Genomic DNA, 72,089 nt, shown 5'->3' with positions numbered 1-72,089 from the left:
GCAGGCCAGTGACATCACGGAGCTGGTTCGCCCTCATTGGGCGAACCACTCACGTGACCGGCCCAGCGCTCCGGCAAGCGAGGAAATTTCAAAACGCCGTCAGACACACGCTTCCCCAAGCGTGCTGACGAGTGCGCGATCCCCTGCTAAAGCCGCTCTCATTGCGGCTGCAGGGGCTCAGTGCCGAGCAGCAGCATGGCTCAGCACGGTGCGCTGACCATGTCCCAGGCCTAATACAATTTTTTTTATGTTGTGTGAAGAAATATACATTTATTGATACTGGAACTGTAATGTATAGCTTAAATTTCTACCTGAATAATAGCACCACGCATTGATATGAAAAAATAATTTAGAAATGTGTGTTGTAAACATACAATTATTAATTATGTTAGGGATACATGCCAGGTTAGTGATCGAAGATATCACCATGTCATCTGCTCATACTCCTGCAGACATTCTGTAAGGAATCCACTCCTGGCTTTTACTATAGCCTTGCAGACATCTGCAGTTGCAAGCTTCCTCTGGCAATTAATGGCACATGTGCTGTCTCTCATTGCAGCTTCTGCTCTGTGCCCTATCATTGGAGGAATGCTCACACACCCTCCTCCTGTGATTGGATCTCCGCCCTTTATACCCTGGGCGTTAGCACTGAAACAGTGCCGAGCATAATTCCTACCCTGGACGTTACAGTTTTTGCCACAAGCCGCTCTGGCTTATATCCTGGTGTACTAACTTCTCTAGTTCTTATCCCTAGTTCCTAGTTCCTGAGGCCGCCTGCTAGTTCCATGCGGGGGCCCGTTCCTGAGTTCTCTGCTGAAGCGTTGTTTCCTGTGGCCGCCTGCTAGTTCCATGCGGGGGCCCGTTCCTGACTTCTCTGCTGAAGCGTTGTTTTCTGAGGCCGCCTGCAAGTCCCATGCGGGGGCCCGTTCCTGACTTCTGTGCTAAAGCGTTGGTTTCCCGACGCTGCCCTGCGGTGTACTTCGGCCAGCCTGCTGTCTCCTCCTGCTGAGACCGGCATCATGGGCCGAGGCCGCTCCTCACGAAGAGGCCACTCCCGCGCTCACGCTCCTAAGCTGAAGCAGGGAACTCCTGACTACCTGTTGCAGAACTCCTGCTTGAATAACGACGAAGCTGCCTTCTCTAATCCTGACCCTGCAACGTACGACTACGATCTGCGCACTCCGGATCAGTCTGCGCGGACTAAGGTCGGTGATTATATAACCCCACCTCAGCCCCGCGGTCCGATCCCGGTTTGTGGCGAGCACAATCGTAACAGTATGCTCGGCCCCACAAAACCGGACGGCGCCGTGGCGGGGGTTGGTAAATTTTTTACTGTACCTATGTCCCAGGCTGTGGACCAGTCCCTGTTTGGAAGATCATACCTGTTTGAGAGACTGCCTCCGCCTGAGAGTGAGTTCTTATGTAAAGGTTTAACCCCTCTGGAAAGACTGATTCGTAAAGAACTCCTTACTAGATCTCAGCAATTTAAAGAGGAAAGAAAGACTCAACAGGCCCTGTCCTCCCAGATGCACCTTGCTATTTCCACCCCTGATCGAAAGACTCTAGATCAGATTCTAGATGCCGCCCGTGTGTTATACCAAGATTTTGACCTGATCTTAAGTGAGCGGGACCCTCTTCTCGCTGCCTACGCACTTTCTAATCACAATTTCTATGCTGCCAGTCCTGTTACTAAACCTGTGGGGTTACCACCCTCTCCTAAGAAAGGCCAAACCATCTCCCTGTCACTCCCCGCTAAGGAAGAAGCTGCCACGGTCCCTAGTCCTGAGTTAACCTCCCTGGGTCCTGTCACCGAGGTTATTCCTGTCTTAACCCCTGTTAGTCAGGCCTATGAGTCCCCCACTGTAAATCCCTGCATCCCCCAGGTCAGTGTGTCTTCCCTAGCACCAGAAAATGAATCCTGTTTGCTCTCTCGTTCTAAACCAGAATTTCTAAGCTCTGTTCCCGAGGTTATTTCTGTTTTAACCCCTGCTTGTCTGCTATTTGAGGTCCCCATTGTTAACCCTTGTATCCCGCAGACTAAGCTGAGGTCTCTAGGGCAAGAAGCTGAAAACCCTATGTCCCCACTCTCGGATACTAGCGTATCTTCTCCTGATTCTCAGGTACAGCCTAACTTAACCCTTGAGGTTTTTCCTATGTTAACCCCTGCAGGTCAGCCCTGTGAACGTCCCTTGGTAAATCCCTGTAGTCCGCCAGTCAAGGGCACCTCCTTAGTTTCAGAGGATGAACCCCTTATGTCCCCTGACTCAGCTAAAATTCTCGGGGCTATGCCCCCTGAACTTTTGGCAATAATACTGGCTCCAGTTAAAAGTATTCTGGAACCGTTTGTTTCCCTAAGCCTGTTAGCAGAATCCCCACTCCTAGGTATGTCGCTTACCCCGTCTGTCACTCAGAGAGCTGAAATCCCTGCTTCTGAGCATAGACCCCTTTTCGTGGAATCTATAGTCGTTTCTGATGTCCCAGACACTTTTTCCCAAATACCCACTTCAGAGACCAGCACAGTTGTGGTTGCCCCCCTTGTACTGTCTGTGTTCTCCTCTTCTCAAATCCTAGGGTTAAAAGTGAACAGTACATATTATGCCCCTTTCCAAATGACCCCTTCTGAGATCAGCGTATCTGCTGTGACTCCCTTAGTACAATTACAGTTAGGGCCCTCCTTTTTGAAGGATCAGGTTTTCAAATTTCATACTCCCTTTTCCCCTGATTTTGTGAACCTGCAGTCCCTTCTCACTGTAGATAAAGGTTATCCAGCAGCCGCTGAGTTAAGCTCTGCCACTGCTAAAACTTCTGTTATAGAAGCAACCTTCCCTAGTTCACTTCCTGTCCTTGACTCTAAGTCTGTCTCCTTGGGACTGGTGACAGCTATTAGCGTCCCTTCTACGGTCCCTCAGGCTTTCACTTCAGAGATCAGCTTATCTGCCCCTGATCCCTTACTATGCTCTGAGTCTCCCCTTATGGCTTCTAGGGTCTCCCCAGCACTCCCTGTGTTAACCCTTGGCTTCTCTCTGACTCCTGAGGTAGAGCCTGACTGCCTGCTCTCCACCTCTGCGGTAGTCTGTGAGATACCTATCACCTTTACTAAGATTCCTGTTTTGCAAGGTATTTCTTTTATTAAGTCTGTGATACCTGCAATTCCTTTAATTGGTTCTAAGACCCCTGTCACTGAGTCTCCTATGGAGTCTGATGCTCTCACTAGGGATTCTCAGGGACCCAATTCAGAAACAAGCACAATGTTCTCTGATCTTATTACAGCAGCTAGTTCAGTTCCTGCTGGTTTTCAAACACCCACTTCAGTGACAAGCAAAATGTCCCTTGTTTCTATTGGAAAGTCTACCCCAGTTTCTTTCATGGATCATGCCACAGCCTCCGGGATGATTAAAGATGACTTTAAGTCTGGGATACCCACTCCTTTAATAATACTGTTTTACGCTGATTCGCCCACAGTATTCGGGGTATCCACTACTGACTGTATGTCTACTACCACGAACTCAGGGGTATCGCATTTGGAACTTTCAGTAATAAACGCTGTGTCTCTTTTTTCAAAAGACCCCGTCTTTAAAATGGACGTATATTTCCCTTTGTCTCCCACAATACTTGGGGTACTTACTATTGACTGTCCTGTTACAAAACTTGGGTTACCTCTCAGGAAGGTGGCTGGAACTACCGATGTTAAGAACCCTATGTGTAAAACAGTAATATCTCGCATTTCTTCTCCACAGTATCAGGCGAGACCTGGGTATCTGGGACCTCCACTCCTAAGCAAAGCTCTAGTTCTCTGTTTTCCTTCTCTGTGTTTGAGGTACCCAGTGTTAACCCCAAGACTTCTATTCCTAAGCTGGTTGCACCGCTTACCTGGATTCCTGCTTTCTCGAATAAGATCTGTTTTCTCACCTTTCAAACAGAGTCTTTACTTGCAGGTTTCTGTGTGGTGTCTGAAGTGTCCTTTCTGGATTGCATGTCTTCATTCTCTAGGACAAAGATACTCATGCTGGACCTGTTTGCTTTGCCTGAGGCGTCCATCCCTGTTCTTGATAGCCCCACTATGGGTTTGGACGTTCTATCCCCTACTGTCTCCATGATGCTTACTATGCCCTTCGCCAAGGCCATAACTTCGGATTTGATTCCCCCAAAATTTCAGAGGCCAAAGGAGGCGGATCCTGCAACTGCATGTACCACAACCAACAATTACGTAAACACTACTACCAGCTCTCTCGAATTGCTTGGGATTACAAGCCTGGTTCGTATCAAGACTACTGCTCCAATATCTTGCAGTGAACCCGCCCACCCAATACCCTCGCTAACCACCGCCCTGAATTCCTTGGGAGGTACAGACTCTCGCAACTTCTTACATGCCGATTCCACCAAAGCCATTGTCTGCACTGAATTCCCCAATGTCATTTTTGTCCGACAATCAGTGTCCTGTGTTCCGTATTCTTGGACTATTACTATGCACCGGACACCTGGCTGCTGCCCTTCTGATGTCCCTATTCCGGAGTTCCCTGGTCCCATTGCCCGTGTGGAACACAAGAAGAGATGGGGGAGCACAGTGTGAGGGGAATATGCTTTCTTTCGCTGACGGTCAATGTGGTGTTTATACCTCCATTGATCCCTCAGAGAAAGATCAAAAAACTCCTTGGATGGGGAGCTTGCGTATATGTGTATGATCACAGGGATTAGATGGATAAATAAATAAAAAACTTACACGGCCTTGTGTAAGTTGTATCCCATCAAGGTTTCTTTTACTTTCTTTCGAGTCTTGCTTCTGGATGGTGGTGCTTCTTTCTTTCTGGTCCTTTTTCCTTTCTTTACTTCTCACTACGTCCTTGGTGTTTCTCGTTTAGATAGGTGGATTCTTCACTGTAGTTCGCCTCTCATGTGGATGTAAGTATAAACAATAGAAGAAGGCAATTAGGCACATGCATACACAGATCAGCTGTGGTAAGGGGATGACGCAATATAATATTGCATGTATCAAATACTGATGGATAATATTCCACTCACACGGCCTAATGTGAGTGTTCTCCTATATCCGTATCTTGTCAACACCCGTATGGATAACAGGTCTTCAGGTAAATAAACATATAACCACTGACCAGAGGTCAAATGTTCAAACCTGGTAAAAGGGGAATAGAGGGATATATCAAAATACTCACACGGGCTAGCACATGTGCTATCTCTCATTGCAGCTTCTGCTCTGTGCCCTATCATTGGAGGAATGCTCACACACCCTCCTTCTGTGATTGGATCTCCGCCCTTTATACCCTGGGCGTTGGCACTTAAACAGTGCCGAGCATAATTCCTACCCTGGACGTTACAGTCTCTGCCACAAGCCGCTCTGGCTTGTATCCTGGTGTACTAACTTCTCTAGTTCTTATCCCTAGTTCCTAGTTCCTGAGGCCGCCTGCTAGTTCCATGCGGGGGCCCGTTCCTGAGTTCTCTGCTGAAGCGTTGTTTCCTGTGGCCGCCTGCTAGTTCCATGCGGGGGCCCGTTCCTGACTTCTCTGCTGAAGCATTGTTTTCTGAGGCCGCCTGCTAGTCCCATGCGGGGGCCCGTTCCTGACTTCTGTGCTGAAGTGTTGGTTTCCCGACGCTGCCCTGCGGTGTACTTCGGCCAGCCTGGTGTCTCCTCCTGCTGAGACCGGCATCATGGGCCGAGGCCGCTCCTCACAAAGAGGCCACTCCCGCGCTCACGCTCCTAAGCTGAAGCGGGGAACTCCTGACTACCTGTTGCCGAACTCCTGCTTGAATAACGACGATGCTGCCTTCTCAAATCCTGACCCTGCTACGTACGACTAAGAACTGCGCACTCCGGATCAGTCTGCGCGGACTAAGGTCGGTGATTATATAACCCCACCTCAGCCCCGCGGTCCGGTCCCGGTTTGTGGCGAGCACAATCGTAACACATTCCAATTATGTATGTAGTAATAGTTACATAAGTGGCAATAATAATATTTAAGGAAAGTGAACCAATACTATTGTCAAAGTATTTAAGAAGACAATTTAATAATGGATTATAAGTAAATACTAATTAGTAAAGTTGTTAGAAAAATTATATAGAATCATGTAGAGTAGTTAAGTTATAATATAACACTATGCATATTCAGAAATACAGCACTATCTCTTCACTTCATGCACAACATTCTGCATTTAAGGATGCACACATTGTACAGGTGGGGAGAAACATGATTTATACAAGAACAAATGTATTAAAGATTGACATACCGTTGGCAGACGAACTTAGGATCATTCACTACAAAATGTGCAGTTCATTAGAGAGAGACGGATCCTATGATTAGATACACAATGCAATGTGACACACATCACAAGATGATTATAGATTATATTATATGTCAAATGAAATCTTACATGTGAAAAAATTAGCTATTAACGTCCGTCGAATCTCCACCCCACTGGCTGTATGCTCCCTAACCCCTGCAGGAGGCATGGGAGGATCCTCCTCTAAATCCTCACGAATGTTGCCTTGAAGATTGTTACGAATGGCAATGTTGTGCAGAATGCAACAAGCAATCACTATGTCGCCAACCTTCGCTGGCAAATACTGTAGCGCCCCACCATATCTATCAGGACATCTAATATGACTTTTCAACACTCCAAATGTCCTCTCAATCAAAGAGCGTGTGGATATGTGTGTGGCATTATATCATTCCTCTGCAGGGGTTTGCGTATTACCCAGTGGGGTCAGAAGCCAAGGCCGGCTTCAATATCCTGAGTCGCCTATAAGACAGTTTTAGAGCGCAAAGTGCCTGTTTGCGCGGCTTAGTGAATAGCGCTCGGCGGAACTTCACGTTCTAAGAGCACTTTGCGCTCTTAAAACGACTTATCACTGCATAGTGCATAGCCCCCTTAGGTTCTAAATGTAAACATATCACTAGTATATTTTAGCCCAATTGGAAGGAGTACAGGATCTGTTCTTTTGTTTTCTATACATGTAAAGCTAATCCTTTACCAGCAGCACACACCTAAAGGGAGGAGCGCAGTAATATGTACAGTCTTCCATTAATTAATACCACGACACATCCTGGTGCATATTTTTCAGCTGCAAAAAAATGACTTTCAATAAATTTTGTCTATATATATATATATATAATCAAAAAATAAATAGATGATACCGTTCTGTGGCTAACGAAATGCTTTTTAATAAAAGCATTTCGTTAGCCACAGAACGGTATCATCTATTTATTTTTTGATTATTGAAGCTCGGCTAACACGGTACTGATACCTCTACATATATATATATATATATATATATATATATATATATATATATATATATATATATATATATATATATATTGACAAAGATGAGATATTAGGGGGTCTGGCATAACAACATAACAGCATTTAGGATGAAGCCATTTTGTGTGAATATTTCAATCCGCCATCTTGTCTTGTCTTTGTGAGTCTAATTTCTGTGTTTCATTTCTGTATAAACAAATGTGTGAAGCACAGGAATGGAATTTTTGCTCCTAGCTAAATTTATTGACTCTTCCTCATCCAATCAGCTTCAAATTGAAAGTGTAAACAGGCTAAAAGTTATGAGAACCCATGAGATAAGTTTAGATTCTTGCAGTAGAATTTATTCTCATAACATATTGCTAGGCGACAGAATAGGCACATCCCATTTAACCCCAGAATGGTTTCTAGCTGACAGGTAGTTATACAATATTGTTATGTATTACAAAATGACATCAACTTTAATATTGTTATGTATTACAAAATGACATCAACTTTAATATTGTTATGTATTACAAAATGAGGTAATGTTTAGTGACGTGCAAGCCCCCCCATAAAGGGGTGGAGCTTTAGGATTTAGGGTATAAATATATGGCATATCGTGTTATTATTTAGAGAGCTTTTGTTTTGAAGCTGTCTCCGTTGTGCACTTGACTTGAATAAATTCACGTGTTATTCTGTTTCAAAATAACCTCAGACTGTGTTTTTATTTATGCTTTCCACAGATGGCGCCCGAATAGGGACTCAATATCATCGGAATCGAGCACCCGGATGAATCACTCCTCCATCACTCAAACCTGAGCTCACATATGAATCAAGGTAAGGCTACCTGCATTTTTTAGACAAACAGCCTGATTAAATAGTTTTGAGTGGTGCGGGGAGCTGATTTTTGAACGGTGTCTTATCTGATGTGACGAGTAAGAATCCCTAGCAGTTTCACGTGAATTTATTATTCTCTGTTCCTGTATTCATTTTAAAGTGTAAGAGTTGTTAAGAGTTGTTAGGGGCTAAGGTAAGAGTCCCGTTAAAGGTTTTGGTGTTTTGGTGATGAAAGTGAGTGTTTTTGTGCTTAGAGGGATTTTTTTCAGACCGTCCTGGGTTGTGATAAATATTTTTGTTGTCGGAGCAGGACGGGTCCCTGATTGTACATTTGCTCTGTTTTGTCATTTACATACCAAGTGAGTTCATGGATATCTGGTTAGAAGGTCTTATCTGTATCCATGTTATAAAAGTATAAGGTTTATCAGGACTGGGTTGGACCCGCTGAAATGATTCAAGTTTTTCTTTGGTATAGTTATAATGAGAAAATGTGATTGGGGAACAGTCTCGTGACAGGTCCTTATCTGCATATTTACACTATTCAGAACAATAACATGCCAAAAGAGTTGTACGTAATCAGCTTGCGTTGATTATTGTAACGCTAAATTGTACAGGTCAATTAACAGTTGATTGCTGTAGCCGAAGTATTGTACAGGTCAATTAAATTTGATTTCTGTAACAGGGGAATAATGGGAAAGGATTGTGTGTCTGCAGACGAAAATAATAAAGAATGAATACAGAGAACGAAAAGAGACAATATAAATATTTTGTTGGCCAGTGAATGGCACTGTTTTTGTTTGTACTATTATCAACTAATTGCGCAGATGTTTAAATGAAAGAGGGGTCTTTTTCTGTGGGATTGATAAGCTCAGGGAGCGCCGTCTCGTGTGTTTTTGAATCCCACAGGGAAACATACCTTACATTAATATGGGTCAAAAGAATTATGTTGAGGGACAGAAGGGTCCCGCTGTATTAATTTTTACTATTGCCAGGACAGAAGTTAATATAATAACAAGTGAAAAAGAAAGTGAATAGGAAAGAAATAGCAAGTGAATTTGCCGATAGATAATTAAGGCATATGTGGTGTTGAGGAAGTAGAGGGTTATTTTTATGAAAGGTTTATATGCAAAAAAATTGGGATAAAATTAGAGACTGTGTGTATATTGTTTGGAAGGGACATAAAGTGTTATAAGTGTAAAAAGGTAGGACATGTTGCCAGTAATTGCAGAGCAGCCCTAAGAGAGAGAGTAGAAGAAAAAGAATGGAATTGAAAAGATTTGTTCGTACTGGCCACACGAATAGGTCTTTTGAACCAGAAAATATTCTTTTTCCTTCTGTTCTAATGGCAACTAGAAAGAGAATAAAAGCAGGTTATTTATATGAGAAGCTGATTCGCTGTGTAGGAGAGAAGTTTGTGTCTATGTTCTTTGGGTGTCTGTATTGTGTGTGTTCTGTATTGTGTGTAACCAGTAAAAACACATGGAATATTTTGTGTTTAAAAATATGGGTAAAAGCTCATAAGCATTGTTTGAAGTATATATTGTATTGTATGTTTTCATGTATAGAACGCCATTAATAGGCTCAGCGCTTCACAGGAGTGGTGCATGTCGTAATCATATAGTTATCAAATGGTAAAGGTAAGAGGTCATAGAATAAGTGATCCAGACATAAAAGTAAAAGTTGAGCAAAGAGAAGTCACTGCTCTGAGGAGCTTATAATCTAATTGGTAGGTAGGGAGAGCATACAGAAACAGTAGGACTTGATTAGAAGCCAGGAGAGGAATTTCAGGAGGGGAAACGCAGAATCAGAGTTTAAAGAGTAGAGTGATTCTCGCAGCAGCGTTTGGGATAGATAGTAGGGAAGACAGGTGAAAGTCAGGAAGCTGGGATAGCAGGGGATTACAGTAATCAAGAGGGGAGAGAATGAGGGTCTGAATCAGAGTTTTTAATAGTTGAGCAACAGAGGAACAGGTGTATCTTTGTGATATTGTGGAGGAAAAAGCGACAGTTCTAGAAATGTTTTGAATGAAAGAGGAGAATATGAGAGAGGAGTTGGGAGTGACCCCTAAGCAGCGTGCTTGAGCTACTGGATGGAAGATTCAAGAGTAATGTGGAAGGAGATAATAGGGTCAGGTTTGGGAGGAAGTATGAGGAACTCTGTTTTTGCCATGTTAAATTTAAGGCGAAAGAGGGTCTTCCAGGATGAGATAACAGAGAGACATTCAGAAACGTAGGTTTGTATGGCAGGTGTAAGGTCAGGGATTGAAAAGTAAATGGTGGTGTTGTCAGCATAGAGGTGATATTTAAACCTAAGAGATGTTATTAGGTCATCTAGAGAGAGTGTGTACAGAGAAAAGAGAAGAGTGTGGTCCACAGAGGCAAATGCTTCAGAGAGGTGGAGTAATAGGAACAGAGTGTGATGACCTCTGTCTTGGGCAGCATGTAGTTCATGAGTTATTTTAGTGAGAATTGTCTCCGTGGAGGGAGCAGTGCAGAAGTCAGATTGTAGAGGGTTAAGGAGAGAATGGGTGTGAGAAAATGGAGCAAGCAGGAGAATGCAAGACAAGTTCAGTAGTTAGAAAGAGAGGTAGGGTCAAGCTTGCTATTTTTGAGTCATGGTATAACTATTACATGTTTGAAGGAGAATGGAAATGTAGCAGATTAGAGGGAGAAGAGGAGATCAACAGTGATGGTGACACTCTTTTGAGACAGTGGAAAAAGAGTCAAGGAAAGCAGGTAGAGAGTTGGAAGCAAAGTAGGATAGGAGGAAGAAGAGGGAATGTTCTGGTGTATGGATTCAACCTCTTTCTTAAAAATAGTCAGCAAAAGTCCTGAGGTGAGATGAAGGAAGAATTTGTGTGGGGTAGACTTATGAGTGTTGATTAATGGAAAGAAATAGGTTTGTGTAGCTTGAGAAAGGACAGAATTGCAACAGGATAGCATAAATTTGTAGTGAATTAAATCAGTGAAACTATGAAAGTTCATACAGAAGGCATTAAAGAGAACTGAGTGGAGGGAGATAGCATGAGCGTGTGGCGTTATTTGTGTGTTAAGAAGTTATATGAACCTCAGCTATATAAAAGCCCGTTGGTTAATTTTTGAAAGGTCATAAAAAATGTAGTTCTTAGGGCTCTGGATAAAGCTCCATGTATTTAAACTTTAAGCAAAAGTTCCAATCCAATAATAATTATTTTTCAGGAAGAAGCCGTGGTGTGTCATTATCTTATCTTTTCAGGGTCAATTGGCGAAACGCCCAGAAACAAAATGGCTCTTTGCCCGGAAACAAGTCTTATAGAAAATATTTTTTCTTTAGTCAGATGAATATGCAGAGTGTCTTTAAAATGATAAAGCTGACCGTGTGCTCAGCACTGTGCAAAGAGATTATATAAAGCAAGACATTAGTGTGAAGTCTTATACAAAATCATTTGTCTATTAACTGAATATGTGATATATTTTATAACTTTTAACCATTTATTTTTCCATAGGTGTACAATTTTATTATAAGCAGTAGTTATTGTTAAAATATTTGTAGAATGTTTTGCCAAAGTGGTGCATTAGGAGTCACCTCTCATTTTTGGATATGTTCTAGGTATAGAGTTAAAGGACAGGTGATATATAGTGGCAAATACAGTTACAGAAGTGAGCAGGGTATACATTATTTGCAAGGCATTTCACATTTTTAGCAGAATAGTTACAATGGAGTGTTTGGGGTGGAGGCCTGACTGGAATTGGCTAGGGGTATTTGTCTTAGTATAGTAATTGTTTAATTGGGAGTGAACACATTTTTGTCCATGACTTTGGATAGTAGTGTATTGCAATGTATGACTTTATATATATAGCGTCAAAAATGTTCTTAGCACTTCATAAAGAATACAGTAGAGGGAATTATGATAGAATAGTAAGTGCAGCAAAATCAGACAATAGGAAAGGAAATCCCTGCCCTTAAGAGCTTACAATCTAAGGTTTGAGGGGAATTTACAGAGATAGCAGCTGAGGGAATAAGTGCTGTAGATGGCAGTGCTTGGCCACAATGGGTGTGGTTGGAGTGACTGTGTGTGAAATAATAGCCATGAGTGCAGGCTATTGGGATGTTTAATTTGTGGGGCAAGTTTTAAGGTTAGTTAGTATTTTATGAAAAGGTTGATACCATTTGCATCGGAGGAGATGATAGTGAGGCATGAATGAGAGCAAGTGTGTATTGGGAGAAGAGATATTGGTCTGTAGTTTGAGACAGTGTTTTTGTCCCCACTTTTGAAGATTGGGACAGCTCTGGTAGTTTTCCAGGTCGTAGGGATATGGCCTGTAGACAGGATAGACTTGATTATGGAAGCAATTGGTTTGACAATGACTGAGGCCCAAAGCCTTAGGAACTTAGATTGTAGTACAGTAAAGTCCACATTAGCTGCTTAGTTTTAAATATGAGGAGCATTAATAGGAGATACCTCTGTCTATATGCGGATGTTAAGACAGTAGTCAGTAGTTCAAAAGAACAAATTAAGGACCATCTATTGGTAATAAAACAATTAATAAGTATTGTATGCCACTAATATATTTTTTGAGTCTCTCTAGGCATAAGGTATGATAAAAGTGCACCTACACGAGACGGAGTTAAAGGTCAAGTAGTTCCTAAACAAGCATGCTCTTCATCCCAGATGAAAGGGCCCATACTAACCACCAATACAGCAATTAAAGTGGCAGAGTTCTTTCCCTGGACCCAAAGTACAGTAAAGCTCGTTCCAGCTCCACCAAAGACCAAAGTCACCTAAAGCACAGCCGCATCAAGTTAACGTTTTGACGAGACAAACTTTGACCGTTAACCAACGAGGAAAATAAGATACCAGGCAGAGGCCTGGTCTTATCAGGAACATTTCATTTTTTCAAAGACTCAAAACATTCTATTTTTTAGAGACTCAATATTCCTGATTTCTATCAGAACATTTCATTTTTCAGAGACTCAATATTTTTATTCTTTAGAGTGTGTTTAAGTTAGAAATTTAAGGTGTATGTAGAATTGAGCCTTGATGGGAGGATTGGTTTCCTGGAAGCGTGGCTTGTGAAAGCTCTTGTATGTGTTTTGGCAGTACTCATCACTCTCTATGTATGTGTCATATGCAGCAAAACTTTGATCCAGAAGTGTGTTGCACCTCCTCCGAGAGGAGGGGGTCACCCAGGGGGTGTGTCAGCCACAAGGAAAGGATCATAAGTCAGCCATGTTGACCATCGCAGACATTGTCTGTTCTGATATTCTGAGTGAATGATGTATACAATGCGTGCAGGGGTGAGGATCATGCATTTCGCTTCCACAGATACCAAACCCCTTCAATTCTCAGTAATAGCTGAAAGTATATGATGATAGAGATAGATGCAATTTCCTTTATCTAGCAACTGCATATCCAAAGAAAGGTTGCTTGCATAAAATAAGGTTTTTAGTATTATGTGTATAATTTCTGTATTTTCCCATTTTTTAAGGGAACTTCTTTAAAGGGTGTATCACACACTAGGAACAAGAATCAATTTATGGGTCAAGTGTCTCCACCAACCAATGAAACCTGTGTAAAAATGTATGTTCAGTCAGATAACAATTTACAGGAAGGATGTGGCCTTAATTTTGCAGTTTTTAATTTCATCATTAAACCAAGAACAGGTTCAGATCAGGCTTATGGCCTTACAAAATAGAATGGTGTTAGATTATATTTTAGCATCAAAAGGAGGTGTATATGCCCTAATTAAAGAACAATGTTGTGTTTTCATCCAAGATCAGAGTGGCAAGGTACAACATTAGTTAGATAAGATAGGAGAAATTCAAGAAAGACTTAGGAAGGAAGGTGACACAGACTGGGACCCTTTGGGGCTGACTGGATTGGTAGGATCACTAGGAGCGAAATTTTTGAATGTGTATGATTGTGATACTCGTTGTCTTCTATGTTTGTGTTACGTTTGTCAAAGGCATGATCCACAAATATGCAACCCCCTCTGCAGACATGATGCCATTGTTTGCAGAACCAATCTACAGCAGTCCCTTGAAGACAGAAGATGCCAAGTACAATGTTCTACTGCACCGACACACTTTATTCGAGCAAATACCCAGTATGTACCTGGCAGATACCTGGAATGCGCCGCTCCTCACCTCTGACAAGCCCCGTTGTGTTTGCCTTCCCAGCCTGGGTTCATGCCTGGCTGATGGGCGGCTGATCTGTTAAATGATAATGATTAGGATTTAATAGGCTGCAATGCTTCGCGTGTCTACCAGATGGCATAAATTCATGAATTGTAATGCAGTATATATATATATACTGTGCAGTATTGCAGCCAGCGGGAATAAAATGCTTCAATCCCTGCTTGGAAAATAACTCAATGCACTCGGGCAGAAAACAGTCACAAACCTCAATACACCCGGGTATACCCGAATTCGTGGGACTAGCCGAGCTCGTGTGTCGCCAGTGTAACTCCGGAAAAGAATTTGGCTATAACGCCATACTACGAGACTATGACTACATTTGGCAGGCACCCTCGTGCACTGTCCTACACCCTCAAGCAACATTATGAAATGATGGAGCACCCTTGTGCCTCCCAACGTGTTTCTGGACTAACATCATACCAATAATTCTAAAAAAACAATGTTTTAAAGAATCAGAGGAGGGACTGACAAAGATGAGATATTAGGGGGTCTGGCATAACAACATAACAGCATTTAGGATGAAGCCATTTTGTGTGAATATTTCAATCCGCCATCTTGTCTTTGTGAGTCTAATTTCTGTGTTTCATTTCTGTATAAACAAATGTGTGAAGCACAGGAATGGAATTTTTGCTCCTAGCTAAATTTATTGACTCTTCCTCATCCAATCAGCTTCAAATTGAAAGTGTAAACAGGCTAAAAGTTATGAGAACCCATGAGATAAGTTTAGATTCTTGCAGTAGAATTTATTCTCATAACATATTGCTAGGCGACAGAATAGGCACATCCCATTTAACCCCAGAATGGTTTCTAGCTGACAGGTAGTTATACAATATTGTTATGTATTACAAAATGACATCAACTTTAATATTGTTATGTATTACAAAATGACATCAACTTTAATATTGTTATGTATTACAAAATGAGGTAATGTTTAGTGACGTGCAAGCCCCCCCATAAAGGTTTGGAGCTTTAGGATTTAGGGTATAAATATATGGCATATCGTGTTATTATTTAGAGAGCTTTTGTTTTGAAGCTGTCTCCGTTGTGCACTTGACTTGAATAAATTCACGTGTTATTCTGTTTCAAAATAACCTCAGACTGTGTTTTTATTTATGCTTTCCACAATATATATATATATATATATATATATATATATATATATATATATATATATATATATATATATATATATATATATAGCAACTGTAAATATTCCTGTATATTCATTTGCATGTCTTAGACAGGTCTGCAACCCTGTCTTTCACCATTATCACCCAGCACACAGCACTTCCACTGCAGCAAGGGATTCTCGGAAATGACATGCAAATGACCCATAGTGCCACCTTTTATCTCATGCTCACATTACATGAGCAACCCTTAGCCAATGCATGCTGCTTTAAACACAGCTTTTAAGCAAGGGCTTTGGAGATGCAAAGCCAGTAAACCCACTCACAGGATGTGAGCATGAAATAAAAGGTGGCACTGTGTGCTCATTTGCATGTCATTTCCCAGAATCCCTTGCTGCAGTGGAAGTGCTGTGTGCTGGGTGATAATGGTGAAAGACAGGGTTGCAGACCTGTCTAAGACATGCAAATGAATATACAGGAATATTTACAGTTGCTTTATGCTTTACTGTGGAGGGTTTTAGTCACTTTTTTTACCCACCATAACCTTTATATATTTATATATATATATATATATATATATATATATATATATATATATATATATATATATATATATATAATCTCCAAAAAAGAAGTAAATAAAGTAGCGCCACTCATAAACCAGTGAAAAAAATAATATACCCTTTCAAAGTGCTAAATTCAAATTACAAAACAATCATATAATGAGTGTTAAATATAAAGTTAATACTGACAAACTAAAATATACACTCTATTATATATACATTAAAATAAATGATAAAATAATAAACAATCCAAGTGTAAAGGTCCAAACCCCAAAATGAGTCCTGATAGGTAATACAGGAAATAGTACAGATTCCAAGGGTCCATGGCAGTTCTCAAATGGAAGAACCACTTCCAAGGCAGAATCTATAAATACAAAAAGAAAACAGAGAGCGCACGCCCCATAGTGTGATCCTGTACATTTAATGATGGGAGGGGGTTGGTGGGGGGATTAAAAACACTTACAAAGTATAAGTGAATAACAAGCAATTTGTGACATAATTATCAGCACCGATGCAGGAACCGTCCCATGACGTGTTGTCAGTCCAACTAGTACCCTTGGGCAGTGCACCCGACAGCGTCCGTCCTTAGCGCGATCAAATGAAGTCCTCCACGCAGTGTGGCATCGGAGTTGGCCTCAATAAAGCTTCTACACGCTCCGTCCGTAAAGCATGTAGGCAACGTGATGACGTAATGTCGTAAAGTACGTCCCTGACGCGTTTCGTCACAATAATGCAACTTTATCAAAGGGATTGTTCATGAACAGTGATGGCTAGATATATATACTGGAGTGTCTACAATCCAATTGGTGCATCAATTTGTAATAGTTACGCCCCTAAAACGAGCCTGGATGTGATTGGAATATATATAAAAAAAACTTCAATTCTATATAATAATGAATTAGCAAGGTACCCCAGTAATATACTAGTGACATAATATTAACCATAATAAAATCAAAAACAACATAATATAATTGAAAACATATACCACTAAAAATAATATAATATTATAAAAAAATATATTACAATAATCCTATAACATGTAAAAACTTGTATAAAATAAATTAAACATCAACAAATTTCCTAAATGTACATCCAATGATATTAAAATCTAACGTTATCAATCCAAAAATTCAAACAGTCTCTGTGTGCACAGTCACTTATAATTGCACATAAGTTGCATGATAGCTAATAATGCATCTGCACATAATATATACAAAAAATCGTGCATGAGCACACAGAATACAAGGTGTGGAAGGCATAATCCAGACAGGATAATGATAGGATATATGGGGAATTAGGAGGAGGAATGAGGGAAGGGGGGGGGGGAGTGGAAATAAATAAAAAAAGAGGGGGGGGGGAGAAAAGGGGAGGGTGAAGGGAATAAGGGGTGGGAGAAAATACGAAAGAATATAAGACAATAGGGACAAAGAATAAGGGAGGGGAAAAATGAGAATGAAACTGTGAAAAAGTAGACAGGGTTGCCAGTAACAATCATGGAGGTTTGACCTCAAACCCTGGTGAAGTGTCATATGTAACAAAGGAAGTGACAACATGCTTTGTGTCCACTGTTAGTGACACAAAGGTGGGTCTGTTTCTGGAGGTTATATAAGACACAGCACTGCCTAAAGTTAGTGCAAGAGATCGAAGATAATAGGGACACGTGGTTGAGAGAGACAGTGGAGTATTATATAATGTCCAAATCAGCTGGGCATGCTTCATTCAAGACTGAGGAGAGGATAACTTATCTTATGAGGATATGGAGTGTTTGGCGCAACATCTTCATGAATAAGATGGAGTATAGGCCAGAAAATGGGCCGCCTAGATCGTACAGCATTACTGTTAAGGATGCCAATGGGAGGGAAGTGCAGAAACCCTAGGCACTATTATTAATTCAGGTTCTCCTTAGGAGCAGTGCAGTCTTGCAGGTCAGGATGTACTGTTATGCAATTATGTTGATATAGAAACAATGCGTGTGTTGAAATAATGTATTTCTATGATAATATATTGTTATGATGTTATGTGTTGCAGTGCTACTTGAAGGAAGGTTCCACAAATTTAGATCCTAGCCGGGGTCGTTGGGTTCCACCAGGGGTAGATTGTAGCCAAGTGTAAAAATGGTGTACATCTCTTTCTCATGCTGGCAGTAATCCTGGTAAGTAGACAGGGTTGCCAGTAACAATCATGGAGGTTTGCCCTCAAACCCTGGTGAAGTGTCATATGTAACAAAGGAAGTGACAACATGCTTTGTGTCCACTGTTAGTGACACAAAGGTGGGTCTGTTTCTGGAAGTAATATAAGACATAGCACTGCCTAAAGTTAGTGGTTCTAGTTCTGGTTATGTTCCTGAGTGGAGTGTCTGCAGCAGTTCAAGTCTGTCTGTCAGATACTTCCGTGCAAGCTGATTGCAAGGGACCTGGCACAGTTGGTGGATCTCCCTTAGGGGAGAGGTGGAGACAAATCATTAGGAGAAGGAACCTTCTGCACAGAGTACTCCAACAGAATGAGCGGCTAAGTACGACCGCTATGAGGGGCAGTCTGCCTATCGAGATGACATTAAAGATGCCCTGGTTCAAAAGATCCCTTCTGTGTGAGTGAAGTTATTCCACAGAAGGATGCACCAAGAAGGAGTTCCCCATCAGATACTTCCCCTTGCTGCCGCAGAGATCCTGATGGGGTGGAGGTGCTGCATCAAATGTGTGTAGGACTCTAAACACACTACCTCAGATGCCTGTCATGGTGATAGTCCCAATACCAACCAAGCGGGAGACTCAGGAGTCCTTTTACCAGCAGGTGCACCACATCACACATCCATGTAATTGGGGGGATTTTCTTACATATGGGTCAGGACCAGAAGGGCCCAGGGAAAACACTGTTACACAGGTATTACTGCCAGGATGAGGGCAGACCTATAGCCCAAACCACGCAGGGCTACATTTATATGAATCGTGTAGTAAAATTTTCCAAATTAACTTGGCTGCATTTGATCTTTGCATAGATGAAGCAACTGCATAACAAACTATTTTTCATACAGCACTAGTTGTGTGTTGTACATACTGTAGCACTGCTCATGGAATGTGGCAGGCACAATAAATCCCTACCATGAAGAGCCTAAAATCTAATTTCTCTAGCCTGGTCACAAATTAAAACAATTGTGCCGCAAATGCTAATACAATGCATCGTATCAGCTACTTTATTTTCCTCTTGCCAGTTTCCATTTTATTTAAATATTTACTGCTTCTCTGTACATGTACATCCAGGGAGGTTATGAAGAAAAACCGAGACTGTATATTTCCTCTGTATTCATGGAATAGTTACAGACACAAATTGGCAAAAAAGAATTTACTTAGCATGAAATGCATTATCTCATTCCTTAATATTAACTTACTAGTCTCAAGTGGCTTGGGAGGTATTATAGCAGTGATTCATAGATGTATGTACTTTATATCTTTATATAACGCCATTCATGTACATAGCGATTTACAACAGTAACATACATGACATAATATGAGTAAGTGCATCTTACATAAAAGTCCCTGCTCCAAAGAGCTTACAATCGATGTGGTAAGTATGGAAACTTAGAGAGACAGTAGGGTGGTGTTATGGTAAGTGTGCCTGCAAGGGGTCATGGTAAATGCATATACTGTAAGATGTTGAGTCATACCCCACATTAACATACGCAATGGGACCGGAGCATGTACAGTATGTAAAGCGAAAATATACTTAAAGTGAAGCACAACCTTTTTTCCACTTATCGATGCATGAACTGTACTGCAATCGTCATATACGCGCATAACTGATGTAAATAATGCATTTTTAACAGGCTCTATAGTCTCCCCGCTTGCGCACAGCTTCTGTACAGGTAGGGAGCCGGTATTGCTGTTCAGGACGTGCTGACAGGCACATGCGCGAGCTGCCATTTGCCTATTGGGCGATATGGCCATACTCGCGAGTGTATTTAAAGTTATATAATACAGTCACAGAATTGTGTTATTGTTATCAGAAATGTTTTTCAGTGTTAAATAATTTCTCCATTAGTAAATACCATAAAGATCAAATATGGTGTGAGTGTTTTACAACTAATGGGCAGCATCGGTGTGCAAAGTGGTTCTTATCTGACATCAAATTCTTTGTATCTATAATATTAAGCATATAAAACGCATCCGTATAACCTACGTTTTGCATCTATGCATATCTGAAGCATATTTATCTTTGCTTTCATAACCCTGCTCCCTGTATTGACTGAACGTACAATTTAATAAGCAATCTGATCTCTGCAAAATGGTAGCCCAGAGGGGGTTGATTAACCTCCTCAGGCCCTGTTCCCTACGTTGGTAAGCCTGTGATTGGCTGATGCTGTATTTGGGCAGAGGACCTGCACCTGGGGAGTTTGAGCAGTTAGGGAAAGCAGCTGATTGGCTCCTGTTTTAGCTGGTGGTTTAAATGCAAGTGACTCTGAGGGGCCACTCACCTTTTTAAATGGATAGCAGCCACACTGCCGCCCACCCCTTTTGAAGATAAAATTTTGGAGCAGGGGCTGTTTGTTATTCTGTATGTATGGGTGTTATCCTTAAATATATAGAAAAATAAATAAAAAAGAGTTGAGTTGTGCATTGGCACTGCGAACGTGGGAACTTTGCCAGAGTTTGGGTTATGTGACAAAAGGTGGATTGTTCCCCAATTTGGGAGGTAGTATGGGAGAATAGCCTTGAGGCAGCCTTGTGCTAGTCACCTCCTGAGCTTGGCTATGGTTCAAGGTAACCTTAAATCCCTTTTTGATTGTAAGGTAAGAGGGACAGGGGGGATTGATGGTTTTAGGGCTGGCAAGGTTCCGATTTTTGGTTTTGTATTTTTTATTTTGTATGTTTGTATGTTTGTATGTTTGTATGTTTGTATGTATGTATGTATGTATGTATGTATGTATGTATGTATGTATGTATGTATGTATGTATGTATGTGTGTATATATATATATATTATACACATTTTAAGTTCTGGTGGGTAAAAAGGGAAACAAAAAACCTCCACCGTTAGCATATAGCCAATAAGGAATATCACTTGTGAGCACATTCACATGTCTTAGACAGGTCTGCAACCCTGCCTTTTACCATTTTCACCTATCATACAGTGCTACCACTGCATCAAGGGATTCTGGGTGATGACATGCAAATGAGCACACATGTCACCTTTTGCCTGAAATCCATTTTTACATGGAACCCTTATACGCAAATGTCGCTGGGATTAGATGCAAAGCCAGACAAACCACTCACACACAGCCGTTTCGACCTTTTGGGTCTCATCAGTGTGAGGTTGGTTGTACTGGCTTTGCAATTTTTCTGGGTGAACAGATAATGGTGAAAGGCAGGGTTACAGACCTGTCCAAGACATGTGAATATGCTCACAAATTATATTTTTTATTGGATATATATATATATATATATATATATATATATATATATATATATATATATATATATATATATATATATATGTAGAGGTATCAGTACCGTGTTAGCCGAGCTTCAATAATCAAACAATAAATAGATGATACCGTTCTGTGGCTAACGAAATGCTTTTATTTGTGCGAGCTTTCGAGATACACTGATCTCTTCTTCCGGCGATGTTACAATGAATGAAGCAAGGATAACTTAAAAACAGTGACACTGACACTGTTTTTAAGTTATCCTTGCTTCATTCATTGTAACATCGCCGGAAGAAGAGATCAGTGTATCTCGAAAGCTCGCACAAATAAAAGCATTTAGTTAGCCACAGAACGGTATCATCTATTTATTTTTTGATTTTATATATATATATATATATATATATATATATATATATATATATCCAGCAATGCACACACCATCCGTGTCATATAGACAGATTCTTATCCCATAGATATCCAAAAGAACAATTTTACCAGGTATCACGCTGGCAAGAAGAGACAGCACACCACACTTTGTAATCCAAAATGATGTATTAAAACATACCGGCACCGCAACCGTCATTTCGGTCCACTGTGAGGGACCTTCTTCGAGGTAATGCAGTGAACAAATTACCATAACATTGTTATAATGTTATGGTCATTTGTTCACTGCATTACCTGGAAGAAGTACCCCTCTCAGTGGACCGAAACGTCGGTTGCGGTGCCGGTATGTTTTAATACATCATTTTGATTACAAAGTGCGGTGTGCTGAGTGACTCAGCAGATCTTAATCTTTTTAGCTCTCTCATATGCATTGTTCATTGAATAAATCTTTTTTTTATTTGTCTACTTTTGGATCCGCCTCCAGTTCTTCCGTTGCAGTGCTCCTTGTTTTTCTCTCTACCTCTACACCCTTTCTTCTGGAAGGTGCTGAGTTGGTCACCTGGTCCAGAGTGACTCAGCAGATCTTAAGCTCCACCCCTTTTCTGCTTGGAGACAGGGAAGGAGATGAGAGGCTATAAATTAGAGGGGTAAAGTGATAGACCATCAGATCCCTGGAGGAAAGACAGCGGAGGGATCTCCTCTCTATATAGAAATATAAATAAGTAGTACATGTTAGGCATTCCTTTCTTTGTTTTATAGGTAGGGAAGTGCCCTTTGAAGTTAGACTCAATAGTATAGCTTGGGTTCCCCTTGGTCCCCCTTTTGATCCCCTTCCCTCCCAAGCAGCTGTAGAGGGGAGCAGATGCACCCGGTGAGTGCTGGTAGCTGCGGGAGTACTGCAGGCAGTAGGCGAGCTGGCGACCCAGTCACCGGAGCTGCGCTATGGGCGCCGCCATATTGCAATGGTCGCGCATGCACAATTGGTCAGTCATGCATGTGCATTGGGATGAACAGAGTGGCGGCCATTATGGTTATGAGTGCACATGCGCAGCAGCGATAGCTAGCAGTGGCCATGTTAGATATTGCTCCACAGGGCACTACAAGCCCCATAATGCACAGGGGCTGCGGAGCACGTGCAGCCACACAGCCAATAGAGCTGCCAGGATTCCCCTGCAACAATTAGATACTTTTGGCGCGCTTGAGACAGCCAAGCTAGTCGGAGGTGGGACCCGGAAGGGTAAGGGTGTAGGTGCAGGGCGTCAGTAGGCCACTGCACTAGGCGACAGACCCCCTTATAGACCCTGACTCTCCTGTAAGTTTGTGGCTGCTACAGGGACAGGCCCTTAGCTAGGGAGACTGCCTCAATTAGCCTATATAGTGTCAGGGACCCAGCAGGATGCCGCGCAGCAGATCCAGCCTGTAGTCTGGGACCTGACCACCACCGCAAGGCTAGAGACTCATCAAGGTGGGACCCTCCAGCTGGATACCACCCCACATGGATTAGATTGTAATTAGATTATAAAATCTTCGGAGCAGGGACTCCTCTTCCACAATGTTACTTTTATGTCTGAGGCACTTATTCCCATGATCTGTTATTTGTATTATTTGTTATTTATGATTGTCAAGTGTATTACTGCTGTGTATTAGCGTGTCAAGTGTATTAGCGCAATGTAAATTAATGGTGCTATATAAATAAAGACATACATACATACATATATATGTAACGGTTCTAGGGCCCCCACCCAATCTCATATTGGCCCCTGTGGTCTAATCGACCCCCATTACGTCTGTGTGATGTGGTGCACCTGCCGGTAACAGGACTCCTGAGTCTCCCGCTGGGTTGGTATGGGGAATATCACCATGACAGGCATCTGAGGTAGTGTTCTGAGTCCTACTCAAATATGGTACAGCGCCTCCACCCCATCAGGATCTCTGCGGCAGCAGGGGGAAGTATCTGATGGGGAACTCCTTCTTGGTGCATCATCCTGGTAAATGACTCCACACTCACACAGAAGGGATCTTTTGAACCAGGGCATCTTTAATGTCATCTCCTCTGACAGACTGCCCTTTATCGTGGTCGTACTTAGCCGCACATTGTCAGGCTGACCATCTTGAGGAAGGTTCCTTCTGCTCCTCCACTCTAATCAGCTTGGTTATTCCACCTCTCCCCTAAGGGAGAGCACAGCTGTGCCAGATCCCTGGACAGAGTGTGTAAGCAGCTTGTCTCTCTGCCACTTCAGCTGCACAGCCTGTCAGCTCTTGCATCAGACATCTGCACTCTCTGGATCTCATCTCTCACACTGCAACACTGTTGCAGACACTTGAACAACTAACTTCAGGAAGTGCTGTGTCATATATCAGCTTCCAGAAAAGACCCACCTCTGTGTCACTAATAGTGGACACAGAGCATGCTGTCACTTCCTTTGCTACTATCTTACACATCACAGGGGTTGAGGGCAAACCTCCATGATTGTTACTGGCAACCCTGCCCTTTTTTTTTTTTTTTTTTTATAACTTGTATTTTATTAGTGGGTAAATACATGGTATACATGAAAAACAAATCCAATACATAGTGAACAGAGTAGCATAAATTATACAATGACATAAGCATAACATACCTATTGAGCCCACGCGGTATTTCGAGCCCCTACTCAGCCGCGTGGGTAAAGATCGTAATTCATGTTATGTGTATCAGAGGTAAAATAATAATTGTTACAAACAAGGGAAAATAGAAATAATAAATAATAAAAAATTAAAAAAAAAAGGGGGGAGGGAGGGGGGTAGATGGGGACGGAGAGAGGGAAGGGGGGCATATAGGATGAGGATGCAATGGTTTCTGGAGTCTACTGAGACGGCTCATGAGCTGTGGGACATCGTAGTGGATCGTGTGAAAGTATAAGTAGTTAATCAAAAGGGGAAGTGATGATCCAAATGGAAACTTGGTTTTCACTCTACCCAAGGAGAATGCATCTATTACTATTATAGCCAAATTGTGTCACGCTCTACCCCGGGAATGTCTGTCTGAGCTAGCCAAGGGGCCCAAACTTTTAGATAATTGTCGCCAGTATCATTAACTAAGCTTGTTAGCTTTTCCATCTGGCAGATATACCAACTACGATTCCGAATCTTTGGGATAATTGGAATATCGGGGCGTTTCCATAATGCTGCGATCTCGCACCGCGTGGCTATTGCAAAATGTGCAATTAGTTTGTTGTTGGTTTTTGATAGGCCCTTTAGGGGTCTGTTTAGGAGAAACAGCCACGGGTCTGGGGGAATAGTGAGATCAAATATTCTCTGGATCCAATTTCTGATCTTTTCCCATATTGGGGATATCCGCGGGCAGGACCACAGCATATGTAACAGGTCAGCTGTTCCTCTGCATTGTTTAGGGCACAATGGAGAGGACCCTGGTATAAACTTAGATAATTTGAGTGGGGTAAGGTACCATCTCATAAGAACTTTATATGCGTTCTCCTTCAGTGTGGTGCACATCGAGCTTTTTGCGGCTCCTAAAAATATAGTATTCCATTCTTCGTCCTCCAAGGTCTCCCCAAGGTCTTTCTCCCATTGGGTACGGAATGATGGCATTTGTTGCCTTGAAGTTGCAGGCTCGATTACCTCTCCGTATATCGTAGATATGAGTCCCTTTGTGCCCGACAGAGCTTTTCGAAATTCGGCAATGGGGGGTATGGGGCGAATTTATTATAAAATGTTCTGATCTGAAGGTATTTGTAGAATTCAGCATGGGGGATATCTTTTTCTAATCTAGATGGTCAAATGATTTAATTTTTAGATCATAGCCCTCCAGATCTTTGAGTCTATTATATCCTTTGTATCTCCAAATTGAGTGATTGTGACCAATAAGACCCGGCGCAAAGTTAGGATTATTCCAAATGGGTGACATCAGCGAACTTGCTGAAGTGAGTGAGTTTTTCAGTCTTGATACTTCCCAAACAGATAAAGAGTTAGCCATTGAGGTAAGTGGAAACATAACGTCTTTCCTTGATGACTTAGGTAGCCAAATCAGATTATTAAGCTCTAATGGGGAGCAAGCAGCACTTTCTAGCTCCACCCATCTATTTAATTTAGGGTCGGAATGCCATTGTATGATCTGGCTTAGTTGAGCCGCTTTAAAATATGACAACAGGCAGGGTACGGCTAAGCCCCCTGCTAAGGTAGGTCTCTTCATATTTAATTTATTTACTCTCGGTTTTTTACCTCCCCAGATAAAGTTGGATATTTCAGACTGAAGTGAGAGTATATCCTTCAGTTTGAGTGGCACAGGTATTGTCTGGAAGAGGTATAGGATACGGGGAAGTAGATTCATCTTCACGCTATGTATCCTTCCTATCCAAGAAATCTTCTTGGAAGACCATTTGATTAGATCTTGTTTTAGAGTCCGGATTAGTTTGGGATAATTTGCCTTATAGATGTTTTTTGCATCTTTGGTGATATGGATCCCCAAATATTTGATTGAATTCTTTTGCCAGTTAAAATTGAAATTCAATTTCAGTAGTTTCTCTATATTTCCAGGGAGATTGATATTCAGAGCCTCAGATTTGAATTGGTTTATCTTAAAACCCAGAGACCTTAGAGAATTTGTCAAAAAGGTCATACAGATTAGGTAATGATGTGAGGGGTTTTAAGATGATTAATAGGATATCATCTGCATACAGAGCCGCTTTGTGTGATTGGGAGTATGCGTTTAACCCTGAGATATCCGGATTTTCTCGAATACGTGCCGCCATGGGTTCAATACATATGGCAAACAGGAGGGGGGATAATGGGCACCCCTGTCTCGTGCTACTTTGGATATGGAAAGGGTCCGAGGGAAAGCCCTGATGTATGACTCTGGCAGATGGACCTGAGTACAGCGACATGATCGCTCCACTCACCCGATTTCCGAAGCCGAATGCCGCGAGCGTCTCCTGTAAGTATGGCCAGTCTATCCTATCAAAAGCTTTTTCCGCATCCAGACTTAATAACATGCTTTTTGTGTTATTTTTGTTTGCCAATTCCAACAGATCAATAAATCGTCGGGTGTTATCCGCTGCCTGCCTCCCCTTAACAAAACCAACTTGATCTGGATGTATTAGTCTGGGTAGGATTAGACTCAATCTATTAGCCAGTAGTTTGGCATAAATTTTTAAATCAGTATTAATTAGAGAAATTGGTCTATAGCTTTTACAATTGAGCGGATCCTTGCCAGGTTTATGTATTAGTGATATAGACGCCCGTAGCATATCCTCGGGAATAGGGGCTCCCGCTAAAATAGCGTTAAACATATGGAGCAACCGTGGGGCGAGTGATTCGGAAAACTTCTTGTAATACAACCCTGAGAAGCCATCAGGACCCGGTGCTTTTGATGGTTTCAGTTCCTTGATAGCTTGCGACACTTCTTCCAATGTGAAGTCAGCGCCCATAGCTTCTCTGTCTAGCTCTGTCAATCTCTCTAGATTTGAGCTGGCTAAGAAATCTCTCAGTGCTCTGCTCGTATTATTATTGTGTGCCACTTTTTTCCCATCGTATAGGGAACCATAGAATGAGCCGAATTCTTCTACTATTTTTTTAGGGTTGGCCGTGGGTACACCAGATTTTAAGCGTATAGCTTGGATATTAAACTTAGATTGCCTATCCCTTAGTGCTCGAGATAGCATCATATCCGGCCTGTTAGCTTTTTCATAAAATTTCCTCTTTAACCAACATAAGGAATTATCTGCCCGGGAAGTCAATAACATGTTTAATTCAATTTTTGTGTCTTTCAGTTCCTGTGCCGTAATTGGGTCTGGGTTGGTTTTGTGGTGTGATAGCAGGGAATGTAATTTGGATTGGAGCGTCCGAATTTTGGAGTCTCTGACTCGTTTTCTTTTGGCCGTAATATTGATTATTATGCCCCGTAAAGTTGCTTTATGAGCCTCCCATAAGACCGTATGGGATTCCACAGAGCCTGTATTTATCTCAAAGAATTGAGTTATTTCCTGATCTATTGCAGTACAGATTTCGGGTATTTTAAGAATAGATTCGTTTAGTTTCCAATTTGCGCCTGGTCGATTGGTCCGAATATTGTTGCACCTGAGCTCGATTGGTGCATGGTCAGACCACGAAATATCATGGATCATTGTATGAGTGACCTTCGGAACCATGTGGCACGAAACAAAGAGATAATCGATTCTGCTTTATGAGGTATGTGGGTGGAAATAGAAAGTGTAGTCCCTTGACGTTGGGTGGAGCTCCCGCCATATATCTACTAATTGAATGTCTTTCAAGGCACTGCGTAGGGTGCCTAAGAATGAGAATGGACAGGGTGTGGAGGTGAGATGGAATGAAGTGAGGTGCCAAGGTGGGGGGAGTTGGGGGGGGGGAGGAAAGTGGGGGTGGAAAGTGGGGGAGTGGTTGGAGGGATACAGTAATACTGGAGGAGAGGAATAGCAGAGTCGATGGACCAGGACTGGGGATTACACCAAAGTACTAGTGTCTAAACAATCATTGAGTCCACCAGGGGTTAGAGTTCCCAACTGGTATACACCTACAGTATACATACACATATACATACACAAATATACATAGTCCCAAGAGTACGTAAAACCACCTATATAACATATATGATAACATATATAACATATAAATCAGCAATATGCCCTTATTTATATATACTGCATTTTATATCTACAACTATTATACATCGTACTTATAATATGACGTCTGTGTTTAATACCTGTATCCCATCCCAGGAATGTATATATTATAATTAATTATATTATAGCCATATCATTTTATATTCATGCTATAACCATATATTGCTGAATATAGTAATATTTATTATATTTTTTTTGGGGGGGGTTATTAAGTAGGAGGCATAGTTTGATTAGTGTTTGGAAAAAGGAGCGGGCAGGGGGAACTCTTTATTTGATGTGGCATCGTGTAAATAACTATGCATATAACTATGTGACCTAAGCAAAGCATTTTGGACTATTGTGTGGGTTTGTGCTGAGCTTCTAGATTGTCTAGGACGGTCGGAGGGGGATTCCCCACTTTCAGCACTTCTCCAACCCCCTCGCGACCATCCCGGACAACCCCCGACCTCCATCTTGGATCCTGACGTTTTCATAGTCTACGTCATCCGGGGCGTCAGAGATACCGCGAGAAGAGAGCGCCCGACGATGACGTCATCTCCCGAAGCGCGCGAAAACCATTCTGCTTCCCGCGCGAGACCAGGAAGGAGCTTGGCAAGATGTCTGCTATGCTAAAGTTGGGTGCGTGTCAGCTCCATGCGGAAAATGATTTCCTTCATCCAGGGGACATCCAGGTAAGTCTGGTCTTGGTCTGGGGGTCATCATCGCGGCATTCCGGCTCCTCTAGTATAGGTCGGGGGTGTGAGAGTGCGGGACCTTATGTGGTAGTGCAGGCAGATCTGGTTACTCTTTATCAGATCCAGGTGTCGTCGCAGCTGCGCCATCTTTGGTGGGTTTTCTGGTGCCAGAAGTGCCAGCTCGACTCCAGCTGGGTGTTGGAATGCTGGAGCGGGACGGAGAGATGTGGGGCGGGTTATGGGATGCCCCGGTGAGTCCAAGTTTGGCTAGGAATCCCTCTCCTTCTCCAGGGCTCCGCAGAGTGTGTGCTACACCATTTTTAATGGATAGGAGAGTGCAGGGGAACAACCATCTATACCTTGTGTTGTTATCCCTGAGGAGCTTGGTGATGTGTGCTAAGGCTTTCCGTTTGACCAAGGTGGCCGGTGCCAGGTCTTGAAATATTTTTAGTTTAACTCCGTCGAAAGCTAGGGAGTTATCCTCTCTGGCAAGCCTGCAGACCTCCTCCTTAGTGCGGAAATGCTGGAAGCGGGCCACAATGTCTCTGGGGGATCACCTTTCTGGGGCTTGCTACGGAGAGCCCTATGGCACCGGTCCAGTTTGATTTCAGACTCTGGTTTATCAGGGAAGATATGTTCCAGCCAGCTGTTTGTAAAATCTTCAGGGTCGAGGACACTTTCTGGGACACCCCTCAGCCTTATATTGCACCTTCTGTCACGATTCTCGGCGTCCTCTACTTTATCTTCCAGAAATTTGATTCTGTCATTCATTGCGGAGACCTGATCCTGCGTCTGTGCAATGGTGGCTGTAGTTTCATCAGCGTTTCTCTCCAGGGTGTCAGTTCTCTCCCTGAGTGCATCGACCTCCTTCCTAAGAGCCCACAATTCAGTCTTAAAGAACTTTTGCATCTGGGCGCAAAATTCTTTCAGATCCTTGCATCGGACCATCTCCTCGTCCCTGTCGTCCTCCTGAGAGGGATCACTGCCGGGGTCCATGTTAGCAAGTTGAGCGGGAAGCTTCGGTTTCTCCGCTGGTATCTCCGCTTTCTTTCGAAAATATGTAGTGACCGGCTGACTTTTAGCTCGGGCCACTCTGCCTGCTGGCATCCTCGGGTGTTTATAGGTTTTTCTCTGTGGTTTATATAGCTAGATCGTGGCATTTGTTGCTGTAAATAGCTTTATTAATGCCGTTGTAGCGGAGCTCAAAGATCAAGGCTCCATCTTCCTCACCATCGCGCATGCGCCTCAACCCTGCCTTTTTAACAGGAGTTACTGCACAGCACGAGGGAGATATGTACACCAATTTTACACATACATACGTACATACATACATGGAGGCAGACGGCATCGCTGCCGCCGACGGTGTGGAACCAGACGGTTTCTCTTCAGTCGGTGGTACCAAATTTTGGTGCACTCGGCAGGTATCACACCCCATCTACAAGTGCACCAACTGTAACACTGATTGTGGGCAGCGCTGTCACACATATATTGGGTGGGTTGGCTTCTGAGGACACCGGGTGGTTGGGTGCCCAAGGCACCTCAGTACTTTGGGGAAAAAACCACCAGGGTGTAAACAGTGTAGTTGGACAGAGGGCACGGTGTCGGAGTACGGCCCTGTAAGGCCTGTGTTATTCTGTATACTGTTATTTGCATGTTCAGTAAACCTGTTATCAAATACGCTGTGTGTACTTATTGCATTGTTTCCTTTAAAGGGGTTATCCGGCGCTGTCAGGATCCCTCACAGGTGGAGGCGCTGTCACCAGACGATCCACGTACACCCCAGACTCCCAGCAGCGGAGGTTCAGGCCTCCTGTGAACCGCAGGTAACACACCACACACACTTAGTAGCCGCACATCTCCCATAGGGTGGGGGAAACAGTGCTACACTACTATGAAGGAAGCTGAGAAGTACAGGCTTCCCGATGGTAAGACTGTGTCCCCTATGGGCTACACAAATAGTAGCGCTGGGACTTGCCTGGAGAAGCATTAACTTGGAGCCCTTGACTCATTCATTTTGTGAGCTCCCTCAGGGAATAATGAGTGTTGCAGACTCCACCCCAGCACTGAATCACTGTATATGGGATGGTAAGGGCAGAACAGAAAAGTTGGAAAAAACATTTTAGAAAGTAGACCTGAATCAGCAAGAAGAGGTGGACATAATTTTGGTCGTTGTGGTGCTGATGGTGGTGATGAATCGGACATAGTTAAATCAGTGAAAGGTGGTGGTGCCCCTACTACTCAGGATCCTCTTTCCCACTGCTGCTGTGGAATCAGCCAGCAATCAGATTCAGCCTTCTGTACATGCTAATGAGAGAATAGTACTTAATATACTTGTGTTCCATACAGTGTACTTCCACACCCTTTATCTTGATGTTATTGGTATGATTACATTGGGAATAACTGATGGCCAGCAATTACAAGCAACAGCTTCCTTCAAACAGTTTGTATTAGGACAATAGACTTGAATGTGCTAAAGTGCTGTTATTTTTTTTAGCACGCTTGCTTCAGTGAGAAACTTCAGCAGTTATTGCATGGAGCAACAAGAAAAGTTGGTGTAGTAGTTAATTTATGATCTACTACAGGGGTGCTCAACTCCAGTCCTCAAGCCTCCCTAACAGGTGAGGTTCTCGGGATATCCCTGCTTCAGCACTGGTGGCTCAATCAGAGGCTCCAGTCGAAAATTGAGCCACTTGTGCTGAAGCAGGGGCTGATTGAGGTACCTGCACTGAAGCTTAGATATCCTGAAAATCAGACCTGGAGGGGGGGGCTTGAGGACTGGAGTTTAGCACCCCTGGTCTACTACACCAACCATATATTAAGTTCTGCGTCTTCAGTTGAGTTTTTTGTCCTTGTCACTGTGTCAAATAATCCACCAATTTTGAGGAAGTGTAAACCTTTCTGCCTAACATATTTACCTGCATCAAATTAAAAAAATGTGGTTAACAACCTTTTTACATTTGATGCGGCTACAGGCAGGAAAGAAAAGTACATTTTGCAATTGGACCCCATGGATTGTTAAAATGAGTAAACAGTAAAAATAATGTTGCAGCCAGCAGATGGCAGTACATGAGTGAGAAATAAACAACCTGAAGCACTCAGGATCAAACTTTTTCGGCACAAGGGAATTTTAGACACATTCGCTTTAGTCAACTCAGGACGCACTGGCTTTAGTCAGTTTGTTGTTAGTCAACTAGGCTGCTACTCCGGAAAAAAAACATCCAGTAAACCAGGGGTGCGCAACTGCAGTCCTCGAGCCTCCCTCAACAGGTCAGGTTTTCAGGATATCTCAGCTTCAGCACAGGTGGCTCAATCTTTGACTGGGCTTCTGTTTGAGCCACCATTGCTGAAACAGGGACTAATTGAGCCACCTGTGCTGAAGCTGGAAGTGATTGAGCCACCTATGCTGAAGCTGGGATATCCTGAAAACCTAACCTGTTTTGGGGGAGGGTGGAGGAGCTTCAGGACTGGAGTTGAGCACTCCTGCTGTAAACCACAGGTGCTGCTCAGCAAGTGCTTTATCTAAAACAGGGCTGCTGCCACTCTTAGAGCAAGGAAGTGGAACGTATGTTTGCTCTTCATTTATTCAAAGCTATACTTCCTGTCAATCATCCTTTAAATCACTGCATGCCACAGGAAAGGCTCATCATAAGAAAACAATCCTTCGTACATGGGAGAACCTAATATGTACTGCCTCGGTGTCATACTGACATAGCATGAAACATTTTTGCTGGAAATCTCAGAATGAGTAAATCAGTCGAGACTTCCTCTTTTCTAGAGACATTTTTTGGGGGGGAAAAAAGGGAAGAGGTCAAAAGTGTCAAACACAGCCGTAGAACTTGATGCCTTTTTATAACTTTTATTGATGTACATTATTGCAGGTTAAGAAAATCAGTGGCAGCGAAGATCTACTGTATTAAACACATACATACATTCTGGTATGATATTAGGCAGTCAGCAATAGTTAACTTAATGCATCTGTGAGCTATTTCAGCATCTTTTGGTCTATCATTTTTTGCAATCGAATTTGTCAAAGTTAGATAACCAAACTTGTATTGTCCATTTGACATTGTTCTCTATCTATATGTAGGTTGTGCTTGTTCTGAAGAGGTGACGCGGCACAGTATCAGATATGTACATTATGTATACAGTATGTTATGTACACATGATGTTACAGAAATAGTATACAAAACAGGGTACTTTGAGTCATAATACAAAATAGGCATAAGTCTATCAAATATAGAAGTAAACATTGGTCGCAACTAGAGATAGGCGAATTTGCTCAAATTCTCGCATTCCCCCCCCCCCCCAAAATCCGTTTTGCGGTGTAAAATCCGCGGACGGTTTTAATCTGCGTGGATTCATCAAAATTCGTCATTGGATACAATCCGTTGACAAAATTGTAGAATCCAATCCACGGAATTAGCAACCCGCTGGCGGATTCCTTAGAGTGGGTTCTACAAATCCGTCCAAGGGTTGCAGAATCCGCAGTGTATTAGTAATAATAATTTTAAAAAAATGTGTGTGTGCCGAGCATGCGCATGTTAAGTGAAACTTCTTTGACTTTTGTCACAGAAGTTGTATTTGTGTTGGTGATGTTTTTAGTTAAAAATGAAAATACAATTTCAAAAAGCAAATAAATTTGACATAGAACGCGCCTGCTCGGCACGCATCCCCTGTGTTAGCTTTTTGCACTAACTGTAAATTCCTTGTGTGATAGTGTGTGTCTGTCTGTGTGTGTGTGTGACAGTGTGTGTGACACAGGGTGTGTGTGGGTGGTCTGCGCTCCGTGTCCTCTTCTCCTCTGGTGCTGCTGCTGCCCATGTGCGACGCGCTGTCGAGCTCCAGAGACCTCTGCGCATGCGCACAGGAGACAACTGCTTTTGCTTGAGCGATGCCAGCCGCTTCTGTGCATGCGTGGCATCTGTCAGCGGCACAACATATGCGCGGCATATGCGAACGGCGCCAGACAGTTATGCGGCCGTGGACGAATGTTGGCATGGAGGTAAGTGTTGGCCTCGAGCCAGCACTGACATCACTTGTGCCTTCCAACGGTGCACGCACCTCACATCCGTTCCCCCTTTGCGTCTCCACGATGCAGGTTTATCCCATCAAAATGTAGTACATGCGCCAGTGACTGTGACATTATCCGGAGGAGTCACTCGTGAATGCACCCAACGTCATTTCCGTTTCACATTTGTACTAGGTGCCACTAAAGAAGTTTCACTTAAAAAATCTGCAAAGCGTCAATTGCCCTTTTGGAGATTGATCTGCGGACCAAAGGAACCGGCCAATCCGCTGTGGATCTAAATCCACAAAAACAAGTCGCCCATCTCTGGTCCCAACAAGTCCCTGCCCTAAAAGGCATACAATCTGCGTGATGTGTTGGGAAACTGAAAAAGGCAATACGAATGCATGAAACTGCTGATTTTAAAGAGCATAAAAGATAGAGTTCACTGTGCAAAATACGCAAAAGGTATCTTATTTGATAGATAGGGAAAACCTCTTGCAGCTCGTCTTGATACAAATTTGAACAGAGAGGAGAGCAGGAAATGATACCATGCCTGCCAAATACCCTCGGACCGAATTCGACAGCAGTAAGAAGAAGACAAATGATCGCACCAAGGTAAGCTAACAAGGATTTATAGGCAATAAAAAGCACAAATTTTAAAATTCACAATTTAAAAGAAAACTTTAGACTCTGCATGATCTAGGTTGAGTCCCGACTGATGAGGCATTCACTGCGAAGAACGCGTCTCCCACAAACTGTGAAGCATGGGGAGTAATCGAGTTCCGAAAATGAGGTGGTCCTCCACTGAAAACAAGGTCTCAGAAACAAAAATGTTTCTCAAATGACCCTATGCGTTTCACACAAAGTGCTTCATCAGGTCCAAAAAAAGCGCTTTATGTGGGAAACACATAGGGTCTTTAGATTAGTCCCCATGCTTCACTGTTTGAAGATGGCGCAGTCAGCGCAGTGAATGCCTCCATCAGTCAGGACTCCGGGGCTTTTAATTGCCTATAACGCCTTAGAAAGTTACCGTGTGTGCGCTCTGTTTTCTTCCAGTTTAAAGCGCATGGTTGAAGAGGGTAATGTTAGTGTAGTCATTTTAAACTGCTATTAAATTCTTCATCCAATAATTTTTAGGTAGACCTCAAAGATAGAGAATAATCTTGGTGGATAGTAAATGGAAGGGTTATAGAGGAAGAAGCAAAATGCAAGAAAAGTTTAATGCATAAGAGAACAGTAGAGATGTGAGGCAAAGAAGAGGCCGCTTACAGTAAGTGCCTAACAGGTTAGTGCTGAATTACGGTGTACAAACAGAGGCAAAGGTATTTAAAGCATTGAAGGATGCAAGATCGTAATAATTAATATGGAATTTAATGGAAAGCCAGTAGGAGAATTTGATTAGGGTAGAAGCGGAGACATGTTGAAAGGAGCAGGGTTTAGAATATATTCTGAGGCAGAGAGCTGTGTTGCTGGAAAGCCAATTAAAGTGTAAATGAAGGTTGCAGTAGTTAAAAAGGGAAGCAATGCGGGTTATTAATTAAACTGTGATAGCAGTGACCAGGGAACTGTTGCATAAGAAACTCCCATTGATTGGGTGACTGACAGGAACAGGCTGATTCTAGCAATGTTGAGAATGAAAAAAAAAAAAAGTAAGAACTAGCAACATTTAGAATGTAAGGAGAGTCATGCTGACATGTTTCCTATTTCATTTAGTTTATTCACAGCATCAGGTTGTACCGTACTTGTCACCTCCAAGAAAGAGACAGGAAAAGATTAATAAAAAATATTTGTAATATATATAAAATATTTTGTCCGTTGGATAAATTGATCTTCTGCTGTATTGCATTCTGTTCTAAAGCTCCGGTATCCAGGAACCAGCTCCAACATTGTTCTTATTTGCTGTCATTGATTTCTCTGATATTATCATTTTTGTTATGTTATTGTACAACTTTTTTGTATTCATTTTATTAGCAAATGTATGATGTTGCTTGAAATGTTTTGCAACATTACCAACTGAGATGTAATTACACATGTTTTTTTAAAATGTGAATATGGGTGAAATTAGGCAATGCTCAAAAACTTTTTCTCAAAATGTTTGCCAAAATTGAGATCAAAAGTAAGAGTTTTTTTATGTTTTTGGCCATTTTTTCATGCCATTAAATAATTATGTTTGTAAAGGTGAAACACATTATCTTGGAATATGCATTCACCATAGTTTTTAAGCATGCAGCAATACTGTGACATCATACAGTATATCATCATTTGCATATTGTACGTCATATACTGCAGTTGCTAAGTTAAAAAAAATCAGTATAGAAATGGTTGATAATAAATTGAACATTTTTTAAAAGCTAATACAAAAAATATGTAGAGCAAAAGCCCAAATAAACTTGCTTTACTTCCAGTACATCTGACCACAAAACAAAGCCACTCCATAATATTAAAAATCAACCTTAAAATACCTTGTTCCTATTCATTTAGTCAAAATACCAACTCATGCATTAATTAAACTTTTAATGAATAACTGTTAAAGGTGTTCTGTTTGTGTTCCAAAGGTATGTGTTCAGCTATTTTCACATAGTATTGTTCTGAACAATAATTACTGATGCGGAATTTGTTTCAGAAAGGAGTTATGTTGCCATATATGCTAGTAAACCCTAGGGCATTGCAGCAGCCACAAGAATCAAGAAATTCAGCTTTTTCAGAGCATACTTTTGTGACTGGTAGTGGAGTTAAAGGAGCAATCCAAGACGGCAAATTTGTTTTCAATATTTCTTTTTTTTTAAATATATATATATATATATATATATATATATATACAATTGAAGCAGGGGGTCTCCGGAGCGCAACCCCGTTAATTTCAGCTCCGGGAACCACTGGAGATACTTATCCGAAGTAAGGGCCTCATGCAGTAAGCGACGATTATGTGAAATCGGCAAGCTTATCGATTAGTCATGTTATTGGCGTTTTTCCCTCTCCGTATGCAGTAAGTGCCGAATACATTCAAAATCAACCAGAAAACAAATCCGCCCACTCTCACGATGATGAGCCGATCACACACAGGTGTATCGGCGTGCGTGGCGGGGTGCTGTTAGGTTGCACAATCACAAATCTTGCTGAATCAGGCGAAACAAGCATGTTTTTGATTGCGCGCCATATTTAAAGGCAACGTGTACTGCTAATCATTCTCTGTGTTGTTGGGAGTGAGAGAGAGAGAGAGACGCACAGAGCTGGACGATTGAAGATTTGCATATTGACTGAGAGACTTGTTGTGTATTGGGTGAGCTTTGTCCTTTGTTGTTTTGTTTACATCTTTGTCTTGTTTTATATGTGGAAGTGGGTCGTGTGATTGCCTGTACATTTCTTGTCTGTTTTTTGTGAGTGCTGGAAGTATGCCCGCAAAGCGTGGGAAGAGTGATGCTGGTGGGAGTGGGAGTGCTACTCGTGCGAGTACGCGTCGGAGTGAACGTTCTGTTCAGGGGAGTGATGTTGCTGGTGCACCGAGTGGTGTTGCTGGGAGTGGGAGTGCTGTTGTTGGGAGTGGGAGTGCTGGTGCTGCGAGTGGTGTTGCTGGGAGTGGGAGTGCTGTTGTTGGGAGTGGGAGTGCTGTTGTTGGGAGTGGGAGTGCTGTTGCTGTGAGTGGGAGTGCTGGTGCTGGGAGTGGGAGTGCTGGTGCTGTGAGTGGGAGTGCTGGTGCTGGGAGTGCTGGTGCTAGGAGTGTGAGTGCTGGTGCTAGGAGTGTGAGTGCTGGTGCTAGGAGTGTGAGTGCTGGTGCTAGGAGTGGGAGTGCTGGTGCTGGGAGTGCTGCTGGTGGCGCAGTTGCTGATGGGGTGTCTGGTGGTGGCGTGCTTGCTGGTGGCCAGCTTTTGGAGGCTCTTCCATTGGAAGAAGGAGAGTCCAGTCAGCACCAGCCAAGCTCTGACCCTAAACCTGCTCGGAAAAAACGTGTGGAGAAGCCACGTAATCCTCGCTTCAATGACCAGGAAAATAGGGCTCTTGTCACTGGCATTCTGGAGCACTATGACAGTCTCTATGGACATTTAGTAGGTAAGTGTAACTTTACATTTATTATTCAAATACATGTGATCCTAGGTCATCTGAGTTTTGTTCATATGCAAATATGGGTACACAATATCTTTCTATGTTCATTAGTGTGGAAACACAGCTTTTTATCATGCCTTACAAGGACAAATAAACACAGGCGGTCAATTTGCCAGAACTGCATACAATATGAATGCAACCTTGCTTACATGTATAGGTTTAGTAGTGAATGCTCATGTGCTGCACATATTACACATAAAACAGCATGTTTGCTATCTCTTGGAACAGCTAGCAGTGTAGGAAACTGGTGCTTATATTATTATTAATTTACCTCATATCTTTTATATGTTTTTCAAGGGCGGACAAGTGCAGCAAGCAAAAAAGAAATGTGGGACACAATAGTCATTGGTGTCAATGCCTGTGGGAATAGTGTCAGGGACAAGTATCATTGTCGGAAAAGATTTGATGATATTAGGTCCAAATTGAAAAAGAAAATACAAGACCAACGCGTGCATGCTACTGGCACTGGAGGTGGGCCCACACCACAACGTCTCATATTGACTCCATTGGAGGAGCTGCTTCGGCCAAAATTACTTACCGTCGTCGTGGAAGGCTTGGCTGGTGACCGTGACATTGGAATTTATCCGTCACAATTTCCAGCAGGTGATAAATATTACTGTACTAGGCGTGTCGTTGCTTACAGTTATTTTGCATAGTTACACTGCTTTTTATACTGTCTTCACAATATAAGCATACCTGCATCTATATATGTATATGTCTGATTCTGTATATATATATCTCAAAATAGACATATATGTAGTAGTCCTACTAAAAGCAGTAACTAATATAGCACGTGCCATTGCGTGCTCATTTACATGTGAATTCCCAAAATGCATAGCTGCAGTGGAAGCAATTGATGGTGGGCGAAGATGGGGAACAACAGGGTAGTACACATGTGTAACACATGTTCATGAGAAATTATTAGTAGCTACAGGTACAGAACAGAAATATGTATCATATTATTGTGTATTTTATTGATTTTACTCCGACAAACATGACATTACTGCCTATTTTAAGCATGCATCAAAGAAATTGCATGTAACGGCCTACAAACATCACTGGCACTAACACATCTATAGTTGCTTATGAAAAGGTCCATTTTTGCTTTATGTCATATACAGACAGCATAATGAGGCACACGTATCATATGTTATGTCATTGTTTTCATAACTTAAACACTGCAGATGACTACTTAGCTCATCTACCATTGTGTTAAAGCAGCTGCAATTAATATCTCATCACAGCATACACTTCAACAGAGGGGGTGGGGTTCAGCACACACACTAATTACAGCCTCATTTCACGGTCAACTTAGTTCACACCATTTGCACCTGTTTCAAGTCATTGAAAGGTGTGGCTGATTAGGCTTTTTGGGGAAGGGAATACCTTTCTTACAACCTGAATAGCACAACTGAAGTTAATCACACTCATTTGAAAGCTTAACTCTAGCTACTAAATGCCCCAACAACTCATTACTTATCAAAGCGTACGTCACACATTAGTTCACTCATATCTATAGTTGAACTACTATGAAAGACACATTATCACACACTGCATGTGTTGTCTTGTTGAGTCACAGCCACATTCAGGTGTGCCACATCTTCGATTAATGTACCACACATATCCTCTACCAAAAACAACACTTTTTGCAATATGACCACCTTCATGATAACCATTGTGAATGGTCATCTCATGATAGTTATGTACATTATGATACTGATATCACTACACAACATATGATTTTTATGTACTCATTTAATCTATTTATCCTCACGCATTACTGCAGAAACATAGTATGTTGTATGTTAGGGAACTCAAAAATTCTAAGTACACAGGCATGTACAGTGTTATTACAACTATTTATGTTCACTTTCACACACATTTTCGGTTAAGGAACTGATGTTGTTAGTTAATCATAAATACAGAACATACAATAAGTGTTTGTTCAATATTTACACATGTAAATGTAAAACTTATGTTATTGTTATATATAGTTGCCCCTGGAGGACATGTGTCACCTGAGATGGAACAAGTGTCTTCACCTGGGTCAGCCAGCTCAACACTACTAGAAGGTGAGTGTATCATTTGCTAGCCATATAATATGTGCTCTTCTATATGTTATGTTGTCATGTGCATTATTTGTTTTGCACATCTTCTTTAAATAGGATTACTTAGTGTCAGTGAAAATTAAGTGTAAGGCAACATGTATTGTGTTAGTGATGTTAATTATCATGTAGGACTTCTGAGTTTAGAGCAACTTTTCATTCATTCATATTTCATACTGAGTCCAAACATTATTCGTAAGTCAAGGTAGTTTTTAATGAGGTTATAAAACGTATGCTAACATGTTAGGTGTTACTTAGGACACAGTACAATTACATAGTAACACAGCATACATTAACATGCCATTTAATAATGTGTACATTTCTTTTTAGAACATCATGGTGATGAGGATGATGAGTATGATGAGGATGACGCCACAGAAGAGACTGAAATACAATCATGTGACCATGAAGAGGTGCCAATAGAAACTGTTGTACCGCCAAATCGTCCATCAACTTCCACATACGATGCAATTGTAGCTTCAGAGGGAAAAATAGTGGACGCAGAAAATCGTCGCCATTCAGACATGATGACAGTGCTGGAAAGGATGATTGGACTGCAGGAAGAAACAGTATCACAATTGGCACATCTCCACAGAGTCTTCATTGAAGTGCCTAAACAGTTGCAAAAAATCAACACCTCATTCGAAGCATTAGTTGTTCAGCAAACACAAGCTAATTACTGGAGAATGACTAATGTACCACAATTCAACACCTCCCAGCCAGGATCTGTTCATGCAGGTCAGTTTTCACCACATTCATCTGATATTCATTCACCAGGCCCAAATGTTACCGGTCAAGTAGCAGACATTGCTGTGCAGGTTCCTGATGACATCCTACCGCTGCCATCTGTACAAATTCAGCAGCAGACACCTACAAAGGAGGCGACAAAAACAAAACAAGACACACATGAAACAGACCAACCATCACTTGTGCAGTGTCTACCAACTTGCTCACATGTGTCACTGGGCACAAGCCCTGTCCGTGAACAGTCACTACCCAAAAGCCCTGTAGGTGAGTCGCTGCCCAAAAGCCCTGTAGGTGAATCGCTGCCCAAAAGCCCTGTAGGTGAGTCGCTGCCCAAAAGCCCTGTAGGTGAATCGCTGCCCAAAAGCCCTGTAGGTGAATCGCTGCCCAAAAGCCCTGTAGGTGAATCACTGCCCAAAAGCCCTGTAGGTGAGTCACTGGCCACAAGCCCTGTAGGTGAGTCACTGGCCACAAGCCCCGTAGGTGAACAGTCACTGGCCACAAGCCCTGCCCGTGAAGTGCCAGAGGCCACTCAAAGTGGCTCTGTTGTGCCTAAAGTTGGTGGCAAAAGAAAAAGGAAAATTCAAGAGACAACAAGCAGGCCTGTTACTCGCTCGCAAAAGGAACAAAAAAAATAAATGTTATAATTCAGAAAATATGTCTTTGGCCTTGTTTTGTTGACTTCAGATTATCTAATTACTATTGTATGTATGCTGAAGACTGTGTTGTTTCCAAACTTTCAACTATGTTCTTGTACACGTGAAGTTTTGGAAATGTTAACACTCATAATTAATTGTGTTATAAATATTTATGTTGTAATCGTCTGTTCAGTAATGGTCCACCAGGAGCCAGTTGCTAAGTTTAGAGAAGCTGCCATTGACTTTGCAGCAAAACATTGCATTTGGGTGTGTTAATTGATGTAAGAATTGCATATGCATATTAGTCACATGCAATTATTAAAACACCTAAGTAAGTGCAAACATCTTTCTTGTACGTGTACAGCAGGATTATGTGTAAATTATTACTTACCTTTGCCTTGCTTGGCCATTGTAATTTTGTCCTTTAATCAGTTGTGTGTTCGTTTCTATAACATCTCAGAATGTATAATAATATATATATACACACACACACACACACACACACACACTGAGTGAGTGTGAGTGTGAGTGTGTGAGTGTGTATATATATATGTATATGTGTGTGTGTATATATATATATATATATATATATATATATATATATATATATATATATATATATATATATATATATATATATATATATAGTACTATATAAACTGGTATACACAAACTAATACACTTCATGCTTCCTTGTGAAAACACTATTTTAATAATACAGGCCTAATGTTTGAGAAATATCCTAAGTATGAGACTCTAACAGTATTGTGCTTAAACAAATGTTTATTACTTAATTCAATCATGTTTCTCACCATTTAAATAGGTTTCATACAAGGTATACTTAATGCCATCAATGTTGTGTGTACTCCTGCAATATAAAAAAAAATAAAATATTATATATAAATATATATATATTTTTATAAGAGATATATTTATATATATATATATATATATATATATATATATATATATATATATATATATATATATATACACACGTATTTAAACTCATGCAGACAGGGAGTTAACCAGACTTTCACATACACACAGAAATGTAAGCGGGGAAAAAACATTTCTTTTTGCAGGTGTGTTTTTACTGATATGCCTGGCTAAGAAATATTTTCACACACTGGTCTTTGTTAGTTTTCAAAAAAACACTATGTGAACGCATTCACAGTCTAGGGATGTTTTTCACAAACGAGATAAAAGAAGGAGAAATGTTTCTCCCACAGTCCCATATCACGAACCACAACTGTTAACCCAATTAGACAAACAAATCCAATTGGCGTTTGAAATAAGGAGTCAAAGTAGTTACTTTTGTTGACCTTGACAAGGAAAAACAGGAGTTTGTTAGCCATTCAGCACTTTCATTTTGATGAGCAAATAACACAGACCTGCACACAGCTTTTGTGCTACTCAGACATGGCTGATGAATTCGTTAACAATATTAATCCCCTTTTAGGGTATAAGTACATGATCTGTGAAGCCATCTTGAACAGTCGCGGACAGAAAGCAAGCACACGCCAAATCGATGATTTCATTCGAGCAAAATATCCTTATTACCAAGACCGTAAGCATGCACGGAATTTTAATTCCTCAATAAGATTCACTTTATCAAGTAATGACTTTTTTGAACGTGACCAGGATAAGCTACAACACACCTATGGTTTCTGGAAGATTGCCCCGGAAAAACAATTTATCCTGAAAGACGGCACTTATATTGTCGTGAAAGGCATATTTATTCCTAATGGCAATAGCAATGTATCCGCTACTACTGATCCGTTTGAATCGATACGTGCTGCAATATCTGCAGCCTCCATTCCTGAAACCCACATTGTACAAGAACAAAAGTACTATGATTATGTACCAAGCCTTTCAGCTGAAAATGCATTGGAATGGGAACCGGAAGAAATGAACCTACCTCCCGACCAATTATTTGAAGAAAGCAGTGGCGATTCCTATGAGCGCATCCTGGAGGAGATATGTGCCATACTGGATTCAGCGGTTGGGTTAAGCGTGGATGAAAATGGCTTGCATTTCTGGAGCGACCAGTTGCAGCCAGGCGAAGAGTTAATTCTAGAAGAATGGTAAATATAACAATCGTTATGCGTTGACTCTGCGTTTAAATTTTTTTTTTTTTTGTAACCACCATTTTCACTTTCAATGCGTGGATACAGCGTAACATTGCAGACTGCATAACATGTAGCGATCACAAACAAATTGTTTCCTAATACAATATAGTAGGACCTGAAAGAGTAGTACACATTGCTGACGGAATAAATATACGTACTTTCCTATCCCTTTAAACATATTAGCAACATTTTACCATTACTCTAACACATACCTGTTTTGTTATCATGCAACATCTACAACATTGAAAACCGGGTCCACCACGTATGACGTGGGACCCTTGTCATGGGCCAAGGCGTCCTTAAAAAGGATTAGTGATGTAAGTCCCGCCCCCAAGCGACGTGCGCGCCTCAAAGCCTATTGGCTGTCATGTTTTGTTATAGTAACGGTAACTGCAGTGTGTGATGCGTGCGGCTCAGTGTTTGTAGGCGTACCCTGGGCGTTAGCCGAATGTTAATTGAGTGGGAGGAGTGTTAGCGTGCGTTTCACGCTGGCTTAACATGACGTCACACGTATTGCATTTGCGCATTGTGTTATCGGCCGTGCTTTCTGTTCAAACACGTCTGTTTAAAAAGAATACAGATGTACTCGTTTAGAACGAATGTAGTTTCGTCTTCATTGTATTTGAAATAAAGATGTTATGTTTACTGGTATTTTCAACATGTATTGAACGCACAACGTACGCTTTGTTTTGCGCATGCGCTAACAGTTAGTGGAGCCAACCGTGAAGTGCGTGCGCACACAAAGATGTGCGCGCACATCTTTCAGTATACAGGCAACGTTCACTTCTTATACATAGTTATGCCTGCTACAAATTTAAAGAAACATTACATACTGATGAACAGTTTTACTTCTAACATATAAGTGAGTGACGTGTGTATCTACACAATCATATAGAGCTGCGTAACGCGTTGTCACGGATGCATATCTAGTAAGGTGCCATCTTTGACCATCATGTGTTTGCTGTATTTCAGAGATGTCGGGGAAGATACAATCGGATCAATGTATGATTTCAGAAGAGTCTACCTTTATATGAGATGATTGTGAGGAGGAGCCACCGACTACTATACTACATATGGAACTAATTTTATATTGCTTGCAGCGCTTATTAACAAACAATTAAAAATGTGATACCCTTATGCCTATATTGCATAAGCACTTAATTAACATAATGATGTTGCAAAAGAGTGCCTCATGAATTTTTATTGAGTGTTCTTTAATGACTACTAACATTTTATGACATGGTGTGTTTTATATATAACAACCATTCCCACTCTGCTAACACATTTGTGTATTCTAATATGTAATGGAACGTATGACTGTCGAAACTATGTAACAATAATAATAATAATATGAGCATGTTCATGTATAGGGCTGCTAGTTGTACGCAGCGATTTACAGACACATGTTTCAGCCTGAGGTCCCTGGCCCGTGGAACGTACAAATGTTTTTTTGCCGCATGAGGCACAGGGAGATAAAGTGACTTGGCCAAGGTCACAAGGAGCCCACACCGGGAATTGAACCAGACTCCCCTGCTTCAAACTATCAGTGCCAGTGTGTGTCTTTACTCAGTGAGCCACTCCTTCTCCCAATGTAAAGGACACTTACAACCAAGTAGCCATTTATTTTTAAAATCTCTTGTTACATGGGTATGTAGATAAAATGGTTTGGGACTGTAGCAAATAATGTTACTGGCCAGATGTTATGGTCCCCTCCAATGCATGATGTTCTGAATATGACATCACCATCATGTTATGAAGTACGTTTCTGTGTATATTTCATTAACCTAACTAACTATAGTTTACTGTGTTTATTAATCGTTTAGAAATACATAGTATAGTAAATATGATGATATAAGCTACCATAATAAAGCTGGTGTTATCATTTGTCGGTGTTATACATGGATCCTACACCAATTGATAGAGACACAAACAGTTGTCTTAAAAAGTGTGTCTATGCTAGTGATGAATGTGCTCCCGTAAGTAAACAAATAAGTACAGTTATCCCCTTTTCTCCAACCACCTCTATATTACATTAATGGAAATTATAAGGAAACATACATAAAATGTGATGAAATGTGAGTAATCATTTTGTAATACAATGCACATGAAAGCTCAAGAGTAGCTAAATGCATATACATGATACAGAAAGTACATATATGTAACATTTGTGTTTAAACCAATATGTTGGGTTTTTAGTTCCAATAATTATAGGAAGATTGAGGTAGCCACATCTTATGAGAGATGTCAGCAAATATACATACCATGATCAGTCATACTGGAGATATACCTATAATGCAAAGGAACAATATATAAATTGCAAACATTGACATGCCATCTTCAGTACCGTAAACAACACAGCAAAGTGTGTATTTGGTGTTAAATGTACAACACCATGTATATTTCATGACATTCAAAATGTAAATCAGCCTGGTGTACACATCATCTGGATGTACATGTTACACTGCACCAATAACATTGTATGTAAGCATACTAGAAGCATGAATGATTATGGGCATAATATGTGTTTTGTCTTAGCATAAGGAATAACACAATGCTAAAATATTATTGCTTTGTTACCCAAGTTGTATTCACATACACACAACTAAAGTACAATTGAAGAGGGATTATATAACCTGTGCAACAATAACATACCGGTGCCACATCCCTTTGTGCACACAGCAGAGAAAAGAAAGGTGTGCAACCCATATTCATCTGTGTCCTAACAGAAGGTTATATAAAGAAACATTATTGTTAATATAACATAATTAAACTATAAAAGTAGTACTAGGAACATATGAGTTTGTACTTACAAGAAAAAAATTAATTGATGAGATTCTGTCGTGTCTGGCCACCACTGGCTGTTTGTTCATTTTCAGCAGCTACATGGGTGGGATGCTCGTCTACCAAAGCCTCAGCTAGGTCTGACTGTACATTGTGCCTGAGTGCAACATTGTGCAAAATGCAACAGGCAAGGATAATATCAGACACTTTTTGAGGCTTGTATAGAAGAGCCCCACCAGTTCTGTCCAGACACCTAAACCTGGTCTTGAGTAGGCCAAATGTCCTCTCTATAACAGATCTTGTAGATATATGGGCTGCATTGTACCTGTCCTCTGCTTCAGTTTGAGGGTTTAGCACCGGAGTCAAGAGCCACGGCCTAATTCCGTATCCTGAGTCACCTATAATGAATGGAGCACACATAAGCTGACATTAGTGATCAAATTGTACAATGCCAACATTCCTAAATCAACATGTGTTTTGTGTTAGAACATGTAAATATGTACTCACCCAGCAGCCAACCAGGTTCAAAATGTCCCTCTTCGAACGCATGGAAGACTGAAGAGTTCCTCAGGATAGAGGAATCGTGACTGGAACCAGGGAACTTGGGTACCACATGCATTATCCTCATCGTGGCATCACATACCACCTGTACATTGAGTGAATGGTAGTACTTCCGATTGCGGTACACATGCTCACTCTGACTAGGTGCAATCAAAGCAACATGTGTGCAATCGATTGCACCCAGCACAGATGGTATCCCTGCTATATTATAAAAGCCAGTCCTGACTTCCAGCCACTCTGTTGCCTCTGTAGGAAAATGAATATAATTCCTAGCGCGTCTATTGAGTGCATAGAGAAACTGGGTCAAGGCCCGCGAGAATGTAGATTGCGAGACCCCGCCCACTATGCCCACAGTTGTCTGGTATGACGCGGAAGCAAGATAATGTAATGAGCACAGCATTTTAACAAGCCCAGGGACTGCACGACCTCTGGCTGTGAAAAAATCTAAATCCCCCCTTATCTCCTCATAAAGAGCTAAGATTGCTGCTGAACTCAAACGATAGCGACTTACAATCTCCTCCTCACTCATCCCATCTAACAGGGTTCTCTCCCTGTACAGACGCGGACGAGGCACAAGTTGTCTCCTCTGTCTTCTCCTCTGATCTCCTGTCCCTCTACCTGTCCCTCGGCCTGTCCCTCTCCCTGTCCCTGTCGTATCCGCGTCACTGTCACTGTCCCTCGGTGTGTCCCTACCTTGCCCTATATCATTCTCTTGATCAGCAAGCATGTCATAGAAAAGAATGTTCCTGCGTCTCCTAAACATTCGCAACATTTTGAAATGAGTAGCTGTGAATGAGCAGGTAATGTGCGTCCTTTAAATAGGTATGTGATGATGTCAGGTGACATAGTAAAATGCAAGGTGTTACATTAACATAATAAAGTACTTCTGTGGCAAGCTGTGTGCACTTGTTGTTCTAAGTATTTGTTGTGTGTATTCTGCAGGGAATGATGATATTTGGCAATGATGTGACGTGAAGCTTTGTACAAAGATTGCTTGCAAATAAATAGTTGCATGTGCAATGCATGTAACACTTGTGAACGCAAGAGTCAGTCATGTAATGAGACAAAAAGGCTGAGATTGACGTGGGAAAAGTTTTGTGTAACATGTGTAATTATCCATGTTATTGTGACATGTTGGCAACAATGAATAGTCGTGTGCATATGCATGCATTTGTGTAAGGAGGATAGTTGGTATAGAATGAGTTTACAAGGTGTCCCAATGATGAATTACTGTACATGTGTGTATAAGTTAGGTTGAAGTGCTTGTAATGCAACGGTTACAATGTAAACATGCAATGTGATTGAGCGTCCAATAAGTGACGTCATGAAAATAGGGAGGACCCAAAAGTATATGTAAACATGAGAAGACAGATGTACATGAACGTTTAAAGATGCGTGTCACATTACAAGCATTGTGTAATGTAAAGGAAGATGAATATACTGTGTATGTGTGACATGTGTGAAATGTGTAACATCATGTAAATAATTGTCGCTGAGTTGAGTAAAATGTGTGATATGATGTGAGGTTCTCCTTTAAGAGTGTAGTATAGTATTTTCCCTTGCCACATCATCACATGATGAGTAATGTGACCCGCAAATGCTGAAAACATGTAAAAGTCGAATGTTATGCAAATAAGACACATCAGCTGTGACACAATGCAGGGAATGCCCCCACACTGTAATGCAAATCCCCCTTGTATTGTGAGCAATGAAACGTAAACAGTACTATACTGTTATACGTCCCCGCTCCATTGACTTCCATTGATGTACAGAAGATTTTTTTTTTCTAAGTGCCGTTCCGGCAGCCTTAGCGATCGTTCTCCCGTCCAAAATGCCAACTTTAGTTGGCGGGAGAAATCGGCCATAACATCTCAATTTCGTAGTGCCGATCAGCCCCGATAAGCTGTTTTTTTTTGTTGAATCCAGCCGATTTAAAAAAGTGGCGATCAGTGTCGAAAACAGGCTTATCGGCAGGCGACTGGCCATAACCAAATTATCGGCTCCGAAACCTGGCGATATGAAGCACTTATCGGCGCTTACTGAATCTCAAACCCAATTTTGGCTATAACATGGCCATATTTCCCTTATCAACGCTTACTGCATGAGGCCCTAAGTGTTGTTAGCTGCTCTGGCTCAGCAAGCAGGGCTTTAAGGTTTAAAGATGCTGCATCACGTGGGCCAATAGGTAGCCGAACCGATGACGTCATGGCTTCCTATTGGCCCGCAGGATGCAAAAACTTTCAACGGCGGATTTATTGTGAATCCTGTCAGCCAAGGAGAGCTGCTACCAGCAGCTAATTCAGAGGTAAGTATCTCCGGAAGCAGGGGGTTCCTGGATCTGAAATTAACAGGGCTTAGTTCCAGAGACCCCCTGTTTCAATGCGATATAAAAATTAATTCTCCAAAAAATCCAACAGCTTGGATTGGCTCTTTAAGGGAGAATGGTCTATTTAAAAAAAATCAACAGTTAATGTTTATGCTTTTAAATTTACATTTTTTTAGTCAAGAAGATATACACAACCTGAAAAATGTATGTAACCCTCTTTCACCCCACCCGACATGAGATTGGGGGGGTACACTCCTTCTAGTTACTGTACACGGTCTTGGCGCTGTGACCTGCTGGCAAACAGGAGGGCTGCCCTCTGCTCATAGCAACATGATTTCCCTCCCTCTCACCCAGGTGGGGTAAGAGGGAGAGACCGCTTCTCTATCAGCTCTACTCAATATCTCCTTTCTGACTAACTGATTTCTCTAACTGGTAACTTATTTTAGGAAACATGTCTCAATTTGAATATCCTCAGGGAGTGTCTCTAGCTTTGAATCATTACAACTCAAAGTTGGATACCGATTGGCTCACACACATCAGGGGGTGTTCCAACCCATATCCACCCTTTGGATTAACATGCTCAAAGGTTGCTTCGGCCCGCCCCAGAATATTGCTACAATACTCAGAGCTGAAATACAAACAGGCTAACTGAAGGAATTAACCTTTCCACTGCCTGTTCTAACAGGACTGGCAGAGGAAAGGCCCAGAATTAGCAATAGCTGTCGAAGGCCAGGCTATATGTAATTAGTGCCAAAACAAATAATAGCGATTTTGCTATGTTTCTCAAATGTATGAAGCTAATTAACCTGTGTGAAACATGTTTTTTTTAATGTCACTTTATAAAAGAGTGAACTGTAAAAACCCTTTGTACAGAGACAATGGAGATTCAAAAAATACTAAAGTAGTTATCCAAGATTATATCAATAAATGTTCCATAATTTCTAAATGTGACTCCACAAAATCAAGTATAAATAACTAAACCACAGAGTACCTGCTAGATTCTTTCTACTCATTCTTTCTTGTTCTTAATTCAGCATTAATTAGCACTTCCTCTTCTATCATAAATGTTATAGCTTTTCTATATGTGATAATGATCTACAGTATGTTGGAAATTAGAGGAGGGTGAGGGGGGTGGAGGGGAGAGTATCTCTTCATAAAAAAAGCATCCACATATACAATCTTTAAAATTAATATGTGTCAGCACGTTAGACATATTGAAATGGTCAGTAAGTATAGAATAAATATTAGGGATTTCAAATGATTTGACGGTGCTGTAGCTGTTAGCTCTTGTTTTTTCTCTTGAACAAGCCCCTACACAAACCAGACCATAAAGGGTAAGGTATTCTCTCCCTTATATTCTAGGTATTATTGGCTAGCGTCCACATAAGCATGACAGTGAACATTCCACCATGCCAGTTTTATGGAGGATGTGGTGAGAATGGGAAGGTGAGCAGCTTGGGACAACAATAAAACTATTTCATGGGCAAGAAGTTCAATGCCTGCAATCGTACGCATTAATAGTGTGACCACACACCATAGTGGCACAATTTGTGAGTTCCTACATTCGCCAAATAGGTATCATAGCTCCCCTTTGAGTGTGTGTAGTAATAATAAAAATAATAATAATAATAATCTGATTTATCAAGGCTATTATGTTTTGGCAGAGATGTATCAATGCAATTTTGAAAGAAACCTGGTACAAAAAGTGGCTTTTTTTTTCATGCATCAATATGTCTCAAGTTACAATATGAAATATTTTGCACCAATATTTCTCCATGTCAATAACAGGAGTCACATGTCATACATATTGTAATGGGATGTATCAAGATCTTTGTCCGTGTTGCAGTGTTTATTCCTTTCCAATGAGCCTAAAGATCCATTAGGTATGAGGTGGTGTAAAACATAATGGTAACTATATGCACCAGATGTATTTGACTAACCAGCTTCTTAAATTCAATGAAACCGAGAGAAGAAGTAGAAAGAGAGCATAGAGCTAAGGCACATTTTCTTGGCATTGATATAAAAACCCACTTTGAGTAAATTATGTTCTATCATAAAGGCTCAAAGGATCTTCATAAAACAGCATACTGTAGTTAAAATTAACAACATGGATCAGGCCTCTTAACTGTGTTATTAGACAAACAAGTTTACAGATACGATAAGCAAAGAGAAGGAATGCCGACCATATAAGAGGCAGAACTAGCATTGTACTAAACCATCTCAGAAAGGCACAGTCTTCTCTAAATTGGTGGTGTTCCCAAAATGTTAAACTCAAAACAAAGAAAAACCCCAAATCTCAAAATGTTTCTGTAAAATACTTGATTATGTATGGCAATTTTGCATGTTTTCATCAAAATTATTATGAAGAAATCAGAAGTGCAGCAGGAGTAGCGGTAACATGGACACAATCATAAGACTCACAATGGGTTTGATATAGGGATGTCCACCCAGAAAAAAAAGAACCTAACTAATGTTTCAAATATATAAAACAGTGAATAGATTTGCATACCACCCGGCAGTTAGTGTCACAGTGGTGGAACCGGAAGTGACGATTTTCTCCGATGCCTTGGAAAATTCTTTGGAGGACTGGGAGGTTTCGTCTCACGCTACCCACGATTGAAACAACTAAAACACAGCACCACTTATGTGTTTTGTGGTGTTATCCACTTCGTCAGGGAGTAGTGATGCTGCACTAATGTCTGCATTTTTTATGGCAGGACTTCTTGTCATTGGTTAATTTCAATTCATTATAAAAACACGTGAGCAAGCTTCAATTATCTTTGTTTTAATTTTACATTTCAAGAGTGTGTGGTGTCAAAAATATATTAAAAAAATGTGTTCAAACCAACTATGAAGTGGGAACACACAAAATACTTAAGGTATACTTTGCATATATCTATATCCAATCGTGGGTAGCAAGAGATGAGACCTCCCAGTCTTCCTAAGAGAATATATATATTTATATAAATATATATATATATATATATATATATATCTATATATATATATATATATATATATACACTTTAGAATAAAAATGCTTCATCTACCGTTTTCAGTATCTTTTATATAGTACCTTTTACCAATTGTAAATATTGAAAATACATACAGTATCTTTTTGTATTTATTTGGTTTAGAGGTTGTAGTTTACTGTACTACAACCTTCAGATGTTTAACCAATTTCTAACAAAATATAGTGATTTGGTGATAAATGCGACATTATTTTTATTATGCTCTGAGTTTTAATAGTCATATTTTTTAGTTAAAATTTCAATGTTTTCACTTCATACCCCATACCTACCTACATTTTGCTGAAAGGTTCCCTGTGTGAGCAGTAATGCCATTATTCATGTATTCCTGCGATAATACTAAATCTCAAGTCTTTTGACTACTAATGTTTCAGGAAAATCATATCACTCTACGAAGAGCATTTTGTGATTCTAACTCAAATTACATTTGGACTGCAATGCTAGAGTGTGAGTGCCAAGTATTTAATACAAGGGAACACTATATTTCACTTTTGGTTAGAAAAGAACAGATTATGAATCCACAAATCCAAGGTGAGGCAGGATGCCCAGCATTAATGTTAAACAGCAACCTTTTCATTCATCTATCATTTCTGTTACAGTGCATTAATCTAATAGGAAAAAAGTTGCAACGTGCTCCCAAAGAAAAGAAGTAGGTAAAACTTGTACATTCTTTATGGTTTCACATCTGCTTTTGTTGACTATGGATTCTTTCAAGGGGGAAAAAGAAGATGCTATTTGCTACAATAAAATGCTCACCTTTTCACATACAGATGTGGTGTGAAACACTTGAAGCTGGTGTACTACGGTCAAAGTGCGACTGTGATCTCGGCCAAGCATGATAATAGCCTAGCGCAGGGGGAATTTCCTAGAAGGATTAACACAACGGGGTCCTTGCTTTGAATGAGACTCCAAGAGTTGAGCAGAGAGAAGCGGCCCCTCTCTCTGTCTCCCCGCATAGTTCTTACAGCAGATCCCACTGTTTTAATTATTATTTTTAGTACATTGAATTGGAGCGGGGGTCTCCAGAGCTGAAACACATTAAGTTTAGGTTCAGGGACACCCTGCTTCCCGAGGTAACAGGCCTCCGTATCCGGTGCCGGTATTTCCTGCAAGTTTAAATGTCCCGCGTCATGGCCCACTTGTCCGTGATATTTAAACTTGCAGGAGTTAATGGCATTTCATACCAATGCCTGCACCCTGGGAATCAGGGGGTCCACGGACCTGAAATTAATGCTGTTCAGCTCCGGAGAAAACCTGCTTCAATCATATGTACTAATAAATCAAATAAAAGCAGAGCTTCATTACATTAGGTGATAATTGCTAAGATAATGAAGAGGTTAAATGCTTCCACATCCCCACTCTTCCCCTCCCCGGGTGGCCGAAGCACTTATCCTCCCTCTAGAATAATGCCCAATTATCCCTATTGGACTTTGACAACATTGCACGCTTCTGTTGAGGAAGACGATACCGCTTCTAAAATAATAATAATAATAAAACAGATTGTGGATTATGTGTGCCAAAGCTTTCCCGATATATGAAAGTTAAAATTGCATCAATCCCTAAAAGAGGAGAGGTACATTCAAAATGGCGACGTTCCACACCCAACGTTACTAACCTACTGCAAAGCCAAAATGAGAAAATTCTGAGTTTACACAGGACATAAGTGACTGTTGATTAAAACCAGGTGTATTTAGGGCTGACAGCCGAAGTACAGAAAAATTGTGGTGAACCCAACCCCTCGCTACCAGAAAAATATATTTTTTTGCTCAAGACGGATAGCGTTTCCCGCCCAGTCAAGAGGAACAGAGCCCCACAAGCTAAGAGGGACAGAGTTTCCAAACAAAGATTCAAGAATGCTGTAAGCTCACCACAAACCGGGACCGGACCGCGGGGCTGAGGTGGAGATGTGAATACACCGACCTTAGACCACGAAGCCGGTTCTGGATTGCGCAGTCCATAGTCAATCATAGCCGGTTCAGGGCAGGGTAATCCATGGACAAGCCGGGGTCAGAGTTGGAGACGTCAGAGTAATTAATATCCAGGCTGGGGTTCGGCAACAGGTAGGCTGGTGCGAAGCGCTTCAGCGTAGCAGCTGAAGCACAGTAATGGCCTCTGCACGAGCAGCGGGAGTGGCCCATGATAATGCAGGCTGGCCTAGGAACACTGCAGGGTAGAACTGGGAGACCAGCACTTCAGCACAGGAACCAGGACTCTGCCTGGGGTGAATTCAGCAGGTCTCAGGAACAAGGCAAGGCTAAGGCAGAAGTGTTTGTGGCAAACACAGTTACATCCAAGTGAATCTTGGTTTATGCTTAACAATGAGGGAAAGGGAGGACCCAGTATAAGAAGGACAGGTAGCCAATCCAAAGACAGGGGTGTGTGGGAATTCCTCCAATGCCAGAGCAGAGAGACAGAGTTGCAGTGATTGCACACACAGGTGATAGTGCTTGCAGATCCAAGGGGAGGTCAGTCTGAGAGCTCACCAAATCTGCAAGAGTGAGCTCCAGCCTAACCCAGGAACGATTCTATGTGTGGAGCCCATTGCCTAGTGGCACGATGTGTGCGGCCACGCCCTTCCCTCTACATATGCCGCCTGGGGATACAGATATGGGCCACACCCATATTGCCTGTTTGTTAGGAGAGGGACTGAGTGTTACAGAGACAGAAGGGCGTGTAACAGGAAGTGACCATATCACTAACTCTTTTGATTGTGTGAACTGGACTATTTATCTGTGGTTTTGGTGAGATGATGACTGCTAACAGTACACCACAGCTAGTGTTCTTTGACGTCCCCAGCAGGATTTTTGTCATTACAGTAGGAGACAGAATTCCTACAAGCTGCTAGTTTGCTGCTAGCTTTTGTTCTTGTATAGCGCTGCTAGTTTTATATAGCGCTTTACAGAGACATTTTGCACACACAGTCCCTGCCCCGTAGAGCTTACAATCTATGTTTTTGGCATCTGAGGCACAAGGAGATAAAGTGACTTGCCCAAAGTCACAAGGAGCCAGCACCAGGAATTGAACAAGGTTCCCCTGCTTTAATCTTAGTGCCAGAGTCCATGTCTTTACTCACTGAGCCACTCCTTCTCCCTGTAATGGGCCCTACCCTATTGTTCGTGGAGCGAAGTTCCAAGAGGACAAGAGGAGAGGAACCTTGGAGTAGAGATGGGGATCTTCACAAAACATTAGTACAGACCAGGCCCCACCCTACATTATTATGTTATAGCTAGGGACAGTACCATAGTTAGGATCCCAGACGAAGATTAAGGGAGACCAATATAAGCTTTGAAGTATGAAAACGGCATGCCACACAGAGTGCCTCAGTAACGAGGACTCCTGGGTGCCGGCGGAACGGCTCTAACCACAGATCTGTATTAACAGTCTTCTCTAGCTACATGTGGCAGTTCCCGCAAAGATCAACGCAGGAACTGATAGGATTCCCAATGGGCCTAGCCTTACCGGGATAATACAGAGGGGTATTCTGAACAGAAAAAAGAAGGGGCCCGGGTCTCAGAACAGTAAAGCAACTAAGATAAATACCTCCCTTTGAGTATTGAGTGGGCATTCATGGAAGCACATAAAGCCTCGATAACAATAAATAAAGAAACAGTACAACATTTTGTAGCACACTTTCCACCACCCCCTGAGAGATATGGCGGCTACTGTGTATGTTGTGTATTACCTGTGGCTCACAGGAGGCCTGGGCCTCTGCTGCTGGGAGCCTGGCATGTGCCTGATCCGTTGGGTGACAGCAGCTCCACCTGTACGGGATCCTACTATGTGGGATAACCCCGTTACAGGAACCAATGTAATAAATACCCAGTGTTTCTAATAACAAGTTTACTGACATACAATAATCAAAATCTTCTTTCTCTATTATTGTGCGGACTATATAAAGACTTTTTTCCCACTGAGGCCACTATAGCGGAGCTCGAACTATACAAAGACTTTTTGCCCACTGAGGCCACCGCAGCGGAAGAGTGTGGGTGCGTTCCAGCGGTGCGTTGCACTGCCTGCTGTCCAGAGGCAGAAGCAGGGAGCGACCGACGTGACAAGCCCCACAGACTCTGCTGCATCAAACGGGGAACTTTTTCTATATGTGAGTGCTATTTACATGTTTTATAATAAATTGTAAGTGGTTTATTTTCATCCCGGCCACCATTTTATTGAGAGATTTGCAAAGTAAGATCCACGATTGCAGTGAAACAAAGTGACCACAGAAGGAAGAAAAAGATACCTTTGAAGAGCCTTTACCCACACAAGGAAGTGTGAGTATATATATATTTATTGTATATTTGCACTTTCCCAGTCCATTTTAGAATACACAATTAGGTGTGCATTGACGGAGGTTTTTACTCTTGTGCATCTTTTTGGTGTGAGGTAATTCTGGAAACTACGTTACCCAGCCTGCCAATTTAATTCTATCTGGCATTTTCACATCCATTGATTTGTGCTCCCATGTACTTTATTATCTGTGGGGGAACACACTGAGAAATTTGGCATGTAGACATCCTAGGAGAGGTCAAAGCTCCCCATGGAAAAACTAAAGATACCCTTTGAAGCCTGTACCGAGTATGTGCATTTCCACTATTTGTATCCCCACATAGAATACATCCATAGGAGTGCATTGACTGTGGTTTTTCTACTCTTGTGCATTTTTGGGGTGTGAGGTAAGTCTGGCTACATCGTTAACCAGCCTGCCTACTTTGACTTGATTTTTCTATCTTTCAACCCCAAATGATCCACGCTCCCCTATATTCCATCGCTGTTGGGGGAGGATTCTAAGAACTCTGGCAAGAAGAAACCGCAGAAGGATCAAAGAAGAGAAAACCCTGAGAAGACTGTACTCACACAAGGCCGTGTGAGTATCTATATTATTAGATACCAATTATATTAACCCGTCTCTACGTAGAATACAGCAAAAGGAGTGTATTGACTGAGGACTTCTTGCACCCTTGTGCACCCTTGAGGTGTAAGGTAAGTTTGGCTATATTGCTAACAAGTCTGCCTTTTTGATCTCTTTCTATCATCACGATTTTTGATTCGCGCTCCCCTTGTGTCTTTTTGTCTACCATACAATAATCAAAACAATAACCATAGAACGTGACCTTGCACGGCCTTACCCACACACACCCTGCCCTAAGAGTGTCCCCCAATGTACAGAGATGCCCTGGGCAACCCCACAACCCAGTGTCCACAGAAGCCAACCCACCCAGACGTGTGAGACAGCGCTGTCCACAGTAACTGAAAGTGTTATAGTTGGTGCACATTGTGAGGTACCTGCCCAGGTGCTCCAGCACCCGGGAATAGCTGAAGAGCAAAAGGGATCCACTGATCCAGCGATGTCGATGTCAGTGAAGCCTCTGAGTGGGGTGAACTCTGGTAGGAGGGTCTTACCTTTGATAGTCTATGACTAATCTGACACCTAGACCCTACCTTCCCTTTCTCTATCCTGGCTCCAACTGACCAACTGCCCTAACAGTCCTTACTGTTATCACTGTTCTAACTGTTGTCTTGTATTGTATGCCTTTATTTATATAGTGCCAAAAGTGTACTTAGCGCTTCACAAAGAATACAGTACAGGGAATTATAATAATACAATAAGTGCAGAAAAATCAGACAATAGGAAAGGAAATCCCTGCCCGAAGAGCTTACAATATAAGAGGTTTGATGGGGAACTTACAGAGACAGCAGGTGAGGGAATAAGTGCTGTAGATGGCAGTGCTTGGTCACAATTGGGTTGTAGGAGTGACTGAGTGTGGGACAGTAACCATTAGTGCGAGCTATTTGGATGCTTGATTTGGGGGGCAAGTTTTAAGGTTTGTCAGTATTAAAATGAGAAGGTTAACACAATTTACAGGGGAAGAGATGGAAGGGAGGTATATCTGGCTTCAGGCTTAGGGGAGATCCCCAGCAGCAGGAAAGAGTCGATAGCTGTTATCACTGTTCTAACTGTTTTAAATGCAGCCTATTGGCTGCCTGGCAACATGTGTTCTGCAGCCCCTGAGGCTGCTGAGACTTATAGTTCCCAGCGGAGGTAATACCGAATGGCCGCCGAAGCTGTGCTCCTTTGCGCATCCCCCCACACTCTCCCCAGCCTCCGCTGCCTATGGAAAGGTAAGGGGACAAACAGGGGACAAAGGGAACCCAGGCTATTCTATGGAAGCGCATAAAGCATCGATAACAATAAAGAAACAGTATAACATTGTTTAAAGTGTGGTGTTGTGTCCCCGTGCCTGGGGACCTAAATAAAAGACTGTTGTATGACAAAAGTTCCTGGCGCCCATTATTCCACAACCTTGCTACCTCATTGACCAGCCACCTGATTCTGGCAACCTAAGTCAAGGTAACCTGTGCAGCAGTGGCGTAACTCTCCCCCTCCTCCTCCTCATCTCTCCTCGCACTCCTCCTCACCATCATCAGCTCTCCCCCTCCATCATCATCATCATCATCATCATCATCATCATCATCATCATCATCATCATCATCATCATCATCATCATCATCATCATCATCATCATCATCATCATCATCATCATCATCATCATCAGCTCTCCCCCTCATCATCATCACGATCTCTCCCCTGCATAATCATCACAATCAGCTTCCCCCCCATCATCATCAGGTCTCTTGCTCCTGCTCCTCAATGCCTACCTGTGTGTGGTAATAGAGACAGGCGAGGGGAGATGGTATGCGGCGGTGGCGGGCTGGCGACAATAAACAGAGGATAAGCCAGCAGAGAAATTAGTAGTTGTTACAGAGGCAGAGCAGGACGGCCGGGGAGGAGCGCGCTCTAGCGGTCTGACCCGGAAGTCTTTGTTAGTTTAGGTGTCTGCTGCTATAGCACGCTCCTCCCCTGCCGTCCTGCTCTGCCTCTTTAGAAACTGCTAATTCCTCTTCCGGCTTATCCTCTGTTTAACGCCGGGTGCCCGCCACTGCCGCCTACCATCTCCCCCCGCCTGTCTCTATCTGAAGAGAGTGATGGGCCACCACCAGGAGGGGGGAGCGCGGGCCCATGGGCTTCGCCCGGGATATAGCTACGCCCCTGCCATGGGGAGTAGCCATACAGATGCAGCGGCCGTTATTCAAACAAATCATGGAGCTGCTTTCGTGTGTGCTGCTGTACTCCACGTGGAATTAATGCGGCCAACCGCCCCAGGCACACGTGTTTATCGCGGTAGCTTTGTTTGAATTTCATGGATTGTGTGCAACTAAATGCAATGAAATGAATAAATTGTAATATGTACAGTACTGTGCTACTGTGCTACTGTGTCAATTTCAGGTGTTTAAAAACCAGAACACTAAAATGCCATTTTCTGCACTCTCCTGCACTCTCATCTAAAGGCGGTACGGTTGGAAGAAATCACGCGCCATGATGTGGGTATTCCGAGGTATACAACGCGTGAAGTGTTAGAATATCGGCCGCTGCATCTGTAAATAACACACCGATTTAACCTCCTTAGAAGCTGGGCAGGGAGGGTTACATGACCATTGTATACAAGGTGAAATAAGAATTTGACTAATACTGTATGTTCCCTATCTATTGTTATGATCTCAGGACATGTTGTGTAATACCTTTTAACTTAGTCCCAACCCCGCTCCCCAAAGTATTCAATAGTCTCCAATCCTTTCAGAGTGAATTCCAGTAATTTGGCTTCACCTTGCAAGGATTGTCAATATTTACTAATATTTAATACAGTTCAGTATCTCACCTTGTGATCTCATTAACACCTTTACTTTCAAATATCACCTGTATGCAGATGACTCCCTTAAAATGCTCTCCATCAAACTCAAGATTAACTATAAAATTAAACTTGTCTCCATTCTGCCACCCCATCTTACATCTCAGCTCTAAACTCCCACTACATTTACACCCATAAGTCAGACTGGGGATGGAGTGTTCGAAAAGACGTACAATCCGGACGTTTGACTGTTAAACCGCGCGGTTTGTCACTTTTTATACACACGGTTTAGAAGATGCAATTTGCAATACAGAAAAGGTTTTATTCTAACATTTAATTCCATGACTTCGGAACATGCAAAACCATGACGTTCAAAACTTGTGAGCTACTAGAATAGGCCCCTAAATGTCTTCGGTGTCACGGTTACGCGACTGCAGTAGTTGCTGTGTGTGTGGGAGATACTGTAGAGTGTGTGCATGTGCGTGTGTGTGTGTCAGTATGTACGATGAACTTCAACCCCCTGGTTCAGATAAAATAGAAAAACACAAAAAGAGCAGCCAGGATTGCTGCTTTAATACAGATAAATATAAGGGTAGGCATTTGGGCAGCAACAAAAAGCATTCTACCTACAAATTAAATGAGATACGATGAGGCCAAGCCTTGATGTAAGGATTTAGGAGTGCTTGTAGACAGGAGGCTTAGTAATGATGCTCAATAGCTACGGTATGTAACACCCCCTAACATCCCCACTCCCAAACCTTAATGGGATCAGCTGTCTGGCTGGACCATACTCCATTACAAAAAAAATTAGATAATTTGATGCACTCCAGAATCCCACTCTGATCATGTCATGTGACTTTTAAGTGCACAATAATATGATACTAATAAATTCCTAGTATTTGGCTGACCTCAGAAAATGGTTTCTTCTTCCGTTGGTGCAAGATTTTCTTTAAAGGGTCAGAGGTGCACAATGTCTCTCAGGTTCATAGAAGTGAAAAAAATAAATAATAACATTGTGTAACTCTGTTTACAAAATTGTGTACACACTTTTGTACACGTAGTTACACCATGTTATGATTTATTTTTTCACTTACCTGAACCTGGACCATTCTCCAACCTGAGGTACACTCCATCCCACAATGAGCAGTCAGTTTACCTTTTTGTTTCAACATTGTCCCTCATTCCCGCTAGATTGTAAGCTCTGAGCAGCAGGTTCCTCATTACCTTCTGTATCTGTTTGTGCATGTTTGTCCTTATTTGTATATAACTCTGTTTATGTCATTTAGATCTCTCTGTACCTCCATTGTACCGCACTGCGGAATATGTTGCAAGTCTCAGTCTGTGGGTTGTATTTACTAAGCAGTGCTACTCCATAAGATACAGTACCTTCCAGAATGACTTAATAAATATAGCCGTCTAGCTCGTTCAAGTTAAAGGGCTGTAAGGTGTCCGACGGTCCATAAGGTGTTTTATGGAGTAACACATCTTAGTAAATATGGCTCCTTATGGCTTAGTCACGTGAAGAGTGCCATAATGTGTCTTGTAGCATTTAATGTTTCTAATGGAGTAGCATATCTTAGTAGATGTATCCCAATATCCATTGGTGGTGGTGGTGTATATTTGAAACCAAAATGTTACTAAGCAAGTATTGTATAGAGAGAGAGGGAGAGGGAGAGGGAGAGAATGGAAATACTTTTAGGAAATGTAGGATGTGAGTCATTTAAATATACTGTACTTAGCATACAGTATCTCATTAGCATATCTCCCAGGTACAGTATGCTCCCTTTTGAGCCAAGGTATCTATTGCTATGTTATTTGGATTGAGGTTTGAGGGGATTATACACAACTTGAGACTATAACTAAAAAGGTATATTTTCTCTCTCTCTTAAAGGAAACAAAATGAATCTGATTTTTTCCCCCAGACTATTCCATGGCTAAAAGTCAAACGTCCAATTCGCAAGCGGAATCCGAATCGAGCAGAAATGTTGCCCATCTCTATGTAAGTATTATTTTGCTAAACAGCATTTGTAAACCTACATTAAATTAATAAGTTGGTAAGGGAATGAACCCTAAAAGGGTGCTTCAAATCGATGTTGGCTGAAGACCGTTATCACAGTCTTCAAGGGATCAGTGGTTATTGATAATTCATGAACAATGTGAAGGTTCCCCCATTATATTCATCAGTTCATATAGACAGATATATGTAGTATAAAACTCAGGCACATGGGGTAAACCGCTATGGGGAAAGAGAGACCTCTAACCTGACCGGAGTGCTTGTCCCATCCGGCGGTTCCTTCTCTGGCGGGTCACGTGTTTCCAGCGGGTCCTTGAGCAGGGAGTGCAGAGACTCACGGGGCTGTCTCAGCCTGTGCCTGTTGAGCTGTCCGTTCGGGGGAGAAAGAAACCTCACCACTGTTCTCCTTGGCGTGCATCCGTCCCAGCACTGAAAAACCAGGAAAGTGAAGAAAGGGGGAAGGTGTTGGAGAACTGCAGTAAAAAATACCAGGCTGGCGGCGGCGTGCAACAAAATAACTTTAATGCGGCATATAAGCCCTGATTAAAAAGACAGAACAATTCTCTGACGCGTTTCGTTTAAGCGACTTTTTTTTAAATTAATAAGAGCTGATCTATCCAATTTAGATAGACACTAGTAGTGTGTAAGATTAATATTTCAAATCATAGACATACTGTACAGAATCCTCCAACTATTATGGAAACAATATTCCCTTAGAGAATGTCAGAAAATAGGGTACTTACAGTATATACACCCTATATATTTGTAGGTATGCAAGGCACAGTTATCTTAGAAATATTACACTGGACATGTTGAGTGCTTAATCAATTATTCATTTAAGTGAAGGTGTATTAAAAGAAGAAGCTCTTATACTGTACATGCATAATTTGCAAACTGGGAAATGTATATGTTGGGCAAAATATGTGATTATCATATAGATAGACATCTTACAGCATATTTGTGATTATAAGGTCACTAGTCAACTAATAGTCTGAGTACTTGCTTTTAACCACTTCACTGATGGATGGTCTTATAAAATATTGAACTGCAGTATTTGTCAGATACCATTTGTCAGATAGATATATGAAGCAAATTGTACTACAGAAGTTTGTTGTCCATGATTCAGTGAGTTTTTGATCATGGCTAAAAATTATTGCTTCATTATTTAGAAAACGTAAGTGAACCTTAACTCCTTATATTTCTATTGATATATTGTTCTGTACTGACACCTCATGAATTATAGACCAATATCTGATTAATGTGCGATCTTAACAAAGAAATCTTTGCATTTAATATAAAAATTGTGAAGATACATTTATTCATATTATAATAGTAGTTCACTCAAAATAAATCCACTATTTTTAATATAAAATGCTAGAAACAAAATGATAGAAAATAAATAGTAAAAAAGAATAGGAAAGGACAAGGGATATTTGAAAATTATAGTGCATGAGAATTTGTTTATTCCTTTTTCTGATCACTGTACAAACAAGTGAAATATGTTGAATCACTCGTGTCTCACTCATTTGTCTCCCAGCAGACATTTGTCTTCTATACAGATAAAAAGAAATATCCGTACGGCATTTAAAAGCAAAGTACTGTATCACAGGTATACACATCAAGACATATTAAAGAAGATTAGACACATATGTATGTGGGTATGGCTTGTGCCCAACGGCTCTCTTTGTGTAGCACTGCCGTTTGCCTTGGCTCTTCGCGACACAGTCTTCTAGGGTTTAATTTGTAGAAAAGAACATACACGTATATACACACACAAGAGGCACTCAGCCCTCAACCTTCAGTGGTTTCTTTTTCCACAAGCCACTTAAACCATGGGTGCCTTTAATAAAACAAAATCATAAAATAAAAACCTATTCCCAATAGGGAAACTAACTAAATTTTGCTGTGGCCCTTTCTAATGATGCTGGCCAGCTAAACTGGTTCCCAGCGCAAAACATATACTATATTATGCAACCAAACAGTCTTTTAACATTGCAGAGTCTTATTGATTGCTTTTCTGTATTGTATGGGATTCCTATCTGTATAGCTCCAACAGCAAACAGGAACACCGGTTCCGGGGAGCAGGCTGTGTCTAGCCCGTGGAAATGTTTTATCCTGGGTGGGGTTCCCAGCTGGTCCCAGCAGCATGCTTCCTTCAGGGCTGGGGAACCAGAACAGCCAGGGTCCTTCCTGGCTTGGAGAAAATCAATCTCTCCCCTTGTTGTGGAAAAGTAGTCTCTCTTTTGCAGGGTACTTCCTGCCTTTTTAAACCTTAACTTAGGAGTGCTGTCTTAATTAGTACCAGGTGCAGCAAGCTCCAATAGAGGAATTTAACCTCCTGTACACTGGAATCTATCCACTCCACTAGCTCTCTAGTCTAGAAGGACAGTGACTCCGTCATATAGCCTCCCCCGCAGCTCATTCCTACTGGGGTAAGCGACCAGTGCACAATTACTGTGCACCAACATTGGAGTCGTCCTCTCTTTCCTAGTCTTCCAGTTGAAAACTTTTCCCTTCGGGTCAATTACCAGGCCTTATTGGCCTGCAAACTGGTACTTCGCTACCTCTTTGTCTTGTGCCAGTTTGGCTTTCTCTTGTGAAGACAGTAACTCCGCGTTAGTGGTGATGGCTTTTGTACTTTCAGCATTTGAGACTAAAGACGGTCATTCACCCCAAGTTCTCTGTTTGGTTCCACACCATATAGCTTCAGTATTTCAGCTTGGGCGGAATTCTTATTAACCCCAAGTGTACCCCAAGGCGCCTCTCTATTACAGTCGATAGACTCGTAGGATTGGGCCTTTCTTTGTTGATCCCCTAACTTACTCAGACGGGAGTATCGTTGGACAATCCGTGAGGTCTTTCTCAGTTTACGATCACGGACACGCTTCCATCCCATTCATGACTGTCTCTTCACAGGAGCTGCCCTCATGGCAAGAAATCCACTTTGGGTCCCATGGGCACTGCAGTCACGCTTATCGGAGCGCATCACTTGCTTAGGTGGTTCAAACTTTGTAATCTCGTTTTGCAGTTGAGTGGTGTCCCCAGCTCTCACTGTACCCTTGTCTTCATGGGCATTAGTTTCTGTAGGATACAGACGCTCGGGCTGGGCCAATACCTTTTCCTGTAGTGGAGACACTTTTGTGAGGATCAGCGTAAGGTCCCGCTCCTGTCAGGCATCTCGCGACGTCACCAATGAAGCGCATCAGCCACAACCTGCACCCAGACACCACGTTTCTGGAAGGGCAGGGACCATCCTCAGGCTCCACACCCGTGACGCATGACTAGTAGAGATGAGATAATATATACAGTAATATCTATCACTGGTCGTGGCTAAGTATACATCAGTGGAGAATAGATTGTATAATTGTTCTGCTCCTTATACAGAAAATTCTCCCAAACACGTTACCCTCCTTTCCTCTTCTCATCCTTGTGTGAAAAGGTAAAAAAAGAATTAGTCATATGACCTCATGCAAATTTTGCAGAGGCAGACATGCCATGAGACTGGCTGTGCTATAACAACCATTCTAGCACAATTTTTGGCCAGAAGAAATTATTTGCTCCCTTTTGTTATGATTGTTAGTTATTGTATAGCACTATTAGTGTATGCAGCACTGTACATTTAATTTTTGCAAGGCTCCTGCCCCATAAAACTTACAATCTATTGTTTGGTGCCCGAGGCACAGGGAGATAAAGTGACTTGCTCAAGGTCACAAGGAGCTGACATTGGGATTGGAAGCAGGGTCCCTTGATTCAAGCTTTGTTATTGTTTACAGAGTCAGTGTCTTTACTCACTGAGCTGCTCCTTCAGCCCTTTTCTCCCATTTCTGCTTTCTCTATTTTTATTTGTATTTTTTATGAGCAGTTTACACAAACTTGATTTGTAGCAAAGGAATAGACTTTGGAATAAAAATATAACGAAGCAGAGTACTGTAAATATCTTTGTCATCATAAGTTGCATGATTTAAAAATACATTCTGAATCATGTATAATGGATATATGACCAAAAAATGTGTTAAGGAAAAATAACAATCTTTTGATTTTTTTTTATATTCACTATGCCAGAATATATTTGGGTTTAAAAGGAATTGGGTTTGCAACAAATATTCAAGGTTAATCCATGAAATAGATTTCCTAGCAGAGCAATGTATCTTGTGTGGTGTACTACTGTATATACATTACTTTGGCATACAGTAGACATCAAAACACAAGGAACTAATGTTAGAAATAGCTTCCTCTGATTTCAATATTCGTTACCTTAATGTGTTTAGACAAGACTATTCAGATTTTCTTCCCATGGCATATGTCAGTTATTTCTACATCATATGTGTATATTTTTCACAACTAAGAGTTCAATGCGAACATTTTGCATAGTGCTGAACAATTGTAGCCAAAAGGGAAAATTTGGGGCAAAGCAAAAAAAAAAATGTCATATTGGGATAAAATGTCATTATTATATAGTCCTGAGTCCTGACTTATGTCATAACTAATTCAAATTGAAACTAGTTCAGTGACTACAGTAGGACAGCATTCTCCATCTTCTTCAACTCGTTCCCACTTAAGAGACAAAATCCTCAACAACTTGGGATGAGAATCCAAGAGTGGAAATAGCTGACTAGTTTTCACATATAACTGCAAACCTAATGGATAGTTTTGTACTGTATATATATATAATGCTTCTTTGAAAAATCTCACCCCCTAGTTCAATACAGGGTTAAGTATTTTCATAGTACTGGAAGTACAAGGATATACTGTTCAGTAGTAACATACTGTACACTGTAAATATACTGGTCTTTTTCTCCTCTCCACAAAATTCACAATATTGCAAGGGAGAACTTTGTGTTAGCATTTCAGTGCAAAATGCAATCTCGCTTCTTAGTGTATACCATGGAAATATCTTATTATGAGATATTTCTACATTTGCATATAGATTCTGCAGACTGCATGGACTTGGAAATTCAGAACCAAATCTTAAACTAATATTCTGTTTTTGCAGTTTATGGACATGCAAGAACTTTTTAATTAATATAGTGGATGTTTTCCATTGAAATGCAACTCTCAAAGTTTAATAAATTGTCCCCTTAAAGTTTTTCTATAAATTTAATTGGTCAAATATATTTGTATTATTATTATTAGGTCCCAATAGAGTTTAAGGGGTCGGGGGGATATTGGAGATACTGTATGGAACACAAGAAGAGATGGGGAAGCACAATGTGAAAGGAATATGCTTTCTTTCGCTGATGGTCAATGTGGTGTTTAAACCTCCATTGATCCCTCAGAGGAAGATCAGAAAACTCCTTGGATGAGGAGCTTGCGTATATGTGTGTGATCACAGGGATGAATAAATAAATAAATAAATAACTTACACGGCCTTGTGTAAGTTGTATCCCATCAAGGTTTCTTTTACTTTCTTTCGAGTCTTGCTTCTGGATGGTGGTGCTTCTTTCTTCCTGGTCATTTTTCCTTTCTTTACTTCTCTCTGCGTCCTTGATGTTTCTCGTTTAGATATATGGATTCTTTTTTTTTGTAACTTAAATTTTATTGCATTTTTCCAAACAAGTGATACAGAATACAGTATACATTACATTCATTTTTAGTGTTAATCTCCGCTATAGACAGTACCGTATGTCAGCTTGTGAGACATATCCCGGTTTTTCGGGCCCTACTCGACCGGATTGTTTTGGGTAGACTAGCAATAAAGATAATAACATAATTCACATAGTACGATTGATTCAAATTGACAAACACAAAATCAATAAAGAAAAAAAAAAAAAATAATAAAAAAAAAAAAAAAAAAAAAAAAAAAGGAGGTGGGTAGGAAGGGGGTAAAGGGGTGGCGCGGCCGGAAGAGGAGCATCGACTCATGCTAGGTCTCTTCACCGCTCCTAGTAAGGTTCTTTGTGGGTTGCGTCCTCTCCAGTTTAACACCTCTGTAGGCGTTCTGTCTATTTGTCTGTGTAATCGTCGTGAGCTGAGTTTCCGCTCCTAAAGGAGAACATACCTTCATCTATCACAGCCAGATTGTGTTCCTCTCAACCCCGGGGATATCCGTCTGCGCCAGCCAAGGCGTCCATACTTTGAGATAATTGGTGCCAGTGTCGTTAACTAGACTCGTCAACTTTTCCATTTGGCAGATAAACCAAGATAGGTGGATTCTTAACTGTGGTTCGCCTCTCATGTGGATGTAAGTATAAACAATAAAAGAAGGCAATTAGGCACATACAAACACAGATCAGCTGCGGTAAAGGGATGAAGCAATATAATATTGCATGTGTCAAATACTGATGGGTAATATTCCACTCACACGGCCTAATGTGAGTGATCTCCTATATCCTTATCTTGTCAACGCCCGTATGGATAACAGGTCTTCAGGTGGGTAAGCAAATAACCACTGACCAGAGATCAAACATTCAAAACTGGTGGAAGGGGAAATGGTGGAATATATCAGAATACTCACACGGGCCAGTGTGAGTACACACTCGTAGAGATATCTTTGATGCTCCAGTGGCTATGGGACACTTAGCGCTATGGGTGGTGATAACTTTATTGTAAACTAGCATACATAGAAATCAGCAGTAAAACACTAATAAAAACGGTAAGGGGATGGGAAATATAAAAACAAAGAAGCCAATGCTGCTTCTATAGGGGAAGATACAACAGCAAAAGGAATCTCTTGGTGGTTGGTGGGCACAAAGTCTCTTATCTCCGCGTCCGGATGAAGAGTGTTTCCACAGCACCTCTGGTTCCTCTCTCAATGTTGCACAGTTCCAATGACGATGAGCTACGCGTTTCGCCCTAAACAGGGCCTCCTCAGGCTCGTGGAAAGTAGAATGCCTGGGTTCTAATCCCTTTAAATAGACCCAGGTCGGTCCTCCGTGATTGCTAATTGATTCCAGGCCCCCTGCACGTCGGAGAGCCGCCATCTTGATTGTTGCGTGCGCTTCCTGAGGTGGGCGCCCGGTATGACGTGAGCGGGTTGCGCCTTCATGGTTGAAAGCGTTCCTGCATTAGTTACTGCGCATGCGCTTTGCAAATCGATCCGTAGTCCCATAGTTATCATAGTGATCTCTCTCATATTCTTACTTTGGATAAGCATGGTAATAGATCCTTGTCGTTCTCGTGCTAAGATAAGTCCCTCATGGTATTCTAAAATACATAGACAGGTATTTGTGTACATCCGTCATTGAGGTAATAAAAGGTGCATATAGTACATATCTTGATGGTTGCAAAATACATAATACATGATACAAAATACATATTTATTAATAAGTGATCCTTATAAAGTGTGGCTTACTACGTTATGTTACATAATTTTATAGTATAGATGTCAATCTAACTATCTTTCAATTTAATCTAACTGTTGTACAGTTGTGACAGTCATAAAACATATCATTTACACAATGTTAAAAATGAGATTTAGAATAGGATCAATACAGGGTAGGGTAAAGACAATATATCCATAAAAGTTGGTGCTATATTAGTATTTTCATATTCATTGTGTATTCAATTGCCAAGGTGGCTGTAGGTGTTATAAATAGAATACATATTAATCACAATAAAATGTATTAACATTTTTAAAGAGATTTAAAAATATTTGGAAATGTTTAAAAAAGTTTAAAAAAGGTTAAAAGAGTTTAAAAAATAAGGCTATAGACAAAAAGTACAGTGATTCCAGGAGTGGAAATGGGTTATGTCTCTACTCAATATAAATCCCTCCCAGTGTCAGCTTTTGAGATGGAGAATTCCCTAATACAATTGGCCTATCATGCCTGAATTCTGGTATGTGGAGTGTTTCCCACGATGAATACATATATGCTGTGGCGAGAAAAAGCTGTTACATAAAAGCCCCCAGGTCTATATCAATGTTCATCCCCCTTGGTGTTAATGTTTTTAATTTGTAAATCCAGAACGTTTCCCGTTGGCATAATTTACGCAGCCTGTCCCCCCCCTCTCCAGTGGGCATCCACTCTCTCAATCCCTTTATAGGTTAAAGCTCCTGGATTACCCCCATGGGCTAGGCTGAAGTGTCTGGAAACGCTATGTGTCATTAGCTGCTTCCGGATATTGCCCATGTGTTCCAGCACGCGGACTCTCAAAGGTCTTGTAGTACGCCCCACGTACTGGAGACCACATGGGCATGACAGGAAGTATACAATGTGATCTGTGCGACAGTTTAGGTTTTGTTTAATTTTAAAAACCTCTTTCGTGATGTTGGAGGTAAATTCCATTTTCTCCCCTTTAGTGACTTGTTTACAAGCCTTACAGCCAAAGCAACTGAAAAAACCCATTGGCGAAGGTAGCCAATTTTGGGTCTTAGTCACTTCCCCTTTCTTGAAGACACTAGGGGCTAATTTTGATTTTATACAAGGGGCTTTTCTGAAGATTATTCTTGGGACGTCTGGGATGTGGTTTTTCAGAACAGGGTCTGTTTGTACCACATGCCAGTGTCGTTTGATGATATGTTGTATCCTGTTGGCTTCCGAATTATATGTGGTGATGAACGGTGTGTTAAAATCAGAACTTTTAACTTTGACATTTGTTCCCAATAAATCACTACGTGTTAAATTGTTCGTTTTTTCTAGTGCTGATTTTATAAGGTCTGGCTCATAGCCTCTATCTTTGAATCTCCCTTGTAATATCTGGGCTTGGTCCTTAAATGTACTGTCATCTGTGCAGTTCCTTTTTATACGCCTAAATTGGCCATAGGGTATATTCCGAAGCCATTTCTGATGGTGGCAACTTGTTGTGAGTAAAAAATTATTGGCATCAGTGGGTTTAAAAAAGGTTTTGGTTTTAATAGGTGAATGGTCTGTGTAAATAGTTAGGTCTAAAAAATTGATATTCGTTTTGCTGTGTTCAGAGGTAAACTCCAAATTTACGTCGTTATCGTTTATGTACTTAATAAAATGTAATAGTTCTGTCTCTTCCCCCTTCCAGATAAATAGTATGTCGTCTATATACCTGTGCCAGGAGACCAGGTTTGCGCTATAAGGATGCGTGGACCAAATATTCGCTTCCTCCCAGTCCGCCAAAAAAATGTTGACGTAACTGGGTGCAAACCTGGTCCCCATCGCGGTTCCGCACAGCTGGAGGTAAAAAGGCCATTGAACCAGAAAGCATTATGGGTTAAAATAAATTTAATACTGTCTGTTATAAAATTGCGCTGTTCTTCTAAAATTGAGCTGTCCTTCATAATAATTCTATCGACTGCCTCGAGGCCGTCCCTGTGTCTAATACTTGTGTACAGGGATTTTACGTCGCATGTTGCCAATATGAAATCATCTTGCCACTGTGTGTCTTTGAGTATGTTTATGACTTGGGTTGTGTCTTTGAGATATGACCGTCCCTCTGTCGCATATTTTTGTAGGAAATGATCTAGGTACTCTGAAAGGTTCTGTGTTAGTGATCCGATGCCCGATATAATAGGTCTGCCTGGCGGGGTTTCCAAACACTTATGCTCTTTTGGCAGGAAATAAATTAAAGGTAGGATTGGGTTATCCTGATGGATGTACTCCCATTCCTTATCGTTGAGGATCCCCAGATCCTTACCTTTGCCTAAGATAATGTCTAATTCGTGCTTGTGAACCCTTGTTGGATTCTGAGTCAATTCCTGGTATGTGGACGTATCCCCCAAAATTCTATTCACCTCTAAAAGATAATAGTCCGTGTCCATCACTACCACGCCGCCGCCCTTGTCTGCTGGCTTGATAGTGATGGACCTGTTCTCTGATAATTCTTCAAGTGCTTGTTTCTCCTCTTTACTTAGATTATCTCTAAATTTCTTTTTATTTGTTGTTAATTTTTCGAGGTCTTCTAGTATCAACTGATGGTAGACCTCTAGCTGGTGTCCCTTACTACCGGTGGGGTTAAACTTTGATTTCGCTCTTAACTTTGAGTGTGTG

The sequence above is a fragment of the Ascaphus truei genome, chromosome 2 (assembly GCF_040206685.1).
Source record: "Ascaphus truei isolate aAscTru1 chromosome 2, aAscTru1.hap1, whole genome shotgun sequence".
Classification (NCBI taxonomy): Eukaryota; Metazoa; Chordata; class Amphibia; order Anura; family Ascaphidae; genus Ascaphus; species Ascaphus truei.
Note: the sequence above shows the minus strand (reverse complement) of the source record.